We start from the raw sequence: 72,089 nt of genomic DNA, 5'->3' as shown, positions 1-72,089 counted from the left end.
GTGATATAAGACAGAAAAAGACAGATACCATGTGGAACCTGCTTCAGATTCTCTCTCTCCCTCTGCCCCTCTACTCCTCTGCTAGCTTGCTCTCATTCTTGCTCTAAAAAATAATAATGTAGATGTTTACATATACAGCATAGGGAAGATGGTAAATAACATTATAATGACTTTGTATGGTTATAGATGCTATCTAAATTTATTATAATCACTTCATAATGTATATAACTATTGAATCATACCTAAAACTAATATTATATATCAACTATACTTCAAAAGAAAAAAATCTCAAGTTAATAATTCAAACATTTTATTTTCCTCAGGAAAAATTAAAAACAGATTTTCAATAATATGCTTCATTTTAATGTCACTTGTAGTCTAACAAAGAGCCAGAGTATTCATGTATTTTGAAATGTTTTTGAAAGAATGGGTCTCTATAGAATTACTTTCAATCAAATGTAGATTATTTCAAATATTTTAAATTTATTTTATCTTTTAATAAACATACATTTACATTTAAGTTAATGTGTTTTTATGTGGCAGAACATAATGCGTTTAATGTGGCAAAAAACTACCCTGGCTCATCAGTAAAGAAGGCAAACTGGCATATTTAACTGAAAAAGTCCACATGTTGAAGAAGTAGCCTATTAGTGTTCAGTCAAGGCTTCAGCTTCTTTCTGCATATCTCTCAGCTCTGAGTTTGCAGTTTTAGTCTTAGTCTGAAGTAAAATGCACTTTTTCAAATATATGATGTTATACAGAGGAAAAAACGCTATCTCTTGTTTATTCAGCAACAATCTCTTATCAGAAAATAAATGAAGAATCTGAGATCTCTCTAGAATACTTCTCCCATCTACTTGGCCTGAATTGAGCACATAATTATCTGAAATAGTCCCTTGTTGAGTGCAATACCATGCTCCAATTCTCTTAATTCTGGATTCCTTAAATGAATCACAAGCAAAGCAAAGGGCTTATACTTAAGAATCAGTTCTGACTTTGGATAGGGGTAGAAACCTGCTTTTTAGAGAAACATGTTTTGTGTGGTCAGAGTACATAAGAAAATGAAAACAGAAACTACTAATGAAATGGAAAGTGGATACTTTTCAGGCAATGGAAGTGTGTTTTATAGTTTCAAAAATTAAAATCACTGATCAAAGTTTTCAGAATATTTTTTGAAAAACAAACTTTTTGAGTTATCCCTAGAAATTTCATGATGGGTTGCAATGCTTTAATGGGTATTACTATAATAACACCATATGCATAATTATGTAATGGATATAAACACAAAATATATAGATTATTATAAAACTGGGAAGGGGCACAGGTACTATTTTAAAGGAAGCACAGTGCCACATTAGGAAAAAGATTTGAATCTTGGAGCTAGTAAACCTGGATTCTTGTCCAAGATCAAAAATTAACCAGATTTTTCTTCTCCTCCTTCTCTTTTTTTTTTTTTTTTTTTTTTCACTGTAGAAAGGAAGAAACATTTTATTGTTATTGAACACTGGGATGAAATACATATGGCCCACTGTTAAGGGGAGAAAACTAGCTTGAACGGCAGCTTTGGTTTTCTTTTGCAACTCACATCAAACTGTTCTAATTTTTATTTCCGCCATCAAATATGCTTTAGAAAACTCAAGAGGGAAAGGGAATCCTACTGTATTTGTGGATAGTTTTGCTCACCATCTTCTTTCTTCCTGATACTGTTAGGATTTTTATCTTTTCCTATCTTTCTAGAAAATGTCCTTTACCCATTCTTTTTTTTTTTTTTTTTTTTTTTTTTTTTTTTTTTATAAACATATATTTTTTATATACATATATTTTTATCCCCAGGTCTGTGAATCACCAGGTTACACACTTCACAGCACTCACCAAATCACATACCCTCCCCAATGTCCATAATCCCACCCCCTTCTCCCCAACCCCCTCCCCCCGGCAACCCTCAGTTTGTTTTGTGAGATTAAGAGTCACTTATGGTTTGTCTCCCTCCCAATCCCATCTTGTTTCATTTATTCTTCTACCCACTTAAGCCTCCATGTTGCATCACCACTTCCTCATATCAGGGAGATCATATGATAGTTGTCTTTCTCTGCTTGACTTATTTCGCTAAGCATGATACGCTCTAGTTCCATCCATGTTGTTGCAAATGGCAAGATTTCATTTCTTTTGATGGCTGCATAGTATTCCATTGTGTATATATACCACATCTTCTTGATCCATTCATCTGTTGATGGACATCTAGGTTCTTTCCATAGTTTGGCTATTGTGGACATTGCTGCTATAAACATTCGGGTGCATGTGTCCCTTTGGATCACTACATTTGTATCTTTAGGGTAAATACCCAATAGTGCAATTGCTGGGTCATAGGGCAGTTCTATTTTCAACATTTTGAGGAACCTCCATGCTGTTTTCCAGAGTGGCTGCACCAGCTTGCATTCCCACCAACAGTGTAGGAGGGTTCCCCTTTCTCCGCATCCTCGCCAGCATCTGTCATTTCCTGACTTGTTGATTTTAGCCATTCTGACTGGTGTGAGGTGATATCTCATTGAGGCATCCTTCTCTTTAAATTAGTGTATTAAGGATGCCTGGGTGGCTCAGCTGGTTATCCTAAAAATATATATAAATCCCAATCTGTAAATAAGTGTGCTAGACTCCAACTTCAAACAAGTACACTAAAGAAGTCTCAGTCATTTGAATATTCTGAAACTGCAAATAAGGGAAATGAGAAAATAAAATCCCATATACCTAACAAAATGTAAAATGTAAACAACATACATAAAGGTTGCTATGATCACTGAAATTTGGCTAAGTTAAGGAAAGAGAGTGCTGATTATTATTGATTTAGGGTAAGTGAACAGAGACAGGAATTTTATAGACTAGATTGCGTACTCAGAGGGGAAAAAAAATATGTCCTGCTTGGTATAATGCAAACAGAATGTTTGGGCTGGCTACAGGGGTTTTCCTAAAGTTATCTGCCACTATAAAATGACAGCACATATGGCACTAAAAGGAGATATATGTACGTTCATATGGCAAAGTGGCATTGGATATAGTTCTCAATGAAGACATAGCACACTCATTTTCTTTGCGAGTAGCAGCTTATGTTATGACTGGAAAAGCTAAACATAAAAGACAATCAGCTTTACAGCAACTATACTTGATCAATGAAAGATGAGTAAAAGCATATTAACACACACTCCCAGGAAGATTTTCTGCCAATAAGAAAGAGATCTATACTTAAAGTCAGAATAGTGATTAAAGATTTTTCCACAGACAAAATTAGCTCTATTTTTGAAGCACACAAAATCATTTCAAGAAGATCACAGTTGATAATTAATTGCTGGGAAACAACCACAAGTGAAAAAGTTGAATTCTGAAATAAAGTATAAGTGGAATAAAACAAGAAAGGATCTTATTTTAGTCAATGTAGAATACTCTATAACATATTATATATCAAATAACAGTTTTAAAATATATAAACTAAAAATTGTTTTAAGTAGTAATTTATAGCAGCAGCAAAATAAGAAAACATATTCATAGCAGTTTATATATACAACAAGTAGATATGGTATATACACATATATATGCTTATGTGTGTATTTATGTATATGTCTGTATATGATGAGCAACTGAGGCTACATGTGATGAATAAGTAAATCTCACAAAGAGAAGTTTTTAAGTATTTTAAGCCATGTTTTACTTATTTATTTTTTAAAAGATTTTATATATTTGACAGAGAGAAAGCACAAGCCAGTAGAGGGGAAGGCAGAGGGAGAGGGAGAAGCAGGCTTCCCACTGAGCAGGGAGCTGGAGGCAGGGCTAGATCCCAGGACCCTGAGATCATGCCCTGAGCTAAAGGGAGATGCTTAATGGACTAAGCCACCCAGGTGCCCCAAAGCCATTTTTGAATAAAACTGAAAATTAATAAAACATAAACTAAAAATCTTAAATATTTAAAAATGGTTAAGTGATCATGAACAACTTACATGAAATCAAAACATCAATGCTATAATGCTTTAAGATATATATATATGATATATATATATCATATATATATGTCCAGTATATAAAATGAAAAAAATGAAATATCCACCTAACTCACAAGAAAATTATTTGGAAAACAGAAGAATCTTATACATAGTAGTAAACAAAACTGAATTATAAAAGGAACACAACTGAAAATTTTCTCAAGTAGTTTAAACATAGTATAGTTTATAGAGTATACTAAATGAAAAAGGATATATAGCTACAAATCTGAGAAGACAAAACAAACCATGGAAAATACAAAAATTTACGAGTCAAATACTTGAAAATCTAAAAGGATTGACTAATTTTCTAAGAAAACACAGGTGTTAACATATATCAACACCAAAAATGTAAAGTTTTTACTAATAAATACCTACCGAAGTATTTCCCAAATTATCCTGATCATATGAATCTTCAGGGATACTTGTGATAAGTCTTCGCCTGGAGATTCTGACCTAGTAAGGACAATGGGACTTTGGAATCAGTATTTTCAACAAGCACTGGTGAATATTCGATCAGGAATGTTTATATATTTTGCCTCAATAAAGTTGCCAGGTCTAGAGTTTATTACAGATGAATTATAAATTTTTCATGACTGTATATTTTACAAGCTACATAAATATCTTCACAGGCTGCAAAAAAAGAGAAAATTTTTATTCTGTGAAACTTTAATTCTTATCAAAATATGTCAGCGATGCAGAGAAAATATAAAGCAAACTCGAAAACACAAAGGTTTACTGACCTTCATTAATACCTGATGACTGAGCAAAAGTTCTTCCGACACTATTGTTCAGAAATATTAAAATCTACTGCTTAATATAGGACTGACCCCAAAAGTGAACACCAAAGAAAGAAGAGAGAAGGATTAATAAAACCAGGAAATAACATCTAGAGACTGTTCTTTAAACAAGACGGTCTCATTCTGCAGGGGCTGTTTACATTTCCTAAGAAAATCAGGGAAAAGCATTACCCAACACAGCCGCATTCCTATCGGCTTCCAGGAGATCCCTTGATATCAATAAAGGAAGATATTAAAGACAGATTTAGACACTTCTCATATTACTTTTGAAATATGTATAAAGGATTAAAGTTTTTGTCTGGAACATAGATGCATCAGGCTACCTACATGTTTCTTTAGTAAATAAATGTATTTTCATTTTCACACTACAAAGAAACAGATGCAAAGGATTAATTTAAAAGTTGATTTAATACCTATTGTGGAGGAGATATAAACCCCTTATGACTTTAAATAAATTACTTTTGGTGTTTAAAAATTAGATCAATATTAATAACTAGAGCATTACTAGGCATCTATGGACCCTCAAGAGAAACCCTTTTTCCTCATGTTGGTTACATAAAACACACAAATGCAACCTTCAGAGGGCCTGACGTGCCTGTTTGTTGTGACCATTTTCTCCAGTTTTTTAAAAATTTGATTTCTGGGGCGCCTCCTCAGTCCTTTAAGAGGCTGCCTCTGGCTGAGAATATGAGCCCTGCTCTGGCCTCCCTGCTCAGCAGAGAGCCTGCTTCTCCCTCTCCCTGCTGCTCTGCCTTGCACTATCTCTCTGTCAAATAAATAAATGAAATCTTCAAAAAAAATTTATTTCTTTCTGGCATCACGACACATTTTTAACTCATCGTCCATCCTTGGGGACATTTTAGCCTGAGTATACATTTGTGTGCTTCTTTCCATCAACTCATGATCATTCTGTCAGATTCAGATATTGCTACATATAGAGGATTCATGTGATATTTATTATTTATGTGCATATATAACATGAGCAGATATAACATGTTAGTGCTCTTAGATAAATAAGCCCTAACTTGATTAAAAGAAATATGGATTCAGAATTTAGTGAAGAGGGTTCTTAGTGACGGTGTTTTTATATATCATACTGTGCAATAAGGATGTAATTTTATGTAATGTGCTCTCAAACCTATGTTATATAAAATAGTTTTATGTAACACATGTATATGTACACATTTAGAGATCTTTAAAGAAATGAAATGGAATATTAGAATGATTTAGAACTGTATATTTTTTCTAGACTAGGAAGTATATTATTTGTATTTATATTTTCATAAACTTGTTTGCTAATTCCAGGGTTTTGCAGCCATCAGAAAAAAAATATATTGGGAAAGGGGCAAAGTTTATGGCATCACATCTATTATCTAGCCATAGGTCAGATATTTATTCATAAATTTATACTATTCTATAATAAACACATCTTTATCATTTCTTACTTTTGCTTTTTATTTCTATTGCCATATTGGGAATTTCTGTGTTGGCTAGAGAACATTATATCAAAGAGAATATCATTTATAAACATTCAGTTAAAACATTTCTAAAAATAGAATCACTTTAATCATTTTATAACCATATTCAAAGGTGTTAAAACATTTTATCATAATAGTTTGACTAATTTGAATATCCTTTTATTGCATATGAGCCTAAATAGAATAGTCTTATGAAGAAGAAATACATAAACATTATTTTATGCCAAATAGCATATGTAATTATATTATTGTGTTTTGTATCGTTATTATAATTCATTTTGTGACCACCCTTAAAATCTGTCCCTACCTAAGAAAATAAACAGTGAAAAAGTTTTTGGCATTTGTGCTTGTATATAACAATCATTTTAACAACTATTTTAAAACTTCTTGTATTAGAAATCTTTTTTGGTGTATATTCTTTGTCTGATTTGAATATCTCAGTTAATGAAAATGCTCTTATTAACCTTCAAAAGACATTATGTCAACACATAACAACAACAACAAAAAACAGCATTCTCTCAGTGTTTTTATAAGAATAGCATGTCATAGTTCTTTTATACATTGTAAAATAATGTTAAACAGAGCTTATTAATTTATTCACAATTGTTTAGTTTGACAAGCTTGTCACAATTGATCTGTCACCTGCTCACCTGCTATTCATGACAAGTCTCTGACATTAATTCATAATTACTTGGGGAAAATTAGTGTTTGGCCTTTAGCAGTCTAACCTAACTAGGCTTATAAAAGCTGTACACTTTCTTGCTTTGGATAAAAAGACCTAATTAAAAATTAGATTATATATGGAATGCATAAATGTATACCTACAAAGCCAAAAGTACATACGCCAAAAGTGTACAAGCCAAGACATAAGGGGAACATATTAAGTTTACTTCCAGATTATATAATTACTAGAACATGTTGATTTATACATTGGTCACAACAAATAATTAGACATGGTTAGCTTTATTATATGCCATTTGCAAATCGCACACCTGACTGCCACTTCAAAACTCCATTTTCCATTGTGAACATGTTTTTATACATGATATACATATATATTGCTGATTTCTATTTTCTGCTTTTGTCATTCTAAGTTAAATATTTACTTATATTAAACGTGGGACTCACATTCTCAAACTCCTGCCTCTGTATAGACAAACATACTAATATAACATCTTAATTCAAATCAAAATGAATATTTAATATTCAGTGAATTGAAAATTAAATAATATAGCATGAGACAAAATTTAAGACAGAGGTAAAGGCCTAAGATTTTGTGGGATCAAAAAAAATACTAGATTAAGATTTTCTACCTAAAAAAAAAAAAAAATGGAAATCAGAAAACAATTTTAAGATTCCTAATTCAAATGAAAATCAGGAAAAACAAATTGGATTTGCATAGCTCTCACTCTCTAGGTACTTTCAATTTATTTCTCTATCAAAGATACTAATGTTGGGGCGCCTGGGTGGCTCAGTGGGTTAAGCCGCTGCCTTCGGCTCAGGTCGTGATCTCAGGGTCCTGGGATCGAGTCCTGCTTCGGGCTCTCTGCTCGGCAGGGAGCCTGCTTTCTTCCCTTCCTCTCTCTCTGCCTGCCTCTCTGCCTACTTGTGATCTCTCGCTGTCAAATAAATAAATAAAATCTTTAAAAAAAAAAAGATACTAATGCAATTCATTTAAAATTTTAGTTTCCATACATTTGCTTTGAAATCACATTTGTACAGAGAAGTTAAGTTAGTTACATTTGATCTTAAGTATAATTTTAAAATAATGTCAAAATTGTTTTTTCTTTGCAATGTTAACATCTTTTATTAATTAATTAGTTAATTAATTTTCTTTTTTTTTTATACTGGGTATTATCTCCAGGCCAGTGGGGTGATCAGTAGTGGGCACCTTTGTCTTTCTGATAAAGAAAGGATTGTCTCTTTTGACAAAGAAAATTTTGTATTCTGTCTTTATCTTTCATTTATTATATTAAATCATATAGATTTATTTTATATTAATGAAACAAATACTATTTCTTTATATTTAATATTTTATTTATTTATAAATAAATAACAGAGAAAATTGACAGAGAGAGAGATCACAAGTAGGCAGAGAAGCAGGCAGAGGGGGGGGGGGAAGCAGGCTTTCTGCTGAGCAGAGAACCCCATGCGGGGCTCAATCCCAGGACCCCGAGATCGTGACCTGAGCCGAAGGCAGAGGGTTAACCCACTGAGCCACCTAGGCACCCCCTAATACTATTTCTTAAATAAACTCAATTTGTTCACATTGTATTATACTTTTATTCTTTTTTTTAAATTTTTTCTCCTAGAGTCAGGTCAGTTAAGTGGTATTTTCTGTAAGATGATACTAATTTTAATTTCATTTTCAAATGCATTAGCATAATGTTATCTGTAAGATTTTTAATTACCTGCTTAAACTCACCAGCACTGGCAGCTAGGTTTTGTAATTCTTAATATTTCCTTTCTTAATACTTTATTAATATATATTTCTAGATGTTGCTATTAGATAAAAAGACAAAAATTTGAGTTACATTTGCTTTCTCATTATTTTTGTATTTTCCTTCTTTCTTCTTTCCATTAAATTACTTTACCTCTTAAATTGGATGTTTAAATGATTATATATTAGCCACTCATTAAATATGTTTCCATTCACTTTAGCTTCAATCTATAATTTTTTTAATTTCTTTTCAGTGTTCCAGAATTCATTGTTTATGCACCATACCCAGTGCTCCATGCAATACATGCCCTCCATAATACCCACCACCAGGCTCACCCAAACCCCCACACCCTCTCCCCTCCAAAACCGTCAGTTTGTTTCTCAGAGTTCACAGTCTTTCATAGTTTTTCTTCTCCTCTTATTTCGCCCAATTTGCTGGGTGCATCACATTGCCTGATTCTAAGCCTTATTACAAAGCTGTGGTCACTGAGACAGTATGGTACCAGCACAGAAACAGACACATAGTCCAGTGGAACAGAGTAGAGAGCCCAGATATGGACCCGCAATTCTGTGGTCAAATCATCTTTGACAAAGCAGGAAAAAATATACAGTGGAAAAAACACAGTCTCTTCAATAAATGGTGCTGAGAAAGTTGGACAGCTATGTGTAGAAGAATGAAACTCGACCATTCTATTTTTTTTTTTTAAGTAAGCTCTATGCCTAAGGTGGGGCTTGAATTCATGACCCCCAGATCAAGAGTCTCATGCTCTACTGATTGAATCAGGCACCCTTCACCCTATAATTTTTGAAAATAAGTATTCTCATCAAGTATTACCAATTATGCATTCTTTCTTTTTTTAGTTGGGTTTATTTTATTTTGATACAATATCTATCTAACATTTATTAATCTTATTAATTATATTATTATATAATATATTATATTATTATACTAACTTATATTATTATTAATTATTATTAATATTCTGTATAATATTTGTTCTCAGTGAAGGTGTCATGTATACCAATACTTTTCACTTTGATTGGATCTTGTTGCTTGACTTTGAAGATGGCCAAAATTCATAAATGCCACATTATGTGTCAGAATGGCTAGACTAAAAAAGACAACAAATAGCCAGTGTTGGTGAGGATGTAGATAAAAGGGAGTCCTCCTCATATGATATTTATTGGTGGAAATATAAGTTGGTTTACCCATAATAGAAAATAGTATAAAGGTTCCTCATAAGATTAAAAATAGAATTGTAATACCACCATCAATTCCATTTCTGGTTATTTATTTGAAGGAATAGAAAATGCTAATTTTAAAAGATTTATGCACCTCTATGTTAATTGTGGAATTACTTACAACAGGCAAGATATAGAAGCAACCTAAGTGTCCATCACAGTGTCCTGTGAAATATGTCACAGGAAAACAAAAAAGCATATGATTTCATCCATATGTGTAATCTAAAAAGCAAAACAAATCAGAAGTAGACTTACATATACAGAGAACGAAACTCTTCTTATGAAAATTATTATTAGATGATCAAGAGCTAGAGTGTGTGAAAGGTGAGTAGCTAGATACTATAGGTGTAGGGAATTAAGAGGTACAAAATTTCAGTTATAAAATAAGTCACAGGGATGTAAAATATAGCATAGGGAATTTAGTCAATAATATTATGATTATTATGAAGACAAAGGGTAACTAGACTTGTTGTGGTCATTTTGTAATGTGTATAAATGTCAAATCCCTTTGCTGTATACCTAAAACTAATATAAGATTGTATGTCACCATACTTCAATAAAAAAAGCAAAAGGAATGCATACCTTTTTGTCATGACAGAAATGTACCTTTCTCTTTATTTATTCTGGGAAGAACAGCTGATTGACAGCCGCTGACTGACAGCCTGCCTGTGTCTGCTGCCTTCCTTGATCTACTTTTGCATTCATGCCAAGGCCACACTTCCCCCAGGATGCTTCCCAACAATGACTGAGCATAGTAGCATGCAAGTGCAGATGCATTTCTGTATTATATGGACCTCCTCAATTGCACAACTCTGGCTTGAGAACTATGTTGTGTAGGCTATAATAAGGGCCAGAAATGTGGCTTTAAACAACTGAAATTCTTTCTCAGTCAGTTGTAGATGCTAGAATTCTGAAATCAGTAGCATTGGACTATAATCAAGGAGTCTGAAAAGAAGTGTTTTCTCTGGATGCTCTAGGGAGGAGTCCATTCTTTGCTTCTTCCAGCTTCTGGTAACTGTTGGCATCTTGACACTAGTGGCTGCATCACTCCAATCTGTCTTTGTGGTCATATTGCCTTCTCCTCTTCTGTGTCTTCTTTTTTTCTGTGAAATATCCCTCTGCTACTCTTATGGGAACACATCTGATTGCATTTTCAAGATTATGTCCACAGCTCAAGATCCTGAATTTTACCTTATGTTTTACCACATAATGTAACATCCATAGATTCCAGGAACTAGTGCCTGATACTTGGGGAGGAGTGTGCATTTTCAGCATACCACAATGTGTCTCCCTTTTATCCTGGCCAAAATGTTTTTAAAGGTATACTTCTGTATAAGATATATCCTATTCAGTTGTCCTTTACTACCTCATTAATTTCACAGTTGGAAGATCTGCATTGCTATCTAAAGATTCATTCTGTACACTCCTGTTTTCTATTTTTTAACCCATCACTAGTAATATTTTTCCTGTCTAAATCTTCTTAGTCTTTACTATGACTCAACAACAGAACTAGCACATGTGCATATTAACAGAGTAGTCAAAGTAGCAGAAATAAAGGTCCTATATGGTCCCCAGAGCATAAATTGCTACTTATCAGGTTCAATCTAGCCACAGATATTTCTGAATATCCAACCAGTCTGCAACAAAGATCAATGCTGAGAAAGTGATAGGACACTTCTACTTGGATAGGCAAAATTCCACTTGGCAACAAATTGAATATTAGGGCATTTTCCATCAGGAAAGATTAAGTATTTTATTCCCAGAAGGACAGGTATCTATTCTGAATCTAGATTTACATTTTTAATCCACAATGACTCAACCACAATCTGCCTCTGGGCTTATTAAATAGCCAGTCCATAAGCATGAGATTCCATGCAACAGAGCATAAGACCAGTGATCCACTTGACTGTGAAAAAGATATAGAATGGTCCATTGCACAGTACCTGGAATAATAGACATTCAATAAATATTAACTAAATTAATAAATTGAGGTAAAAGTTTTGTTTTCATATAATTTAATGGTGTGAAGAATGTTTTTTGGCATAAATAATAGCTAACACTTATTGAGTCCAAGCTTTACAATCATTATGTTGCTTAATTCTCACACAATCAAAAATGGTTCCCCAATTTTAAATGATGAAAATCAGACATTGTATCAATTCCTTAATTCAAAAATACATTGTAATTCCAATGTAAAATGTAAAAATACAATAAACTTCTAAAATACATTGTATCAATTCCTTAATTCACACAGTTACTAGGTAGAACAGGTTTATAACAAATGATTTGACTCGAGAGCATTTGCCTTTCCATCACTTTTTAGAGAAAACGTAGTAAGCTTTCACTAGGTAGAAATGCAGATCATAAAGTAACATATTCATTTTGTGGTGAATAATCTCAGCTTATGGATATTCTTTGAAAATTCAGGCTGCATCATGATATTAGGAAAAACTATAAATAATATAATAGTAGTGATGCTCCTAACATCAGCAAAGATGGAATCTTTAAATGACAATGAAAATTTTAAAAAATATATGATTACAAAGGGAGTAATTTAAAGTTTTAGGAATTTAGCCCAATTACCTTAGTCTTAGACAGACACTCTGCACAGGTAGACTTTACTGAAGAAGTTTTCACTTCAGCATAATTTTCAAAGTAAAATGGAGCAGAGAAAAAAGAATTATGCAAAGTTTCCAATTTGGCAACTGCACTTTTGACAAAGACTAAGGAAGTCCTAAAATTTTTCAAATAATTATTTTATCTAATATTCTGTCAGGTAGCATATACTTACTATACAATTAGATGTTTTATAAACACAGCAGCAAATATTATCTTTCATAAATAGTCATGAACATAATTAGTGAAAAGTTTGACTAATACACTTTTTTTCTTTTCCTACAGTCATTTCAGAACATTTAAAATATGTGAGTGTATGTAAACAAATACATACACATACATACGAAAAATTACATACATACATTATATATATATATTTATTTATTTATTTATATACACTTTAAGAAACATTGCTATAGAAAGAACATTGCTATTCCTTGTAGTGTATTTGTGGATACCAAAAATTAGGAGTTTTATATATTTGAGTCTGTACCGGCTTTTCAGAAATTAAAATTATAAAAGGTCAAAATGCATTATAGTGTAATTAAAACATTAAGTTAAGCAAAATCCTTTCATATCATAAAGGGGAAAAAAATCTCTAAGTATATTCTACATAAATCCTGGGTGTTTCCCAGCCCTTTTCTATAGTCAGTGCTTTGTTGTATGAAGATAGTTTATTTCCTCATTCAGCCTAGAATTTTTCTGCCAGTGTTTTAATTTTCAGCATAGTCATCTACGCTCCTCCTCTCAGGTTTTCTCAGACCATCCATCCTTTCTCAGTTAAGATACACTTGATGGCAACCAAGCTCTCAGTTTCCCAGCCAGGTCGCTGGCACCCCTGCTGGCAGAGATCTTGTCAACAGCACTCAGGTGATCCAGGGCTCCTGCCAGCACTGCTGTCATCCTCAGCCCCTAGTTCTCCAATGGGCTCAGAATCTCAGGCTTGGTGGTGAGGTTTCTTTGAGTTTGATTTTTTTTTCTTTTTTTTTCTTTTTTTTTTTTACTCTCCATCAGCCCTAGAGGTAGTGTTGTTCCCCTACATTTATTATCTTTTTATTCCTTAGAGTTTCCTTTACCTCGTTGCATAGACAATTTCCTTCTACTAGTTAATTCTCAAATTAATTTTGTTGTTTTTCCTGTTGTGTTTTCTGACACCTACCTGGACACTAATACAAAATGGAATATCATTACTCAAAAGTTAAGATTTCTTCACTACTTTCATTTCTAGCCAAGTGTTTAAATGATAATTTTATCAGTGAAGTTTCATCAGTGAGATCCACTTGTTGGCTCAAAGAGAAAAAATTATTAACAGGCCTTACAAGAAGGGCCTGTATACAACATCTATAAAACATACCTTCTGTCATTGCCACAACCTGCTCAGCAGTGCCTTCTGTCATGTCATTTATAAAGTATTGTTTAGCACTGTCCTGGATACTAATATTTCAGATGTACAGCAGTCTGTTTCAAACATGTTTTAGTGTCAGCAGAAAACACAATTGAATTCAAGATGGATGGAAGGTAAGCCTTTCTCTTAAGTGATGAGATCAGGGATTGGGTAAAAGTACATGCGAGAAGGACAGCATCAAAGTTTCTGTACCACCTTGTCACTTGGGCACAGACCGGTTTGGGAACAATGCTCACAGGAGCTTTTGCTATGACAGAATATATGCATTCCATGTAAACATGCATTCTACAAAATCTTAAAATACTCACGGCTTATTAGAGTAATAAGGTTGAACCAGTGCACATAAAACTAGTATACTTCTGTAAAATACAACAAGAACAACAAATAAAAACTTCGGGACATTGAAAAGTAACCTCATTACCAAAGGCAGGTAGTTCATTATAGCTCTAGACTTCCTGTAGGGATAACTAATTTACACCCCCCAAAGTGAAAATACTGGCTTGCTGACCCTGAGATAATGTGGATGTAACTGTACCTCAAAGCATTAGGGGAAGTACAACATGTCAGAAGCCTAGAACTGGATAAGGTGCAGGATTTATATCTTTATGAAAGTACAGTTTGCAAGAATTTCCTTTATCAATAAAGCAACAATAAAAAAATAAATCCTGTAGCATTCCTTCCTGAGCAATAGTCATGCTTATTCCTTTCTTGTTAAATATTATATTTCTATTTATGGTATTCTGGCTGTCTTTACTGCAGATAATAGTTCATATTGAGACACCTGGGTGGCTCAGTTGTTAAGCAACTGCTTTTGTCTTAGGTCATGATCCCAGGGTCCTGGGATGGAGTTCCAAATCAGGCTCGTTGTTCAGTAGGGAACCTGCTTCTGCCTCTGCCTGCTGTTCCCTCTGCTTGTGTCTCTCTAACAAATAAATGAAGTCTTAAAAAAATAAATAAATAAATAAACTGGTTTATACTCAATGTATGTCCATTTTATTGTAATTTTCCCATTTTTCAATCACTGTTGTTTTGGGAACATGCATTATAACAGAATGCAATGTATATGAAAATTGAATACCTGAAAGTTGATTTCCTCAAATTTCTTTGCTCAGTTACCTTTATGTATTTCTATTACTCCTAGACATCTGCTTATCTCAGTTGGAAGTCTGATGGCTTATATCATTAGTCATTATATCTCTTTTTGTACTATGATGGAAGACTCATGGTAAAAATATAATTGCAAAGTCCAATCTATAAAACAATGTGCTCTTATGGGTAGTACAAATTATGTCACCAATCATGTTTATCTAATTGTCAAGAAGATCAGAGACAAAATGGAATTTCAATTTTTGTAAATGTTTTATTCCATGTATTTTGTTCAATCTGTCATGATGAATAAAAGATCCCATAGATTATAATTTTTCTTACATTGTTTTGAATTAGAATTCCCAACTTCTAAAGCAGAATATTTATAAACTAGAAAAATATAGATACGAATTATTTTCACATATTAAGGAATAAATTGGTATATACATTATTTCTCTTTTTTTAAGATTTTATTTGTGAGAGGGAGAGAAAGAAAACATGAGCGGGGGAGGGACAGAGGGAAAAGCAAACTCCCTTCTGAGTGGGGAACCAGATGCAGGGGCTCGATCCCAGGACCCGGGATCATGACCTGAGCTGAAGGCAGAGACCTAATTGATTTTATTTATTTATTTTAGAGAAAGAGAGAGTGCAAACCAGGGTGGGGGGAGCAGTATAGGAGTGGGGAGAAAATTTTCAAGCAAGCCTGACCTGGGGTTTAATCCCATGACACTGAGATCATGATCTGAACAGAAACCCGGAGTCAGACATTCAACTGACCGAGCCACCCAGGTGCCTTAAGCATATACATTATTTCTAAGAGAAAATGTTTGATATACTACTTATTTTAAACATAATTTAGTTACTTCTAAAATATTAGCCAAGGTGATACCTGAAGTATTGCCCTTAGATCTATGATTTTATTATCTTCAACAATCTGTAGAATATACCAGAGTGACCTAATTATCTGGGATTAAAGAATCCTACATTAATTATAAAAATTCAATCTATATATTAAAATAATAACACTAATAAGCTCATTAAAGCCGGCATTTACAAATAAAATTCCATTAGACAATTGTGATCCCAGGATTATAAAATACATGGATAATTAGTTCTTTATAAAACTTTTTAATCATTAGAGAATTTTTTTTTAATTTAGCATAATGTCAAATCTTCTTATTGTTGAATGCTACACCACTCTTGATATCATCTATGATGTCGTCATGGTGGCGGCCATCAACATTGCAGTCCTCAGACCAGGCAGTCCCTCCATCTCTTTAATGGTTCCAGAGAGCCCTCTGGCTAAAGACAAGTGCTGCATCTATTGGGCAATGTGACAATTTCATCAAAAGTAATATTTCCATTGTGCTTAATGTTTCTCTGCTTCTCTTTTTCTCTTGGCAATTCCTTGAGAGCGTTAATAATCGGGCCAGAAGCAGAAGGTACCACTTAAATCTGGGCCTGTCTGTTCTGAATGGTCAGTTTCACTGCAATCCTCAGCCCCTTCCCATTACCGGTTCCCTGGGTGATGTCATCACAAACTTTTTTTGAAGACAGTCTCAGGGGGCTGATCCTCAGGGCCAAGGCAGATGTGCATTGACTTCCCAACCCCATGCACCTCAGGTATAGCACTCTGGTCCTTTTAGGGTGGAATTTAAGCAACATGGTGGAGTTAAATGGAATTGGATGAACCTGAATTCTGGAGGACAAAACAGAGCTGTACCTGGACCTTCTCTAAGTCAGAGACAAAAGACTTAGTATCAGATAATTTCTGAATGCAAGTTAATACTGGTGAGTAGTTGCTATCCACAAATATATTACTTTTTATCCCTAATACAAAAATAGCTATATAAAAATGATATTTGCAAGACATATATTATCTACAAAATGTTTAATAAGACCTCTTACCAAACTAACTCTTACAGGCAACTAGAAGATGACATGTCAGAGGTTACTCCCTGGCTAAAAGTAAGACAGTAATTATAACTCAGGAAACACATGGACTGAATTCAAATTTCAGCTCCCCTCATTCCTAGGGCAAGTTATATATAGGATTCAATTTTCTTATTCACAATTGAGGATAATAATAATACCTTCCTCCTGTGGGTGTTGTAAAGTTTAAATGAATGCATACAGTGCTTGACAGTACAAACCGCAATAAATGTTATTACTATTGTTACTATTTTCAGTGGAATCAAACTTTTAAAAATTACAATGGAGGCATTATATGAGGTAATAACTCTTAACTTTTGTAATTATATTGAATGTCAGACCTGAATCTTAGTTTAGTGATGCATAGTAATTCTATTATTTCCACTGAGGACTCCAATTTTAAGTATACAACATTGGTTGTATCCTTCCATTATTAAACACAAATGTTTGCATTTAAATAATATAAAAAAGAAACAAAGAATGAAATATTTTATCTATATATCAAATTTATTAGAGTTCCTGGAGGAGTGTTTCTCAGGTTCCCAGGCTAAGACTAGATTGGTCAATTCAAACCGATAATAAAGTGCCTTGCTCACTTTTTAATTGGATTTTTAATGAGTTATAATTCTTTATATGTTTTTGATAGTAGTCCTTTATCAGGTGTATGGTTTGCAAATATTTCCTTCTATTCTATGAGCTACCCTTTATTCTATTGGTTGTGTCCTTTGATTCACAAAGATTTTTAATTTTATTATGGTACAATTTAATTTTTGTTTTGTTGCCCATACTTCAGCTGACATTTCCAAGAAATCATTGCCAAACCAAATGCTAGTTCTTACATTTATCTTCAATGAATTTCAGATAATTTTTTAAAAATATGTTTCAAGAGTCTAAGTTCATTTCTTTGCCTGTGGACATCCAGTTTTCTTACAATCATTTGTTTAGAACATCTTTCATGAATATATGGACTTGAAACCCTTGTAAAAAATCATTCTCCCATACATGTGAGGGTTTATTTCTCAGCTCTCTATTCTATTCTAATGGTGTATAGGTCTGTGTTTCATGTCAGTAATACTAAAAAAATATGGAAATCAAAATGGTCCAAGTTTTGGAGCCAGGAAGTGTTAAGATTTCCAACTTCCTTAAGATTCCATATGAATTTGAAAAGGGCCTTCTATTTCTTTTTTTTTTTTTTTTTATAACATGTTATTTATTTGAAAGAGACATAGCAATAGAGGGAACACAAGCAGGAAGAATGGGAGAGGGAGAAAGCAGGTTTCCTGCCCAGCAGGAGCCTGATGTGGAACTCAATCCCAGGACCCTGGGGTCATGACCTGAGCTGAAGGCCAACACTTAATGACTGAGTCACCCAGGCACCCTGGATTTCTATTTCTACAAAGAAACATCATTAGGATTTGTAAGGATTTTGTTAAATTAACATATGTTAAGTAGAGCCCTGGTAGGGTGTCAGATGATGAGTAAAGCTCAACAAAGACCACAGAAGAAAGTGAAATAGAGAAGTTTATTACTCACAGGTCCTGGAAGAGGTACAAAGCAAGTCCTGAGGGGTCACATGAGAAATTAAAGGTTGAGTGCCGGGACAGGACCTGGGGAATATGATTTTATTAGCATTCACAGGGAGAGTGTTTCTAGGGTTTCCTAGACTAAAACCGCATTGGTCAATTCAAACCAAAAATAATGGCAAGTTGGTAAACTCAGTTGTGTGGGGGGGGGGGGCGAAGAAGGTGGTCTTATTTTAAGGGGCACACAGGGAGAAGGAGCTGAGAGGCAGGAGACATCACCAGAAGTGTTGAGGGAGTCATATCAGGGACTTAAACTTTCTTGTTTAAGACTTGTTGGAGGCCACGGCATGGCTGGAGTCAAGGACCAAACCAGGCCCTGATTTGTGTCTCCTTCAAAGTCCGGACACCTTGACAAGGTTAAGCACGGGAAAGTTGAGTGCACTGAGAAAGGGTCTGTGCTATGTGTCATGCGCTCGCCTATGTGACTTCCCACACACTCTCCCTGCAGTAGGGAACAATGTGGCCAAAGTTCTGAGTTCTTAGTTAATCCTTGTTGTTCTGTACCTCCCATGATCCACTCCCTGATTGATTGTCTTGCTAATGGCTTTAGCCTAAACTACCTGGGCTCAGAGGTTTGCTTGTAGTTAATGTAAACTTGTTATAGGAACTTGAGGTCATCTGACTAGGTACTGATGTAATGCTCCTCCTATTCTGGTTTGCCTTATAAATGCTTGTAAGACGTGGAATAAATTTGGCACTGTTGGACATCATCTTCAGTGTCCCTCCTGCCCCCATCTCTGTGTCTCTTAACTTTTTTTCATCATCCTCTTAGCCCCCACGGTTACCCTGGTCGATTCGTCGTGCTGGCCGCAACAAAGACTAACTCTCTAGGGGTGCCTGGGTGGCTCAGTGGGTTAAAGCCTCTGCATTCGGCTCAGGTCATGGTCCCAGGGTCCTGGGATGGAGCCCCACATCGGACTCTCTGCTAGGCAGGAGCCTGCTTCCCTTCCTCTCTCTCTGCCTACTTGTGATCTCTCTCTCTCTGTCAAATAAATAAATAAAATAGTAAAAAAAAAAAAGACTAACTCTCTGGGCTTTTATCTAGGGCATGGACTTGGGAGGTGGGCTAGTATCAGTTCAACTAGCCACTTAGCAAACAAAATGGATTCTGAGGAAGCAAAATTATGGAATAGTTTAAATTCCAAACATCATTTTGATAGGAATTTCATGGACTCTGAAGATTCCTTTGCATAATATTGACATCTTGACAATTGTCTTTATCCATTAAAACGGGGTATCTTTCCACTTATTTGTGTCATCTTTAACTTCTTTCAGCTTTATTTTATAGGATTTCAATGTACAAGTCTTTTCAGCTCCTTGGTTAAGCTTATTCCTAAGCATTTATTCTTTTTGATATTGTTGTAAATAAAATTGTTTAATTTCCTATTTGGACTGTTCACTAGTATATAAAATGAAGAATGGTATGTTTTGTATCCTTTAACTTTGCTGAATTTATCAGTTCTAGAATTTTTGTTTTTGTTTTTGTTTTTTGATTCTTTAAGATTCCCTACATACAAGATCATGTTATCTCCAAACAGATAAATTTATTTCTTCTTTTCCAATCCAGCTGACATTTCTTTTTCTTGCTTAATTGGTCTAGTAAAAACTTCCAATGTTATCTTCAATAGAAGTGGTGAAAGCAGGCATCATGTCTTGTATCTGATCTTAAAGGAAAATCTTTCAGTCTCACTAATGAGTTTAATACCAACTGTAGGTTTTTCTTCTATAGACTCATTCCTTCTATTCCTTCTATTCCTGGTTTGTTGAGGGCTTTTATCATGAACGTGTGTTAAACTAATATGATTTTAAAGGAGTTATTAATTGCAAAATTGATCCTAAGTTTATTTAAAAAGATATGTCATCTATTTCTCTAGAAGAATTCAAAGTAAAACTTGCTACATTTACTTATACTGCAAAAAATGATAAGAATTATGTTTTTTTTGTTTGTTTGTTTGTTTTTTTTTTAAAGATTTTATTTATTTATTTGACAGAGAGAGATCACAAGTAAGCAGAGAGGCAGGCAGAGAGAGAGAGAGAGAGAGAGGGAAGCAGGCTCCCTGCTGAGCAGAGAGCCCGATGCGGGACTCGATCCCAGGACCCTGAGATCATGACCTGAGCCGAAGGCAGCGGCTTAACCCACTGAGCCACCCAGGCGCCCCAAGAATTATGTTTTTAGACAATATTCAGGCAAGGAATATTTAAAAATTGAAAAGTCTAGAAAATTGAAAGTTGACAAGTAGGAATAGGAATGTCAACTTCCTAGGTACTGAATTCATAATACAGATTTATTATGTGCAGATAAGATATTTAATTCTATTAAATGTATACATTCATATCATAGATTCCATGTATTCTATATATCAAAATAACACAGCATCTATGAACATGAAATGGATTTTATATTTAATACTTTCCTTTAAGTGTCAATATTTACTAATAACATTTAAATATAAATTCAGGTGTTTGTCTTATTAAGTAACTATTTAACAACTTTGGGTATTTTATTTAATTCACTTCATATGACAGATTATCTTGTAAAAATATTTTATTTGACTGAAATGTATATGTATGAGTCTTGGAACACTGCATCAAACACTAATGATCTATTTTATGGTGACTAACATAACATAATAAAAAATAAAAATAAAAATAAATAAATAAAATCTATATTTATGGACTATAAATCATTATCAGAAAGGTACTGGATTTTTTTTTGTCTAATAGTAATTGATATTACTAGTCAGTATTTCAAATAAAAAAAACTGTTTTTTTTTTTTTCTAAAAAGTATTAAAATCGAACAGACTCACTTTCTCTAATTACTGTAGTGGCTGAAACAAAGACTGTCAGATATATTGCTTAATACAGAGCAAATGACAATATTCTTTAAACATAGCTTTTCTAGCTCTAGTAAGATTTCAAGAATTGGCAGTTTTATACTTAAATATCTTTATGTGATGAAATCAATGGTATTTAATAGGCAAAGAAATATGTGTGTATAGGTTAAGGAGGGGCTGTAGGAAGGAAAGACAAAGTCATGACAGAAATGATCCTAACACATTTGATACCTTGGATGATGGAAATTTACCCAGTAATAATTAAAAAAACAAAAGTTCAAAACCAAAATAAGTTTAGCGATTTTAAAGTAATATCATAAGCAATACATAATTTACCTTTAGGATTATTTGACTGATATATTTTTAACATTTTAAAATCTAAAAATAATTTCAATTTACGAAATATAAAATTACTGCTACTAGGCACTGGTCAAAATGTGTCAATCAGTTAAGATGTAGAACCTGGGTGAGCTTTCTATTAGCCTATAACCATGCCTTAATATCACTGATAGGAAATAATTAGTTTAGAGATTTTCCTTTCTAAAGAAAAGAAGGAAGATCTTCACTAAATGCTAAAAATCAACTAAAGTGATGGCAGTTATGATAGGCACTTAAAATAAGAGAAAGCAAATGCCATATGATTTATACTGATAATCACCAAATATGTGGCACCATTGAAAACTTTTTTAAAAATTTTATTAACATATGGATTATTAACCCCAGGGGTACAGGTCCGTGAATCATCACTTCATAGCACTCACCATAACACATACCCTCCCCAATGTCCATAACCCAACCACCCTCTCCATACCCCTCTATTCCAGCAACCCTAAGCTTGTTTTGTGAGATTAAGAGTCTCTTATGGTTTCTCATCCTCTCCATTCCATCTTGTTTCATTTTTTTCCTTCCCTACCCCCCAAACCCTTCATTCTGCCTCTCAAATTTCTCATATCAGGGAGATCATATGATAATTGTCTTTCTGTAATTGACTTATTTCGTTGAGCATAATATACTCTAGTTCCATCCACATCATTGCAAATGACTAGATTTCATTTCTTTTGATGGCTGCATAGTATTCCATAATTATGGAATTATACCACCTGTTCTTTACCTAATCATCTGTTGGTGGGCATCTAGGTTCTTTCCATAGCTTGGCTATTGTGGACATTGCTGCTATCAACATTTGGGTGCACATGCCCCTTCAGATCACTACAATTGTATCTTTAGGGTAAATATCCAGTAGAGCCAAATGCTGGGTCATAGGATGGCTCTATTTTCAACTTTCTGAGGAACCTCCATGCTGTTTTCCAGAGTAGCTGCTCCTGCTTTCATTCCCACCAATAGCATAAGAGGGTTCCCCTTTCTCTGCATCCTTGCTAGCATCTGTCATTTCCTCACTTGATAATTTTAACCATTCTGACTGGTGTGAGGTAGTATCTCATTGTGGATTTGATTTGTATTTCCCTGATGCTGAGTGATGTGGAATACTTTTTCCTGTGTTTGTTGGCCATCTGTATGTCTTCTTCGCAGAAATGTCTGTTTATGTCCTCTGCCCATTTTTTGATTGGGTTATTGTTCTTTGGATGTTGAGCTTGATAGGTTCTTTATAGATTTTGGATACTAACCCTGTCATTTGCAAACATCTTCTCCCAATCTGTCAGTTGTCTTTTAGTTTGGTTGACTGTTTCTTTGCTGTACAAAAGTGTTTGATCTTGATGAAATCCCAATAATTCATTTTTGCTCTTGCTTCCCTAGCCTTTGGTAATGTTCCTAGAAAGAAGTTGCTTCAGCTGAGGTCCAAGAGGTTGCTGCCTGTGTTCTCCTAAAGGAATTTGATGGATTCCTTTCTCACATCAAGGTTTTTCATCCATTTGGAGTCTATTTTTTGTGCGTGGTATAAGGAAATGGTCCATTTTCATTTTTGTGCATGTGGCTGACCAATTTTCCCAACATCATTTGTGAAGAGAATTTTTTTTTTTTTTTCCATTGGACATTCTTTCTTGCTTTGTCGAGGATTAGTTGACCACAGAGTTGAGGATCTATTTCTGGGCTCCTTATTTTTTTTCCATTGATCTATATGTCTGTTTTTGTGCCAATATCATACTGTCTTGATGATGACAGCTTTGCAATAGAGCTTAAAGTCTGGACTTGTGATACCACCAAATTTGGCTTTCTTTTTCAACATTCCTCTGGCTATTTGAGCTTTCCTGTTTCCATATAGATTTTAGGATGGTTTATTCCATTTCTTTGAAAAAAAAAATGATTTTTTTTAAGATTTTATTTATTTGACAGAGATCACAAGTAGGCAGAGAGGCAGGAGGGGGAAGGGGTAAGTAGGCTCCCCGCTGAGCAGAGAGCCTGATGCGGGCCTCGATCCCATGCTGGGATCATGACCTGAGTCGAAGGCAGAGGCTTTAACACACCAAGCCACCCAGGTGCCCCAATTGATGGTATTTTGATAGGAATTGCATTAACTGTGTAGATTGCTTTAGGTAGCATAGGCATTTTCACAATATTTGTTCTTCCAATCCATGAGCATGGAACTTTTTTCCATTTCTTTGTGTCTTTCTCAATTCCTTTCATGAGTACTTTATAGTTTTCTGAGTATAGATTCTTTGCCTCTTTGGTTACATTTATTCCTAGGTATCTTATGGTTTTGGGTGTGATTGTAAATGGGATCGACTCCCTAATTTCTCCTTCTTCTGTCTTGCTGTTGGTGCATAGAAATGCAACTGTTTTCTGTGCATTGATTTTATATCCTGACACTTTACTGTATTCCTGTATGAGTTCTAACAGTTTTGGAGTGGAGTCTTTAGGGTTTTCCACATAAAGTATCATATCATCTGCTAAGAGTGAAGTTTGACTTCTTTGCCAATTTGGATGGATTTAATTTCTTCTTGTTGCCTGATTGCTGGGGTTAAGACTTCTGGTACTGTGTTGAATAGCAGTGGTGATAATGGACATCCCTGCCATGTACCTGACCTTAGTGGAAAAGCTCTCAGTTTTTCTCCATTGAGAATGATATTTGTTGTGGGTATTTCACAGACAGCTTTAATGATATTGAGGTATGTACCCTCTATCCCTACACTTTGAAGAGTTTTGATCAAGAAAAGATATTGTACTTTGTCAAGTGCTTTTTCAGCATCTATTGAGAGTATCATATGATTCTTGTTCTTTCTTTTATTAATATACTGTATCAAATTGATTGATTTGCAGATGTTGAAACATCCTTGCAGCACAATAGTAAATCCCACTTAATCATGGTGAATAATCCTTTTAATGTACTGCTGGATCCTATTGGCTAGTATTTTGGTGAGAATTTTTGCACTCATGTTCATCAAGGATATTGGTCTATAATTCTCCTTTTTGATGGGGTCTTTGTCTTGTTTTGGAATCAAGGTAATGCTGGCCTCATAAAATGAGTTTGGAAGTTTTCCTTCCATTTCTACTTTTTGGAACAGTTTCAGGAGACTAGGAATTAATTCTTCTTTAAATGTTTGGTAGAATTCCCGTTGGAAGGCATCTGGCCCTGGGTTCTTGTTTGTTGGGAGATTTTTAATGACTGCTTCAGTCTTGTTACTGCTTATGTGTCTGTTCAGGTTTTCTATTTCTTCCTGGTTCAGTTGTGGCAGTTTATACATCTCTAGGAATACATCCATTTTTTCCAGATTGTCAAATTTCCTCGCTTATAGTTGCTCATAATATGTTCTTATAATTATTTGTATTTCTATGGGGTTGACTGTGATCTCTCCTTTTTCATTCATGGTTTTATTTATTTGGGTCCTTTCTCTTTTCTTTTTAATATGTCTGGCCAGGGGTTTATCAATCTTATTAATTCTTTCAAAGAACCAGCTCCTAGTTTTGTTGATTCATTCTACCGTTTTTTGTTGTTGTTGTTGTTTGTTTGTTTTCTTTTTGTTCCTTTGTTTCTATTTTATTGATTTCTACTCTGATCTTTAGCATTTCTCTTCTCCTGCTAGATTTAGGGTTTCTTTGCTGTTCTTTCTCCAGCCCCTTTAGGTGTTGGGTTAGGTTGTGTAATATCTTTCTTGTTTCTTGAGAAAGGCTTGTCTGCTGTATCTTTTCCTCTCAGGGCTGCCTTTGCTGTGTCCCACAGATTTTGAACAGTTGTGTTTTCATTATCATTTGCTTCCATAAGAATTTTCAATTCTTCTTTAATTTCCTGGTTGACACATTCATTCTTTAGTAGGATGCTCTTTAGCCTCCATGTATTTGGGTTCTTTCCAAATTTCCTCTTGTGATTGAGTTCTAGCTTCAGAGAACTGTGGTCTGAAAATATGCAATGAGTGATTCCAATCTTTTGGTACCGGTTGAGTCCTGATTTAGGACCGAGGATGTGATCTATTCTGGAGAATGTTCCATGTGCACTAGAGAAGAATGTGTATTCTGTTGCTTTGGGATGAAATGTTCTGAATATATCTGTGATGTCCATCTGGTCCAGTGTGTCATTGAAGGCCTTTATTTCCTTGTTTATCTTTTGCTTGGATGATCCATTTCAGTGAGGGGGCTGTTGAAGTCACCTACTATTATTGTATTATTGTTGATGTGTTTCTTTGATTTTGTTCTTAATTGGTTTATATAGTTGGCTGTTCCCATGTTAGGGGCATAGATACTTAAAATTGTTAGATCTTCTTTTTGGACAGACCCTTTGAGTATGATATAGTGTCCTACCTCATCTCTTATTATAGTTTTTGGCTTAAAATCTAATTGATCTAAGGATTGCCAACCCAGCTTTCTTCTGATGTCCTTTAGCATGGTAAATTGTTTTCCAGCCCCTCACTTTAAATCTGGAGGTGTCTTTGGGTCTAAAATAAATTTCTTGTGCCAGCATATTGATTTTTTTTAATCCATTCTGATACCCTGTGTCTTTTGATTTGGTCATTTAGCCCCTTTACGTTCAGGATAACTATTGAGAGATATGAATTTAGTGCCACTGTATTGCCTGTAAGGTGACTGTAACTGTATACTGTCTCTGCCTTCCTTTCTTCTCTACTACTTTTAGGCTCTCTCTTTTCTTAGAGGACCTTTCAATATTTCCTGTAGGGCTAGTTTGGCGTTTACAAACTCTTTAAGTTTTTGTTTGTCTTGGGAGCTTTTTATCTCTCCTATTTTCAGTGATAGCCTGGCTGGATATAGTATTCTTGGCTGCATGTTTTTCTCATTTAGTGCTCTAAATATATCATGCCAGTTCTTTCTGGCCTGCCAGCTCACTGTGGAAAAGTCTGCTGCCAATATAATATTTTTACCATTGTATGTTATAGACTTCTTATCCTGGGCTGCTTTCAGGATTTCCTCTTCGTCGCTAAGACTTGTAAATTTTACTATTAGATGACAGGGTGTGGACCCATTCTTATTGATTTTGATGGGGTTTCTTTGCACCTCCTGGATTTTGATGCGTGTTCCTTTTGCTATATTAGGGTAATTCTCTCCAATAATTCTCCCCAATATACCTTCTGCTCCCCTCTCTCTTTCTTCTTCTTCTGGAATCCAAATTATTCTAATGTTGTTTTGTCTTGTGGTATCACTTATCTCTCAAATTCTCCCCTCATAATCCAGTAGTTGTTTGTGTCTCTCAGCTTCTTTATTCTCTGTCCTTTGGTCTTCTAATTCTTTCTACTGCCTCATTTATCCTAGCAGTAAGAGCTTCCATTTTTTATTGTACCTCATTAATAGATTTTTTTATTTCAACCTGGTTAGATTTTAGTTCTTTTATTTCTCCAGAAAGGGCTTTTATTTCTCCAGACAGTATTTCTCTAATATCTTCCATGCCTTTTTCAAGCCCACCTAGTACCTTGAGAATCATCATTCTGAACTCTAGATCTGATGCGGGACTCGATCCCAGGACCCTGGGATCATGACCTGAGACGAAGGCAGCAGCTTAACCCACTGAGCCACCCAGGCGCCCATCCCTGATTGCTTTCCATAGAGTTCTGGAGGATTGGAATGAAAATGGCGGCCTCCCAATCTCCTGCCCAGAGGAGTGGAAAGCTCAGGGCCCCACTCCTCAGTGCACCCTCAGAGAAAAGCGCTCAATCACTCCCATCTCCCTGGCCTCTGGCTGCACTCTGAGCCCACATAGCCTGTTACCTAGCATCTCTGTCTCTGGCACACAGCTCTGCCTGGAGTGGCTGAACCCCACAGATCCCAGAGCTCTTCTGGGAGGGGTTCTCCCTGGATTGTATGGGGTCCCCACTCATAGAGCAGTGACCTGTGCCATGGGTTATGGCTCAAGGTAACCTCAAGTTGAGAGCTCACTCCTCAGCTCCGTCTTTCTAGCTGGCTTCCCTTCTCTAATACCTGTGAGCTCTGTGACACTCAGACACCCCCAATCCTTTTATGACCTCATGGGACCTAAGGCCATGCTGTCCCCATGTGGGCTTCACCCCGGTTTAGCTTATGGAGTGATGTCCCTCAGTGGAGCAGACTTTTAAAAGTTCTGATTTTGTGTTCCATTGCTTTACCACTAACCAGGAGATCCCCCCCTCCACCCCAAAGTAGTCTACTTTCCTCTCACTTTGGATTCACTTCTCTGCTGGTCCGACCTTCAGAAAGTGGTCGATTTTCTGTTTCTAGAATTGTTGCTCTTCTCTTTGATCTCCCGTTGGATTGGTAGGTGTTTGAAATAGTTTGATAAGCTATCTAGCTGATCTCCTGCTACCTGAAGTCTTCTCAGCCTGCTACTTCTCTGCCATCTTGACTCCTCCTTCTCTTACTTTTCTTTCTTTTTTTTTTTTAAGATTTTTATTTATTTATTTGACAGACATAGATCACAAGTAGGCAGAGAGGCAGGCAGAGGGAGAGGAAGGGAAACAGGCTCCCCTCTGAGCAGAGAGCCTGATGTGGGTCTCATTCCCAGGACCCTGGGATCATGACCTGAGCTGAAGGCAGAGGCTTTAATCCACTGAGCCACCCAAGTGTCCCTTCTGTTACTTTTCTACATCACTTATTTTCCTCTTTTCTGAATCATTCCCATTAGCATATAAAGACATGTTGGTTCTACCATTTTAATAAAACTTACCTGATTCCATTTATTGTCTAGATGCCATTCCTTTTCTCCCTGCCCCTCTCAATTAAAAATTCTTGAAAGAACTGGCTCTACATGATGTCTGCAATGCTTCTTTTTACATACTCTTGTCTAATCCAGCTTTATCTACATGGTTTCACCAAAACTGTTCTTGACAAGTTCTTCTAAGAACTTATATGCCAAATAAGTCAACCCACTCATTCTATACATTTTCTGCATTTTACTTCTAGCACACCACACTGTTCTGTTTCAGTTCCTCCCCAACCTGTTGTAATTGGAAAATCCCATGGTTCAGTACTCATTCTTTCTTCTCTTTTTTTACCCTTTCCTCTGGGGATTTCATCCTGCCTTAAATATCATCTATATGTTGATTTCCCCAAAGTTATATCTTCAAGCCCTGGCCTATCACCTGACTTCTAAAGCTTTATACCACAAAACATGTTCAGCATAGAAAGTTTGAGGTACAATTAACATCTCAAAATTAATGTGTCTAAAGCTGAATTTCTTATGTTACACTATTCTAACCTCTAACTCACTCAATCTGTAGATTTCCCCTTCATAGCCAGTGATAACTTTACCCTCCCAGTTGCTCAGTTGCAAAACTTGAAACCATTCTTATACTGCTCTTCCTTCCAACACATATATGAACTGTTTTCAAGGTACACAAATCACCTCAACTGTGATATCTTAGTCTGTATTATATGGATTTATGTCAATAGTTCTGTAACTGGTGTTTCACATTCCACCCTATTCTCCACACTCATAACAAAACTATTCTCATAAAATTCAAATCATTCCAGATATCTGTTCCAAATTCTCCAGTGGTTTCCTGTTTCCCTCAGAACAAAGACCAAATCCACTTGACTGAATACTATCTACCTTTAAGCCCTCTCTAACCTTACCTCCTTCTTCTCTTCCAGAGTCCCTCTACTATAAAAACACTGATTCTGCTTATTCTAGAACACCCCAGACATTATCCCACCCTATAATCTTTGTTCTGTTTCCTCCACCTGGAATGCTCTTCTTCTGTATAACTAACCTTTCCTCCAGCTTAACCTCCTTGACCTTTTTACTCAAATACCACTTTCTTAATGATCTCAATACAATTAACTTGGATTTTACTTTCTCAACTCACTTGATGTTATTTACCCCAATTTTTCCATAACATTTATAACCTTATAGTTTTTTATGTAACAATTTTATATTTATTATGTACTGTATTATTTATTACAACACTATTTTTACTCTCTGCCTTTCCAGAATGTTGAATACAGAGATCATTTGAAGTTTTTTTTCACTAAGATTCAAAGTGTACAGAAAAGTGCTTGCACATTCATAAATAATTACCAAACATATGAATAAGTAAATAACTGAATTTATATAATATGGAAAGGTATTTATGTGCTACATTATAAAGCATATACAAACATGCATATAATAAGGAGATAAAAAATAAGTACCTGTATTTTAACTTTATAACACAGTAGGCCGTTGTGAATGCCTATGGGGTTTTTGTTGGTGGTGGTGGTCATGAGGTAATATTTATAAAGAAAGGTAAATAGAATAATTTTTTTAAAGATTTTATTTATTTATTTGACAGAGAGACACAGCAAGAGAGGGAACACAAGCAGAAGGAGTGGGAGAGGGAGAAGCAGGTCTCCCGCTGAGCAGGGAGCCCAATGCGGGGCTCAATCCCAGAACCATGGAATTATGACCTGAGCCAAAGGCAGACTTTTAACTGACTGAGTCACCCAGGTGCCCCTAAAATTTTTAATTTTAAATATTTTAACATTGTGGTGTCAAGTTAAACTGAGCTTGGCATACTTCTATTTAATAATTTTTATATTTTGAATGATAAAATCAGTATATCATTAAGAAATACTAATAAGTATGAGATCAAGTAAAATGAACTATAGTAGTATATTAGATACTTAATGTAGTGCAAGAAATACACTGCCAATTATTACAAATTAATGTCTTATTATTTGAAGAATAAAATGCAATGTAAATATTCTCAACTTTGAGCTAGATGGTATGGATTCTAAATCTAATTCTACCACTAAGTACATTAGAAAACAGAGTGGGGAAAAATATTTCTTTTCTCCACTTGAGATTCTTCACATGTCATGTATAATTTGAGAGTTTGGTTACAGGGCCATTTAAGTTTCTTTCCAGCTTTGAGAATATATGACTTCCTCAAATAAAAAATAAGAATTTTAAGTATTTTACAATTGTTTGGGAGTTGATATAATGTCCAAGTTATATGGAGTTTTTTATAGTAGTTTCCCAGATTTTTCTGCTTGAACTTTTAGATTTAATAGTTACTGTTTAAAAAAAAAAATGTTTAATTTATAATTAAATTCACAACAGGGGAACCTGGGTGGCTCAGGTGGTTAAGTGTCTGTCTTCGGCTCAGGTAATGGCCCTAGGGTTCTGGGATCAAGTCCCACAACAGACTCCTTATTCAGTAGGGAGCCTGCTTCTCCATTTCCCCTTCCCCGCAACCCCGCACTCTCTATAGCTCTCTCACTCACAAAAAAATAAAATTTTAATTTAAAATAAAAGATAGAACTATAGAGAATAAATTGATGGCTACCAGGGGAGGTGGGCGGGGAGGTTGGGTGAAATAAGTAATGGAGATAAAAGAGAGTACTTGCTGTGATGAGCACCAGGTGATGGATGGAAGTGTTGAATCACTATATTGTCTACTTGAAACTAATATTATACTGTATGTTAACTGGAATTTAAATAAAAACTATTTTTAGTGTCAATAAGCAACATATAGCATGTTTAATATTTACTTTATATTATGTTTAATATAGAAGCAAAACATTTCCCAATAGAATTGTCCTACTTTCTATACTGTTATATTTTTGTAGTTACTGAAATAGTAAAGGAAAATGGTGATGTTAAACAAAACTATCAATAGCTCTACAAGTGTAAGAGAAAACATGATTTTAAGAATAAATTAGTTAAGATTATAGTATGCTTTTACATATGATCTCTAATCTGACTTAATTTTTATTGTATTCTAGAACAAGCTGCTTATGCTCACTCTAGATATAAAACAATGCTTAATATCACATCATAAGGCAGCTCACAGCATAAGCAAAGACATCTGTTAATAGTACCATGCATACTTAGGAACTGTGGTGCTCAAACGGTTTTGTTTTCAAAGCATCGCCACCTAATTTATTTTTATAGCAAATGGGAGCCTCATTTTTCATGGTTTGGTAGTTGCATTCAAATATACCAATAATATACCAATAATTTCAAATGCAATCACTTCTATACTGCAATATTTGAGAACATTAGATGGAATTGTTAGTTCTGTTGATGGGTGGACAGCTTCTCTAACAGCTTGTCTTTTCTTGCTATTTTTAAATTAATTTTAAAATAATATTTTAGTAAAATTTAGGAAGTTTGATTTTATGTAAGAATTAAATGTGACTTCCAAATGTACGAAAATGAAAAATTATAAACTTTCTTTCTTAGAGTTCTGGAAATGTGTCATTTATTTTCCTGTATTTTCAGTAGCTGAAAGCATTTTTACATAGGAAAATGAAAACATTAAAAAATTTATGATTAACATATGTTAAAAGAAATTATAAATAAGAGATCTATGAAAACAACAAATTCCTTTATAGAACAGGATAAAGATGCTGAGAAATTATAATACTCTGTATAAATTTAGCTTTTTCAAATAGAGTACTTCACATGCCACTTTTAAATCATGTATTCAAAAGTAGTGATGGCAATTTGACACGTAGTTGTTTCTATTTGTCTCTGAATCAGAAAATATGAAATAAAATAGCCTTAAATCTAAATGTCTAAGTCATGATTTCCCAATAAAATATTTGTGTTTGTCTAAGGAATTCTTTATTAAAGTTTGGTAAAATTTTATAGAACAAATCACTAAGTTATTTTGCCTATGAAATTGCAGCAATAACAATATTATTTAATGATCCATTTAAGCCTTTGTATAAGAGTTTAATGATTTTCAAAATGCTCCTAGATATAAATAAATGAAACTTGATGAAAATTAAGTGGAACTAGCAGCTCTGCAAGAATCTATAACAATAAGACAATGATAGAAATAATAAACACATTTTGTCATGTCAGAAACAGCATGGTATGCTACATAAATGATGTAGGATAAACTTGCAAGTCTAGCAGACAATGACATAATTACTAATAATGGTAATATTTTTATTTTAAATGTAATATTATAAACATAAATTACAATTTATAATTATAATTTACAATTATAATTCACACTTTATGCTCCATTTTTTCCACACTATTCTATATACAGTAACACTTTATTCTTACAACTCTATCAAGAAAATGTTGTTATTATCTACTGTTAATGCATGGAGTTTCAGAAGGGAAATAACGTAACACCACATAACTGATACATGATGGAATCAGGACTTGTGTGCACTTGACAGTCACCACTGACTATCATTTTAATCGTAAAACAAAGAATTATATGTAGTGATATTTTATAAATTTATTTTTACACAGATCATAAAGATGGATGGTAAATGAAAAACTGAGAAAACTCCCTCCTAACCTGCTGATCCCATGATCCCATGTCATTTCTTCAGAAGCACAGACATTGTAAGGCAGAGAATGTGTCTGAGACACATAGAGAATAAAGTCAAGGCAGACAGTGGCATGTATTGTTGCCATATTGAGCAAAAAGGGTGGTTTATCATATGAAATACATACTATTATTGGAAATTAGACCAGAGGGGAACATTAGTGCTCAGGTGTCGTCTAAAGTATCCATTCACCTGTGCTCCTCTAATGCCAGCACCCACAGAAAATCACAAACCAGTAGCTACATCCCCTTCTCCAACAGAGTCAGCAGAAACCCTGGCTGAAGATACTGCAAGAAACAAGAAACAACCTATCAGTTCAACATTGCACTCTTGTTCAACAAATGGGAATGGCAAGGGGACGGAGACTTCAAATGGCCTTCGGCAAAACAAACTCAAGTGCCTCTGGAACACAATCTTTGAATGTTCTGCATTAAGGGACTCTGTTGGAATCAGTATTTAGGCTGTGGTGCTGTTAATTTTTTTGGTTACTGTGATTATCAGAAAGTATTTATACATCAGAAACAAGCTGCAGCAACTAGATATGGTTTCATATTAGGTCCTTAAGTTGGTGTTTTGCAAAGTGCAGCTCAAGTGTGCATCTAAGCAGCAATACCTGCTTTATTGAGGAGAATCTTTATAACATGGATTAAGACCCAGTGGTCCTCTACTGTTTTATGCCCATGACTGCAGAAAATAGTGATCAAATGTCACCTTATGAGACCCTTTTAAGCTCCAGAGTCAATTTATCTGTGTCAGTTTTGCCTGGCATTCCAACATGTCAGTGACATTGCGTAGAATGACTGTAGCTCAAATCTATGTACTGTCAATAATATTAATGGTATAGTCCTTTTTTTTTTAATCCTAATGGACCCAATCTTTCTGGTCATTGCACAGTTCTATTCAAAACATCAACACTTTGCAGGTAACACATATATTTTTAGAACCCATGAATCTTATATCCTTCAAAAAGAATACTTTCTGTGAGACAGGAAATGAACTATCTTTGTCTCTCATCAAGGAGAGAGGAATAATAATTAAAATAAACAAATCTTATTTTTCATAATTGTAATTTTTTCTCTTATAATTCTAAATGTTACATTTCTTCAGTTTTCATTTATTAGAGATAATCCTTTTCATATTATCTGGCTATAGAGTGGTAATTCCAATAATATGGTACTTCTAAGCAGCCTTTGGAAAGCAAAACACTGTAGAAATGGAAGGATTAAAATAAATTTCCAATAGTTTGTACTAATAGCATATCTATCATTAGTGCTCAGTAAATATTTTCTATATTGTTGCCTTTCTAAGTTTCTTTTTTAATTTAAATAACTTTTTGATTATTATATATTAATTATTTTAAATTATTATTTATTATTATATTATTTAATTATTATTATTTTAACTTTTAATTTAAATAATTTTAAATAACTTTTTTAATTTAAATAAGTTTTTGACTATCACCTTGTATATAAAATTTTTCAACAGCTGAGAGATAGAATGGTTGAGAAGGAGATAATATGAAACTCTTTTTTCTGTAACGGTATCAGTCTTGAGAATGTACTGAAGTTTTTTTTTTTTTTATCTTCTTAGACATAGTTCAGTTTCCATTATCTACAGACTGTCTTGGGACATTAGGGCACTGATGAAATTGAGTATATATTTAGACATAAGAAACTTTGCATACCTTTAAGAAGTAGCAGTAACAATCTTTCATTTATGGTTATATAGGTGGTTGGAATAATTTTGTGAGTACAATAAAGTATGAGGTACTTTCAGTACTGTCTAATTGCATGGATGTGTACAAGTCTTTAATTTTTTTAAAAATTTGAAACAAAGTTGTTTTACTTTTTATACCCAGTGTTCTAAATATCTTTATCTTCAGCCTGTTTCTTTCAATGTCCTTAACCCATCAAAGAATTCTTTTGTCTAAATTATCTATGGGAAGAAACTGGCATTGAAAAAAGAACAGGGGGAGCCTGGGTGGCTCAGTTGGTTAAGCATCTCTTGATTTCAGCATGGGTCATGATCTCGGGGTTCTTAGACTAAACCCTGCTCCAGGCTCCACTCTGAGTGTGGAGCCTCCTTGGAATTTTCTCTCTCCACCTTCCTTCTGCCCCTTCCCCAAGCCCTCTCTCCCACTTTGGGGGGAAAAAAAAAAACAGATGTTAAACAACATGAAATATGATATTTATTCAGTGAGATGATTGGATTGCAGTTTGGCCATCAGTGAGGAAACTAGTAATAGTTTTCTCTGTAAGTCACACGACATAGAGATATTTTGAAACTGTTTTATGATTCTAAATTATTCATAGCAAGTGCTAAACTGATTTAAGTCTGACCACCTTTGATTGTTTTGGTCAGGTGAGAATGTTAATTGTGTCAAATGACTGATTTTACTTGATTGTACTTATTCTATACCTATGCACTGATACCTATGCATCTATACCTATCTATATATGTGAGTGTGTGCATATATAGTATATACACTCAGGCACTGAGACATATACCAACCCATTTATGTCTAGATATTTATAGAACTTTTTAAATGTTCTTGACAATTTAATTTGTAATGATCAAAACCTGGCAACAAAACAAATGCCCATCAACAGGTGAAGAGAAAAGCAATTATGGCATGTCCATACAATAGAATACTACTTAGCAATAAAAGAGACAAATTATTGACACACAACATGGGTGGAATTGAAAATATTAATGATGAGTGAAAGAAGTCAGACAAAGTGAAATACATGCTATATGATTCCATTTATATGTGTCTATAAAATGCAAATAAATTTATAATAACAAAAAGCAATCAGTGGTTGTCTGGAAATTTTGAAGAATGATAGATATATTCATTATTTTTATTTTGGTGGTGACTTCACAGATATATTTATGTCAATACTTAAACTTCCTACTCTAAATATGTAGTGCTTATTATAGGTTAATTATTCCTCAGTGAAAGTAAGAAAGTTAAGGTTATAAAAGCTAAGGTTATATAAGTTTGTATACGCACACACACACATAACACATGCAAGTATGTATGCATGTTGTATGTATATTTGAAGAAAAAAATAATTCTCAGAATTTTAATTAAATATATACTCTCTAGCCTAAGAGAAGATTATCAAATTTATATTAAAGGGTATATTTCATTAACACTTTCCCTAAAAGTAATATTTTAAACTAATTTCCTTTGCTACAAAGAAAAACTAATTAATTTCCTTTGCTGTAAAGAAAAACAATTAATATTTCCAGTTTGCCCTACCTGATATCAAAGTGCCTTTATTTTCCAAAAGACAAAAGTTGACAAAAACAGAAGTTTTAGTCTAAGATGTGTTCTACTGAAAAGTCTCCTAAATGCATCCTCAATGATTAACCTGTTACTGAAACCAATGCACATTTTGTGTTTTTGTATTCATCACTGGGGACTAAGTCTTGCTTTTCAATTACTCTTCTACTTAGAAAACATAGAACAATAGTCTGCTGATGATAGAAGATTCCTTCTCCAAAACAAAAATGTTCTGAAAATGAAAATCCTCAGAATTCACAGTGTTTCAATTTAAGCATACTAATGACACCAAATAATCATCTTTGACTTGTAACTGACATTCCTTTTTGCAGTTTTGCTGATAATTTCTAAAATCAAGGGAGAATTTGAAAATTATCATAATATCCTTATGAAACTTATTTTGGTGCTTCAGCTATGACATACTAAAAGTCTGAAATGCTCACTTTGCTAACTATGCATATATTTTTGATAATATTTTTTGAAAAGCCATCTTGAACCCTTGTAAAAATTTAAAAATACACACACTGTAGTGTTACTATATTAGGTAAAACAAAATTTAAAGTTATGTAATTAAAATCTATACCTTTTCAAACTTTTATTTGTAGTTAACACATAGTGTAATCTTGGTTTCAGGTGTAGAATTTAGTGATTCCTCCCTTACATATAACATCAGTACTCATCACAACAAGTGTCCTCCTTAATACTCATCACCCATTTAACCCATCTCCTATTCACCTCCCCTCCATCAACCCCCAGTTTGTTCTCTAGTTAAGAGTCTCTTATGGTTTTCTTCTCTTTTTTTCCCCCTTTGCTATGTTCATCTGTTTTGTTTTTTAAATTCCACATATGAGTGAAATCATATAGTATTTGTCCTTCTCTGACTTATTACACACACACACACACACACACACACACACACACACACACACACACACCATGTAATATAGCTTTGATTTTGCCCATCCTTGGAGGGACCTTGGGCACACATCCTGTTATCTTTATGAAACGTCAATGAAGAACCACCATCCATGGGATGAGGGTAATGTCATTACATGTCTTATAAAAACTAATGTTGTACTGTATGGTGACTGACACAATATAATGAAATAAAACAATAAAATAAAAGTATACAGACTCAGAAAAAAAAATAAAGGTATATAGACTCAAGAAAAAGAAAAAAGAAAAAAATACCAATCCTGCATACATCACTCCTTTTTCAAATGTGAGATAATTGAAAAATATCCACCACTAAGTCAGTCAGATAATCTGTGTCCCTGTTTAATACCCTTCCTGTCAGGATGTGGCCAATTCACCAACATACAGTAACAAATAAAACCACAGCAACCCTTCAGTATATTGACTTTTGAAGATTATATAGAAAAAGCTTGAATAATCTGTTATAGTTGAAAAGACATCTTTAGTTTAATATTTGATTAATACAATAATGCCACCAGTATACCAGTTCTCTTTACTTTTGTGTTCTACTATATTCCCAAAATTTGGATAGACTCTCCAAGATATAAAGAATTAATAGTATTGTGAATGTAATGAATCTTACTTCCTTTATACAAATTCATAGTAACACATTTAACCAGTCATAGCATTATATAGCATTATCCATACATATGAAAATAATTTTTAATGAATTGCAATTGACTTTAGATAACTTCACAGTGTACACTTAAACTACCTTATCTAGTAATAAATATTATCAAGGCTTCTCTTGTTATCTTAAAAACCTGTTAACCTGTTTAAAATTAAATGTTCCTTTTACTGACTTTGTTTTAAAATGTAATGGAATGTGTAATATAACTCTCTGAAAATGTTGTTTTTTTTTTTTTTTTTTTTTTGGCTCTTCAAATTGAAAGTGGTTTAGAACACTTGTGGGTTTTTTTGGGGGGGGTAGTTTCTTTTCTTTTCTTTTTTTTTAACTGAAATCTTAGAACTCATACCTGAACAGCCTTAAGGTTGCCTTCTGTTTTTATTTTCAAATGAAGAAATAGGTTAATTAGAAAGAAAGGGGGAAGGTATTCACATATTTCAAGACTGTGATTTAATCCTCTATCCTTATTACTTCTAAAACCTTGTTCTTTATTCCTGGCTCATCTTTTTAACTCCTCCATTTGGAAATAACAGTATCAGTATGAACTCTTGAAATATCAAATTCTTATACTGTTACAGTAGTTATAAATCTTAATTACATTAACATCTGCAAAAGGGTAGAAAGCTTGGTGGTTTTGGAACTTAAGCCAAGATCTATCTTGCATAAGTTTGTATGGTGATGAAACCTGAAAGCTGAAACATAATCAAACTTTCCAAAAACCCACTAAATGTAGTGTTTAGTATACCTATAAGTAATAAAATTCAGGTGATTTAAGAAAGCTATTATTTGAGAATCTTGATTTATTCACAGGATTTGATGCAGATCTTCCTAAGGAACATCTATCATTTTGCCATATTAAAAGAAGGAAGTCCTACCATTTGTGACAACATAGATGGACCTTAAGGGCATTATACTAAGTTAAATAAGCCAGAAAATGAAAGACAAATACTATATGATCTTACTTCTATATGATATCTTAACCATAGACTTATGAGTAACATTGATAAAGTCACTTATCTGATGGTGTATACTTTAATATGTCCTATTCCTGGACACTATTTAGGTTATTCAGGCCTGTTTTGTTCTTTAATTTTTTTTCTGTTTATTTCTGGTATATTTATTCTGTTCCACTGATCTATGTATCTGTTTATGTGCCAATATCATACAGCTTTTATTACTACAGATTTGTAGTGTATCCTAAAATTTTGTATTATGGTACCTCTAGCTTTGTTCTCATTCCTCAAGGTTACTTTGTTCTCATTCCTCAGGTTACCAAGGCTATTCTGATCTTCCATGGTTCCATATAAATTTCTGAATTATTTGTCCCAGTTTTGTGAAAAATGCTGTTGGTATTTTGATAAGGATTGCATTGAATATAAGTATTGCTTTGGGAAATAAAGACATTTTAATAATATTGATTCTTCCAATCTATAAACAATAAATATCTTTCTATTTTTTGTGTCCTCTTCAAGAAACAGAATAGAGAATCCAAATTTTAAACTCAAGAGAATATGATTAATTAATCTATGGCAACTGCAGCAAGAATATACAATAGGGAAAAGACAGCCATTCAATAAATGGTGCTGGAAAAATAGGACCAGCTACATGTAAAAGAATGAAACTAGACCACTTAACACCATACACAAAAATAAACTCAAAGTGGATGAAAGACCTAAGTGTGAGACCTGAAACTGTAAAAATCCTAGGAGTCAGCACAGGCAGTAACTTCTCTGATATCATCTGTAGTAACATTTTTCTAGGTATGTCTCCTGAAACAAGGGAACAACTATTGGGATTACATCAAAATAAAAAGCTTTTGCACAGCAAAACAAAATGGCAACCTGTGGAATGGGAGATTATTTCCAATGATACATCCAATAAGAGGTCCATATCCAAAATGTATAAATAACTTCTATAACTCAACACCAAAAAATATCCCCAAACAATCCAATTAAAAATTGGGCAGAGGACCTGAATGAACATTACTCCAAAGAAGACATATAGATGGCCAGCACACATGAGAAAATCCTCAACATCTCTCATCATCAGAAAAATGCAAATCAAAACCACAATGATATATGACCTTACACCAGTTAGAATGTCTAAAATCAAATTGATAAGAGATAACAAGTTTTGGTGCAGATGTGGAAGAAAAGGAATTCTGTGCACTGTTGGTGGGAATGTACTATGGTACCACTGTGGGAAACAGCATAGAGGTTATGCAAAATATTAAAAACAAAAATACCATATGCTACAGTAGTTCCACTATTGAGTATTTAATGGAAGAAAACAAAACACTAATTTGAAAAGATATATATATTCCTTTGTCTATTGTAGCATTACTTATAATAACCTAGATACAGAAACAATGTAAGTTGAATATGACAAATATTATATATATACATATAGATTCAAATACACATACATACATACATATATGTACACATACATACGATGGAATACTACACAGTAAAAAAAAAAAAAAAAAAAAGGATGATTTTACCATTTAAGACAACATAGATAGACCTAGAGGGTATTATGCTAGATAAAATAAATCAGAACAACAGATGCCATATAAGTCTATTCATAAGTGGAATCTTTAAAAAAAAAAAAAGAAAGAAAGAAAGAAACAAAACACAAAAACAGAATCGGATCTAAAAATACAGAGAACTGATGGTTTCCAGACAGGAGGGGAGTGGGGGCTGATCAAATGTGTGAAGGGGAGTAGGAGATAATACATTTCCAGTTATGGAATGAATAAATCATGGGAAAGGCACAGCATAAGGAATATAATCAAGGATACTGTAATAGTGATGTAACAGGACAGATGGGTAGCTACACTTGTGGTGAACATAGCTTAATGTCAGAACTTGTCAAATCACTAATTGTACACCTGAAACTAATGTAACATTGTGTATCAATTATACTCACCTTTGTTTCTCATCAAGACCTGAGTTATTGGAATGCCCCCCTGCCTTTTGAGAGCAGACACTATTTCAGCAAAGAAAAAGAAATAGGAAATTGTTAGCCTTCTTTAATTACTTTGGAAAAAAAATTTAATGAGAATGAATACTCGAATAATAGCCTATATATATTATATATGACACATGAAATTTTATCTTCTTAGCCTATTGTTTTGGTTAAAAAGTCAAAAAAGTCTTCAGAGTGGGAATACTTCAGAGCTAGATATACAGATTCTTAATTTTCTTTACTACTGGCCATTGTTCCATAAATTGATTGATTAAATTTTAAAGAGTAACACTTAGCTTAATTTTAAAAACATGATCTCAAAGAAGTAAAGATTCTTCTAATTTAGAAAGGCAAGTTATAATTGAAATTTATAATAGCATTAAATTTATGTTCTGCTTGACTTCTTTTAACAACCTCAGCTGTTAAAGCTTTGATAAACTCTGTATACCTTTAGAAGAGTCATTTTGCCTTCTCTGAGGTTGTAAATAATGGATTAGTAATGTATAATGTGTTCCTGAAAGCGAGTACTGCCTTGTTTAACACTATCTGTCAGTTATAATGATGCTGAAATAGAACTCAATGTGAAAGGAACACTGGAGAATGTACTGCTGCTCAGTGTGAATATGAATTAATTTGTATCAGTTGCAAAATTCCTTCATTTTTTAATGCAATTATGTGTTACCTGTATCTCAGAAAGATAGCCAAGTATATGGCATTTTGGTTTGATACTTTTTGATAGGCTGAAATATAGATAATATTATAAGCTTGACTTAAAGAACATTAGAAAAACTTTTTCTTAAATAAAGACTAAGATTTTTAGGGCATCATATGGTGCTGGAATCTGTATCTGAATTAAACATATTCTTAAATGTTTATAATAAAGTTTTTGAAAAATCTGATTGTGAGCAGTTTTAAAATTGTTCTCAACACAGAAATTCTGATAGCATGTAAGATTCAGCTTAAAGTAGCAAATGAATTAAAATATGTTTGCTATAACTTGCCAACATCCAAAAATCAGATTCAGACAATGTGCTTGAATTAATGTGAAATGTCAGCTCACCAATTGAGAAATCACAGCTCAATTGCCTTAAAAACCAGGTAGGCTCTAAGAAACACAATTCTTATCACAGATTATTTTTCATATTAGAGAAAAAGAAAAGAGGGTACCTTGTGAACTCTCATCAGTAGATTTGGTTGCAATAAAGTGAATCCGAAAAAGTTAATCTTGGGATGTCTGGTTGGCTCAGTCAGTTAAGTATCTGCCTTGTGTTCGGTCATGATCTCACGGCTCTGGGATTGAGTCCCACATAGATCTCCCTGCTTATCAGGGAGACTGTTTCTCCCTTTCCTTCCTCCTTCTTGAGCACGTGTGCTCTCTTGTTCTCTGGAAAATAAATAAAATCTTTAAAAAAATGAATCAATATGTTCTGGGAAATATTTGAGTTCTCAAATGAGATGACCTCAAATTCATTTACATGTGTCTGTGTTGACAAATGTTTCTAGACTTGAGTGTATTGATAAGGTAACTACCACACACACACAAAAAAATGCTGCAAATAGTCTTTTTTTTTTTTCATAAAATCAGGCTTTTTATGTGTGATTTAATTTTTTTTTTTAAAACATGACACTTCATGTTAAAGATGTCCCATTGCTACAATTTGAAATTTACTATACAAAATTGACTTATTTTTAGAAGTAAACATATTTTAGGATCACTTTTGTTAAATACCATATATAACTTAATGCCTAAATATATGCACTAAGTGTATATCTAAATATTTTAGATTTAATTTCACTCATGAGTTAAGGACATTCACAACAATGTGTATACCAGAATTGTTCAGAAATACCAACACAATTTTCTCACAAATACTCAGTTAATTACTACTGTATTTCCCACAAATTTTGAACAAAGGAGGAACAATGGAGGAACAAATCCATTAAGAGTTTATGTGATTCCACTGCACATTTCAGAAAAGTCAGTGGCAATAATAATAGCTATACTAATATTAATTCTACCATTTAACAGCTATTGGTATTTTCACTGTGTCAGGGTAATGTGCAAACTGTATTACAGGGGCCAACTCATGACTGAAACATAATTTTATGTATATAATATAGTTAATGCTCCCATTTTAAAAAATGAGAAATAGTGGCATATGGAAGTAGAACTTGCCAGGGTTTTTGGTAGAAAAGATTTAACTCAGGTTTGTTTACTCAAACCCTGCTCATTCCAAGGATGGCTTGGTCATCATTTTCTAAAGCATAAACTTTGAGCCCTTGGAACATTTTGCCTAATAGGAATTTTTTGTTATGTCTGAGACCATATTGTAATCATTTGGCAAGTTTATCCTAAAATGTGGCTTATGATGAATAAATGTTTTCTTTCTGTGAAGTTAGACTAGAATCTGAGTAGCTAAGGTCAGTCATATGGGCACTGCAAGCTCACATGACTGACTCACAATCAAAACCCTGGACACCAAAACACAACCAAGCTTTCTGGTTGAGAATGCTCATATGTGTTCTCATATCACTGTTGAGAGTAATAAGAATATCTCCATGGAAATCCATGGGGACATCTGGAAGCTTGTACCAAGTGGTTCCTAGACTTTACCTCATGTAACATTCCCCTTTGTTATTGTTACTATAATAAACCCAAGTCATATCTATTTAATATTGTATTCTATTTGCAGATCATATAATTTATATCTAGAAAATCCTGAAGACTCCATCAAAAAACTGTTAGATCTAATTAACAAATTTGTTATGTTGCCGGATACAAAATTAACATACAAAAATCAGTGGCATTTCGATTGTGTGCGGCTGCGCTGGCTTTCCATCCCTCACACCAGTGTCTCACTCCACATTTGACCATGCCTTTCACCCGAGACTCTTTGCAGCACCTTATGTTGGATAACAATCAGACTTATGTGGGAAAACTCCAGGCTTCCAAGAAACTGCCATGTGAGAACCCAGCTCACCTTGCTCAGCAACAGGAACCCTGTAGTTGGCTCAGCTCAACTCCCACAATCACCTCCATGAGGCGGGATGTTTATTTTTTTGATCCTAAGATATTAAAAGATGACCTTAATTTCCACTTAGCAGCCTTGTACAACCACCACACAGGGACATTCAAGAACAAAAGTGAGATAGTCTTACACCAGGAGACTACCCAGGATACCCATGGAATCATCAAGACCCAATTCCCTGGAGAACTTTTACCCCCTCCTCTACCACCTTCCATCACTTCCCAGTCTAACATTAGATACTGGATCAACCCTAAGAAGGAGTCTATTCACAGCATTCAGGGATCCATAGTATCCGCTCACACTGCAGCCACCAGTGGAGGCTACTCCCAAAAGAATGATGATGGCTTCTTCTCAACCCAATGTTGAGAAGCCCCTGGACTAATTAATCATAGTTGAACATCTGCTGCCTACCTCCATTAAATAGATTTTTGCTGAAAAAAAAAAAAAAAAAGATCAGTAGCATTTCATACTATTGCTACTGTTGTTACTAACAACAGATTAATTTGAAAGTCAAAGAAAACAATCCCATTTACAATAGCATCAAAAACAGTAAAATACTTAGGAATAGATTTAACCAGAAGGTGAAAATCTCCACACTAAAAACTATAATACACTGATGAAAAGAGTCAAAGACACAAATTAAATGGAAAGATAGCCAATATTTATTGGGATTGGAAGAATTAGTATGGTTTAAAATGTCCATACTACCCAAAGCCATCAATAGATTAAATACCTACCAAGATTTCAATGGCTTTTTTTTTTTTTTAACTTTTAACAGAAGTAGAGAAACTACTAGTAAAATTTATATGGAGTCACAAAAGACCCTGAACAGACAAAGGGATCCTAGGAAAGACCAAGGCAAGAGACAGCACATTCTTGATTTCAAGCTATTTTAGAAAGCAGTAATAATTGCAACAGTGTGATACTGGCATAAAACAGACACAAAGACCAATGGAACAGAACTGAAAGCCCCATATATATATGTATGTTAATTCTGAATATATATAGATATATATATCTATATATATATCTCAAATCAACTCAAATTCGAAAAGGGAGTCAAGAATGCTTAAATAAATAGTATTAGAAAAACTAGTAGAAATATTTTTAGGAAACTAGAAATTGGATATTCACATGTAAAAGAGTAAAATTAGACCCTTGTCTTACACTACTCACAAAAATGAACTTGAAATGGATTTAGGACCTAAGTATAGAAAACCATAAATCACAAAACTCCTAGAAACCATAAAACTCCTTAGGGCAGAAAAATAGGGAAAAGCTCCTTGACATGAGTCTTAGCAGTGATTTCTTAGGTTTGACTTCTAAAGCACAAGCAACAAGATAAAAAATAAACAAGTAGAACTATATCAAACTAAACAGCTCTGAATAGCAGAAGAATCAACAAAATGAAAGTCTACATACATGATGGAAGAAAACTACATATCTGATAAGGGCTTAAAATCCAAAATATATAAAGAACTCCTATAGCTCAATAGCAAAAATAATAATAATTCAATTAAAAGATGGGCAAAGGATCTAATTAAATAATTTTCCAAAGAAGATATAACAAATGGCCAACAGGAACCTGAAAAGGTGTTCAACATCACTAATCATTAATGGAGATGCAAATCATAACCACAATGAGAGGGGGCACTCTGTTATCTTCCCAGGGTCCTGGGATCGAGCCCCGCATCAAGCCCCACATCGGGCTCTCTGCTCAGTAGGGAGCCTGCTTCTCCCTCTCTCAGAGAGATTGTGCCACACCTATTAGAATGTCTTTTATCAAAAAGAGAAGAGACAAGTGTTGACAAAGACAGAGAAAATAAATCTTTGTGTACTGTTGCTGGGAATGTAAATTGGAATAGCTAATAGAGAAAAGAGTATGGAAGGTCAATAAAAAATGGATCTACCATATGATCCCGCAATTTCACTCTTGGGGATTTATCCAAAAAAAAAAAAAAAAATTGAAAATACTATCTAAAAGAGATCAGTTTCTGTATGTTCATAGCAGCATTATTTACAATAGTGAAGATATGGAAACAACCTGTGTTCATTGACAGATGAGGGGATAAAGAAGTTGTAGTATATACATATGAAGGCATTAGAATATCATTTGGTCAAAAAAGAAGGAAGTCCTGTCATTTGTGACAACATGAATGGACCTTCAGAACATTATCCTAAGTGAAATACGTCAGAGAGTGAAAGGGAAATACTGTATGATCTCACTCATATTTGGGATCTAAAGAAAAAAAAAAGTCCTCAGAAAGGATGTTATATGTTTGGTTACCAGGGGTAGGGACTGAGGTAATTAAATGTAAGTGCCCCAAATGTACAAGATGAATGAATACCAGGAATATAATGAACAACATGATGATGATCATAAGTAACACTGCCGTATATGTGCATATATGTATATATATGTATATATTTGCCATATATATGTATATATGTATGCATATGTATATGTGCCATATATGTGTATATGTACACACCACAGAGATAAAAGTAAAGAGTAAATCCTGATTTCTAATCACACAGAAACTTTCAGTATTTTTGTATTTTCTATTTTATGTATTTTTTTAATAAGATGATGAATGGTAACTTAACTTGTAATAATTTCACATTATATGTACATTAAATTATGCTGTATGCCTTAAACTTCTACAAGTGTTTTATGTCAACTATATCTCTAACACTGGAAAAATCTAAAATAAAGACTTTATTTTTACAACAGAACTGAATGGAAGATATATGTCACATAGTCCCTGGCAAATATGAATCAAGCCACTATAATATACATGTACAAGTTTTTGTGTAGACATAGATTTCCAACTGTTAAAAATTACTAAGGAGAGGGGCGCCTGGGTGGCTCAGTGGGTTAAAGCCTCTGCCTTCGGCTCAGGTCATGATTCCAGGGTCCTGGGATCGAGCCCCGCATCAAGCCCCACATCGGGCTCTCTGCTCAGTAGGGAGCCTGTTTCTCCCTCTCTCTCTGCTTGCCTCTCTGCCTGCTTGTGATCTCTGTCTGTCAAATAAATAAATAAAATCTTAAAAAAAAATACTAAGGAGAGTAGTTGCTGGATTAGATGGTAAAAATATATTTAGTTTGCTTTTATTTTTTTTAAGATTTTATTTATTTGACAGAGAGATAGCACAAGCAGGGAGAGCAGCAGAGGGAGAAGGAGAGGCAGGCTTCCTGCTGAGCAGAGAGCCCGAAGTGGGGCTTGACCCCAGGACTCTGATCATGACCTGAGCTGAAGGCAGGCATTTAGCCAACTGAGCCACCCGGGTGACCCTAAGTTTTTAATTTTAATGTAATCCTGCTTGTCAGTTCTTTTTTTCATAGATCATGACTTTGGTATGTATCTAAAAGTCATCAACTTACCCAACATGATTTAGGTTTTCTCCTCTGTTATCTTCTAAGAGTCTTACAGTTGTGCATTCTACTCATAGATCTGTGATGCATTTTAATTTTGGCAAAGGGTATAACAGCTGTGTCTAGATAATTTTTGCATGTGGATGTTCAATTGTCCAGTGTCATTTATTGGAAAGACTTTTGCTCCATTTTGGTATTTAGTCATAGATTTGTTGATCTGAAAACATTTATTTTTAAGCTTCTCTTAGTTCTTCAAATGAGAAATTTTTCTAGCTTCCATATATGCTCATAAGGTGTTCATGTATTATATTCATTACAGGTGGATTTAATTTATGGCAACACTAAAGTAAAACAAAAACAAATGTCTCCTAATCAAAGTATGAAATCATTACTGCACAAACTAAAGTAGAACAGCGAATACTATAAATACCTGCTTTATAAAAATCACTCTGTCTGGAATTAGAAACATCTACAACATACCATCTACCATGTTCAGTACATACGTTTTGAAAATTCAAGAAATGTGAAAAAAGTGATCCAAAATAATTTTTCAAAATGGGCTATGGGTATGAATAGGAATTTTACATCTAAGAGATAGTATTGAAATATATTCAAACTAATCACTAATGAGAAAAATTGAAATAAGGTAACCATTTCATTTTTAAAATGTAACATCATAATAAATTGAGCAGCCTTATATGTACCAGTGATTTAAGAAAAAGAAAGTCTCATAAAAGTGAGGAGCATATTAAACTCAACGTTCCTCAGAGGAGGTCTAAAGCAAAATAAACACACAAAAAGCCTTAGTTGTTCACTTTTGGATCCCAACAAATACACTGAATGTCAAGATAGAAAATGTAGAGAACTAACATCAGCATCATAGCAATGTGAGTCATTCCTTCTTTGTTTCCCCTTTGATTTACAATTAATTGAACATCCATAATTGAACAAAAGTACCTCCATGCATTACACCAGGACATTTAGATTTCTACCCACCTGTACATCCAAAAGTGGGTGGATAGGACTTTGGAGAGGGCTGTGGCTAGAAGTGACCTGGTGAGAATACTCACCCTTACTTATCACAATTGGGGGAAAAGGGAAATCCAGACAGTGCAAAGTTGGCTGGACACCCATGGGAGAAAGAAAATGTGTAGAGGTCCAGACTGACTGATAGGGGAGGCTGGAGTGGGATAAAGACAAGTTTGGAGGCAGAAGAGTGGGAAGAACTTTCTAACACCCCCCTTCCCCAAGAAAGACACTGCAATGGACTGGGTTTGTGGCCATGGCAGAGGAAGTACAAAGTGAAAGTGGTGAGTGACAGACTAACGGTATGGATTACAGCTAGAGGAACTTGTTTTTCTTCCTTACTATCCTCATTTCTGAGGAAGGACATTTGTGAGTGGTTGGAGAGAAGAAAGGGAAGGAGTCAGACAAGAATATCAAAGGACATTGAAAGAACATGTTTGCTATGGTCTGCATTGATATCTCAGCAGGAAGTGTACCCACAGACCTCTCTGGGAGTTCCCCCAATCAAGGATCCCCCTACATGATCTGTGGGCACACACAAAACTCCAATGCTAAACCTACACCTGTCCCACTCTGTTGCCAGGTTCTTGTGCCCACTCCCAAGTGCAGCTGCCAAGGCCAGGCCAGCTCCAGTAAATGAAACTAATAGCTGGAGCTATAGCACCACCTTCTGGAACATAAAAAGAAAGCTTTCTGGTGTCCCACTTGCTGAACTGAAAGAACTTCCGAAGCAATTAAGAAGAGGTTGGCTAGTTAAATGTGAAAGCAGAAACACCTATCATCAAACACTGTAATATCAAGGAAATCGGGTATCAGAAAGAGGAAATGGTAATTCCTCAACAAACTCAAAGACATGGGATATTGTCATCTGAAAAATAACTCAATGAGCTACAAGAAAACTCAGAAAGGCAATTGATGAATTAAGGAATGAAATTATCAGAAGTTCTTAAACAGATATTGAAATTACAAAAAGGAACCAAATTCTAGAGCCAAAGATTTCAATGGATGAGATGAATCAGAGAGCACTGGTACCAGTGCAGAAGAAATGGAAGAAATAATAAGTAACTTGGAGGATGGGGATTTAGGACTAATTCATTTGGAAAGAGAACTAAGATTTTTTTTTTTTTTTTTAATGAAGAGCTATCAGATTTTATCAGAAAGGGAAATATAAGAATAATTGGTATACAAGAGGGAGAAGAAGGCATAGTTTAAAGAAATAATAGCTGATGGACTTGGAGAAGGAATTGGACATATAAGTTCATGAAGCTAATAGAACACTCTTTTATTTTAATGCAAGAAGACCTACTCCAAGATACATATTGAAAATATCAAAAGCTAACAGTAAAAGAAATCTTAAAGGCAGTCAGAGGAAAAAAAAAAAAGAGTAAGCTACAAAGGACCACCTCCCCATCCTCCACAGTGGGATTTTTCCTAGCAGAAACTGTACAGATCAGGAAGATGGCGGAGAAGTAGCAGGCCGAGACTACTTCAGCTAGCCGGAGATCAGCTAGATAGCTTATCTAAAGATTGCAAACACCTGAAAATCCATCGGCAGATCGAAGAGAAGAAGAACAGCAATTCTGGAAACAGAAAAACAACCACTTTCTGAAAGGTAGGACCGGCGGAGAAGTGAATCCAAAGCGACGGGAAGATAGACCCCGGGGGGAGGGGCCGGCTCCCGGCAAGCAGCGGAGCAACCGTGCACAAAATCAGGACTTTTAAAAGTCTGTTCCGCTGAGGGACATCGCTCCAGAGGCTACCCGGGACAAAGCCCACACGGGGTCAGCGTGGCCTCAGGTCCCGCAGGGTCAGAGAAGGATCGGGGGTGTCTGAGTGTCGCAGAGCTTGCAGGTATTGGAACGGGAAAGCCGGCTACAGAGACAGAGCCGACAGTAAGCTCGCAGCTCGGGGTGACCTTGAACCGGTCACAGGCTCGGTGAGCTCGGAGCGCGGCCGGAGGTCAGGCAGACGGGAGTAACTGGGCGCGGTTCTCTGAGCGCGCACTGAGGAGTGCGGCCCTGGACTCTGGGCTCCTCCGGGCCGGAGACCAAGAGGCCGCCATTTGTATTCCCGTCCTCCCGAACTCTACAGAAAGCGCTCAGGGAACAAAAGCTCCTGAAAGCAAACCCAAGCGGATTACTCACCCCGGCCCCGGGTAAGGGCGGTGCAAACCCAAGCGGATTACTCACCCCGGCCCAGGGTAAGGGCGGTGCAATTCCGCCTGGGGCAAAGACACTTGAGAATCACTAAAACAGGCCCCTCCCCCAGAAGATCAACAAGAAATCCAGCCGAGACCAAGCTCACCTACCAAAGAGTGCGGTTTCAATACCAAGGAGAGCAGCAGAATTCCAGAGGAGGAGAAAGCAAAGCACGGAACTCATGGCTTTTTCCCTGTGATTTTTTTTAGTCTTGCGGTTAATTTAATTTTTTTCTTTTTCATTTTTTGTTTTTTTTTCTCGCCTTCGGGTAAAATTTTTTTTTAACTGTTACCTTTTTCTTTTTTAACGATTTTTTACTAGTTTATCTAATACATATGTTTTTTCTTTTTTATATTTTTCTTAGGTATTTTCTTTTTTTTTTAAATTCTTTTCTGTTTTCATTTTTTTTCTTCCTTTTTGAACCTCTTCTTATCCACTTTCTCTCCCCTCACGATTTGGGATCGCTACTAATTTGGATAAAGCATATTTTCCTGGGGTTGTTGCCACCCTTTTAGTATTTTACTTGCCCCTTCATATACTCTTCTCTGGACAAAATGACAAGACAGAAAAATTCAACACAAAAAAAAGAACAAGAAGCAGTACCGAAGGCTAGGGACCGAATCAATACAGACATTGGTAATATGTCAGATCTAGAGTTCAGAATGACAATTCTCAAGGTTCTAGCCGGGCTCGAAAAAGGCATGGAAGATATTAGAGAAACCCTCTCGAGAGATATAAAAGCCCTTTCTGGAGAAATAAAAGAACTAAAATCTAACCAAGTTGAAATCAAAAAAGCTATTAATGAGGTGCAATCAAAAATGGAGGCTCTCACTGCTAGGATAAATGAGGCAGAAGAAAGAATTAGTGATATAGAAGACCAAATGACAGAGAATAAAGAAGCTGAGCAAAAGAGGGACAAACAGCTACTGGACCATGAGGGGAGAATTCGAGAGATAAGTGACACCATAAGACGAAACAACATTAGAATAATTGGGATCCCAGAAGAAGAAGAAAGAGAGAGGGGAGCAGAAGGTATACTAGAGAGAATTATTGGGGAGAATTTCCCCAATATGGCAAAGGGAACGAGCATCAAAATTCAGGAAGTTCAGAGAACGCCCCTCAAAATCAATAAGAATAGGCCCACACCCCGTCACCTAATAGTAAAATTTACAAGTCTCAGTGACAAAGAGAAAATCCTGAAAGCAGCCCGGGAAAAGAAGTCTGTAACATACAATGGTAAAAATATTAGATTGGCAGCTGACTTATCCACAGAGACCTGGCAGGCCAGAAAGAGCTGGCATGATATTTTCAGAGCACTAAATGAGAAAAACATGCAGCCCAGAATACTATATCCAGCTAGGCTATCATTGAAAATAGAAGGAGAGATTAAAAGCTTTCAGGACAAACAACAACTGAAAGAATTTGCAAACACCAAACCAGCTCTACAGGAAATCTTGAAAGGGGTCCTCTAAGCAAAGAGAGAGCCTACAAGTGGTAGATCAGAAAGGAACAGAGACCATATACAGTAACAGTCACCTTACAGGCAATACAATGGCACTAAATTCATATCTCTCAATAGTTACCCTGAATGTGAATGGGCTAAATGCCCCTGTCAAAAGACACAGGGTATCAGAATGGATAAAAAAACAAAACCCATCTATATGTTGCCTCCAAGAAACTCATTTTAAGCCCGAAGACACCTCCAGATTTAAAGTGAGGGGGTGGAAAAGAATTTACCATGCTAATGGACATCAGAAGAAAGCAGGAGTGGCAATCCTTATATCAGATCAATTAGATTTTAAGCCAAAGACTATAATAAGAGATGAGGAAGGACACTATATCATACTCAAAGGTTCTGTCCAACAAGAAGATTTAACAATTTTAAATATCTATGCCCCCAACGTGGGAGCAGCCACCTATATAAACCAATTAATAACAAAATCAAAGAAACACATCAACAATAATACAATAATAGTAGGGGACTTTAACACTCCCCTCACTGAAATGGACAGATCATCCAAGCAAAAGATCAGCAAGGAAATAAAGGCCTTAAACGACACACTGGACCAGATAGACATCACAGATATATTCAGAACATTTCATCCCAAAGCAACAGAATACACATTCTTCTCTAGTGCACATGGAACATTCTCCAGAATAGATCACATCCTCGGTCCTAAATCAGGACTCAACCGGTATCAAAAGATTGGGATCATTCCCTGCATATTTTCAGACCACAGTGCTCTAAAGCTAGAACTCAACCACAAAAGGAAGTTTGAAAAGAACCAAAATACATGGAGACTAAACAGCATCCTTCTAAAGAATGAATGGGTCAACCGGGAAATTAAAGAAGAATTGAAAAAAATCATGGAAACAAATGATAATGAAAATACAACGGTTCAAAATCTGTGGGACACAACAAAGGCAGTCCTGAGAGGAAAATATATAGCGGTACAAGCCTTTCTCAAGAAACAAGAAAGGTCTCAGGTACACAATCTAACCCTACACCTAAAGGAGCCGGAGAAAGAACAAGAAAGAAACCCTAAGCCTAGCAGAAGAGAAATCATAAAGATCAGAGCAGAAATCAATGAAATAGAAACCAAAAAAACAATAGAACAAATCAACGAAACTAGGAGCTGGTTCTTTGAAAGAATTAATAAAATTGATAAACCCCTGGCCAGACTTATCAAAAAGAAAAGAGAAAGGACCCAAATAAATAAAATCATGAATGAAAGACGAGAGATCACAACTAACACCAAAGAAATACAAACTATTATAAGAACATAATATGAGCAACTCTACGGCAATAAATTTGACAATTTGGAAGAAATGGATGCATTCCTAGAAACATATAAACTACCACAACTGAGCCAGGAAGAAATAGAAAGCCTGAACAGACCCATAACCAGTAAGGTGATTGAAACAGTCATTAAAAATCTCCAAACAAACAAAAGCCCAGGGCCAGACGGCTTCCCGGGGGAATTCTACCAAACATTTAAAGAAGAACTAATTCCTATTCTCCTAAAACTGTTCCAAAAAATAGAAATGGAAGGAAAACTTCCAAACTCATTTTATGAGGCCAGCATCACCTTGATTCCAAAACCAGACAAGGATCCCACCAAAAAAGAGAGCTATAGACCAATATCCTTGATGAACACAGATGCGAAAATACTCAACAAAATACTAGCCAATAGGCTTCAACAGTACATTAAAAAGATCATTCACCACGACCAAGTGGGATTTATTCCAGGGCTGCAAGGTTGGTTCAACATCCGCAAATCAGTCAATGTGATACAACACATCAATAAAAGAAAGAACAAGAACCATATGATACTCTCAATAGATGCTGAAAAAGCATTTGACAAAGTACAGCATCCCTTCCTGATCAAAACTCTTCAAAGTGTAGGGATAGAGGGCACATACCTCAATATCATCAAAGCCATCTATGAAAAACCCACCGCAAATATCATTCTCAATGGAGAAAAACTGAAAGCTTTTCCGCTAAGGTCAGGAACACGGCAGGGATGTCCATTATCACCACTGTTATTCAAAATTGTACTAGAGGTCCTAGCCTCAGCAATCAGACAACAAAAGGAAATTAAAGGTATCCAAATTGGCAAAGAAGAAGTCAAATTATCACTCTTCGCAGATGATATGATACTCTATGTGGAAAACCCAAAAGACTCCACTCCAAAACTGCTAGAACTTATACAGGAATTCAGTAAAGTGTCAGGATATAAAATCAATGCACAGAAATCAGTTGCATTTCTCTACACCAACAGCAAGACAGAAGAAAGAGATATTAAGGAGTCAATCCCATTTACAATTGCATCCAAAACCATAAGATACCTAAGAATAAACCTAACCAAAGAGACACAGAATCTATACTCAGAAAACTATAAAGTACTCATGAAAGAAATTGAGGAAGACACAAAGAAATGGAAAAATGTTCCATGCTCCTGGATTGGAAGAATAAATATTGTGAAAATGTCTATGCTACCTAAAGCAATCTACACATTTAATGCAATTCCTATCAAAGTACCATCCATCTTTTTCAAAGAAATGGAACAAATAATTCTAAAATTTATATGGAACCAGAAAAGACCTCGAATAGCTAAAGGGATATTGAAAAAGAAAGCCAACGTTGGTGGCATCACAATTCTGGACTTCAAGCTCTATTACAAAGCTGTCATCATCAAGACAGCATGGTACTGGCACAAAAACAGACACATAGATCAATGGAACAGAATAGAGAGCCCAGAAATAGACTCTCAACTCTATGGTCAACTAATCTTCGACAAAGCAGGAAAGAATGTCCAATGGAAAAAAGACAGCCTCTTCAATAAATGGTGCTGGGAAATTTGGACAGCCACATGCAGAAAAATGAAATTGGACCATTTCCTTACACCACACACAAAAATAGACTCAAAATGGATGAAGGACCTCAATGTGCGAAAGGAATCCATCAAAATCCTTGAGGAGAACATGGGCAGCAACCTCTTCGACCTCTGCTGCAGCAACATCTTCCTAGGAACAACGCAAAAGGCAAGGGAAGCAAGGGAAAAAATGAACTATTCGGATTTCATCAAGATCAAAAGCTTTTGCACAGCAAAGGAAACAGTTAACAAAATCAAAAGACAACTGACAGAATGGGAGAAGATATTTGCAAACGACATATCAGATAAAGGACTAGTGTCCAGAATCTATAAAGAACTTAGCAAACTCAACACCCAAAGAACAAATAATCCAATCAAGAAATGGGCAGAGGACATGAACAGACATTTCTGCAAAGAAGACATCCAGATGGCCAACAGACACATGAAAAAGTGCTCCATATCACTCGGCATCAGGGAAATACAAATCAAAACCACAATGCGATATCACCTCACACCAGTCAGAATGGCTAAAATCAACAAGTCAGGAAATGACAGATGCTGGCGAGGATGCGGAGAAAGGGGAACCCTCCTATACTGTTGGTGGGAATGCAAGCTGGTGCAACCTCTCTGGAAAACAGCATGGAGATTCCTCAAAATGTCGAAAATAGAACTGCCCTATGACCCAGCATTTGCACTATTGCGTATTTACCCTAAAGATACAAACATAGTGATCCAAAGGGGCACATGTACTCGAATGTTTATAGCAGCAATGTCCACAATAGCCAAACTATGGAAAGAACCTAGATGTCCATCAACAGATGAATGGATCAAGAAGATGTGGTATATATACACAATGGAATACTATGCAGCCATCAAAAGAAATGAAATCTTGCCATTTGCGACAACATGGATGGAACTAGAGCGTATCATGCTTAGCGAAATAAGTCAACTGGAGAAAGACAACTATCATATGATCTCCCTGATATGAGGAAGTGGTGATGCAACATGGGGGCTTAAGTGGGTACGAGAAGAATAAATGAAAGAAGATGGGATTGGGAGGGAGACAAACCATAAGTGACTCTTAATCTCACAAAACAAACTGAGGGTTGCTGGGGGGAGGGGGTTTGGGAGAAAGGGGTGGTATTATGGACATTGGGGAGGGTATGTGTTTTGGTGAGTGCTGTGAAGTGTGTAAACCTGGTGATTCACAGACCTGTACCCCTGGGGATAAAAATATATGTTTATAAAAAATAAAAAATTATATTAAAAAAAAAAAAAGAAAAGAAACTGTACAGGTCAGGAGAGAATGAAATGCAATATCCAAAGCATTGAAAGGTAAAAACTGACCGAGAATATTTGATCTGGTGAAGTTATCCTTCAAGATAAAAAAGGGAAATAAGGGCTTTTCAAGCAAAGCTAAGGGAGTTCATTGCCACTATCCCTGCCTTGCAAGAAAGAGTAAAGATTTTCAAGTTGAAAAAATGCTAATTAGTGACATATAAATATGTAAAAGTACACATTTTGGTAAAGGTAAAAAAAATATATTTTTAAAGCTTTTATCTAAATTAATGAATTAACATTAAATTGTATTTACATTAACACTAAATTGTAATTTCAGATGTACAATATTAAACAAGTTAACATTAAATTGTAATTTCAGGTGTACAATATAGTGATTCAAAATTTCCATAGCACAACCTGAGCTCATCAAAATTGCTCTCCTTAATCCCCATCACCTATTTCATCCATCCTCCTCACTCTCCTCCCCTTTGGTAACCACTCAAGTTAGTTCTCCAAGGAGACTCTTAACTATAAAGAGTCTCCTTCTTGGTTTGCCTCCTTCTCCCTTTCTCTCTTTTCTTTTCCTCTTTGCTCCTTTGTTTCTTAAATATGATTGGAATTATATGTTATTTGTATTTCTCTGACTTATTTCTTTCAGAATTATACGCTCTAACTCCATCCATGTTGTTGCAAATGGAAATATTTCATTTTTATAGCTGAGTAATATTCCAATGTATATATATACCCAATCTCTTTACCCATTCATCAGCCAATGGAAACTTGGGCTGTTTCCATGATTTGGCTATTGTAGATGATGCTGCTATAAATACCAGGGTACATGTATCTCTTTGAGTTAATAGAAAAATGATACTTTTTTAAAAAGACCCGTTACTTATATTAAGATATATTATAATTTTATATTAGAATATATTAGAATATGTATCATATATATTTAGAATATATTCTATGTATTATATTATATTAGAATTGTTATAATATCAATGTTATTAATTAACCACCTAATTACAGTATAAAGCTTAAAGGAAAAGAGCATTAAAAGTAAATATAGTGGGCGCCTGGGTGGCTCAGTGGGTTAAGCCACTGCCTTCAGCTCAGGTCATGATCTCAGAGTCCTGGGATCGAGTCCTGCATCGGGCTCTCTGCTCAGCGGGGAGCCTGCTTCCTCCTCTCTCTCTTTTTGCCTGCCTCTCCATCTACTTGTGATTTCTCTCTGTCAAATAAATAAATAAAATCTTAAAAAAAAAAGTAAATATAGCTACTACAATTTAATGAATTAGCACAAAAAGAGGTAAATTTTGATATCAAAAATTTAAAAGGAGAGGAGGAAAAAGGATGGAAATTTTATAGGCAAAGAAATATGAGTCACTATCAGCATAAAATGGACAGTTTTATCTCTAAGGTGTTTTATGTATGCCTCATGGTAACTGCAAAACAAAAATTTAGAGCAGAGTCATGAAACATATAAAAGGGGAGACTGAGCATATCATCATGGAAAACCACCAATTTACAAAGGTATACAGAAACAAAGGGAAAGAATCTGTGGAGATACAAAATAACCAGAAGGCAAATGATAAGATTGTAGTAATAAGTCCTTGTATGTCAATTATCACTCTAATTGTAAATGACTTGAGTTCACCAATTAAAAGTCATGGAGTGACTGGATGGATTAAAGCAAAAAAAAATAAGCCAGAACAAGACCCAATTATATATTGCTACAGGAGACTCATTTTAGCTCTAATGACAATGCATAGGCTTAAGGTGAAGGGTTGAAGAAGACATTCCAGGCAAGTGAAAAACAAGAAAGTGGGTTTCTGCGTATATCAGACAAAGTAGACTTCAAGCCAAAAATGTTAAGAAAAGACAAAGAAGGCCATTATATAATAAAAAGATTGATAGATCAAGAAAATACAACAATTGAAATATATATGCACCCAACATCAGAACACTGAAATACACTAAACAGATACTAATAGGTCTAAAGAGAGAAATAGACAGTACAATAGTAGAATTCAATACCCCACAGTCAGCCATGGCTAGATCATCCAGACAGTATCAACAAGAAAATATTGTAATTGAAACATATTTTAAAACAAATACACTTAACAGACCTATATAGAACATTCCCCAGGATCATGACCAGAGCTGAAGGCAGACACTCAACTGACCTAGCCATCCAGGATTTCTAAATGTAATCATTTATCTTAGGAAGTACCTCAGTCTTCTGTAATACAGCAAAATTGATTATGTTTTATATATATTACGTTTTACATATATTTTACTATATTTCAGATACAATGTTAAGAGTTTCATATGAATTATTTTTATTCCTTGAAATAATTCTATAAGACAAGAACTACTGTTGTTTTCGTATTACATGCAAGAACACCATGTCTACATAAAATGCAGAAACTATCCAAGGTTATGCAGCTAGTCACAGAAGTCTTAAGACTTTCAGGATTGATTTCTTTTATAAAAATATTTCTCTTTTATTCTCTATTCATGTGTGATTTTATTTTGGATCTTTATCAAAAAAAACTTTGTTTCACAAAGAGTATTACTAAAGTGTGTAAATCACAAGCATAAATGTTAAGCCTGTTGAAAATATTTAATATATTCTTTTTTTTTAACCTCTTTTTTTTAACCCCCCCCCTCCATGACTTAGGATCTCTTCTGATTTGGTTAAAGCTTATTTTCCTGGGGTCTTTGCTACCCTTTTAGTATTTTATTTGCTCCTTCATGTACTCTTATCTGGATAAAATGACAAGGCAGAAAAATTCACCACAAAAAAAGGAACAAGAGGCAGTACCGAAGGCTAGGGACCTAATCAATACAGACATTGGTAATATGTCAGATACAGAGTTCAGAATGACGATTCTAAAGGTTCTAGCAGGGCTTGAAAAAGGCATGGAAGATATTAGAGAAACGCTCTTGGGAGATATAAAAGCCCTTTCTGAAGAAATAATATATTCTTTTGATGATTGGCTTAATTGAAAGGAACATGCAGAACCCTTAAGTATTTCAATGACGGTGAGTCTAGACTTGAGGGGTTTTATCCTTGATTTATTAAAAGGAATAATTTTGTTTTGATTATACTGAACTTTTGAAAACTGAACAATATGGGACCAAACATTTTTATGATAAACCAGCTTCTTTTTCTGTCATGTATTTGAATACTGCTATGTGAAATAATTTACTATGTCAGAAACAATGCTAAAGTTTAAATGGAGCTACATCTATGTTCCATATAATATTAACATGATAAAGTTATTTTATATGCAGCAAGTAAGAAGTGATACCTGTATATTAAATAACTTGGTGGACAGACAATTGGTTGATGAGTTCTATATACTGCCATGGTGAAAATGGTCCTGGATTTCCTTCATTACTATAAATCAGACTCAGTCACTCAGTGTTTGTTTCCTCATCCCTATGAGACACACACACACACACACAGACACACACACACACACTCCTTGAACACCGCAAATCTGTTGACCTGTTGTCAGGCGTAACTTCTGGACATAAAATTATCTGTCCTTTTCTTAAATCAGAGCATGTACTTCATTAGTGTATAATCTTGCATTTGATTACTTTGGGTGTTAGTTTGGATAACATGTTCTTAATAAGTAATAAGATCAGTCAGGACGAGTTAAATTTCTCACAGCTTTAAGTACCCTTGTCTTCTCTAGTTTGGTTAACTGCCTAACATTTTGCAACTACTAAACAAGCTATAATTAACTTGGATATTACAGTCAGAATCAGTTAGCTCTTTCTGAACCCAGGTTTAATTTGCTACAACATGAAGGTATAATTTAATGCTCTTGATCAGCAACAGGCTGCATTAGAGAACTGAAAGCCTTAGCAAAATTGATTAAGATCTTAAAACACATCTATAGGGTCACTTTTTAATTGAAATTTGTCAAATCAAATTAATCAATGCATTAATAGCTAGATGATCAAAAATTTAAAAATCTGATAAAAAAGCAATTTTGACCATGAATTTCTCTTTATGCTTGCTCATAGTATACTTTATTTGAAAAACAGTTCATTTAAATTTTGCTATATAGTTGTTTTTTTTTTTAATCTTTGCCTCTTAATGTCATTCTCTTCTTAATTATTGCTTCGTTTGTAATTCCAAGATATTTATCTTGTTTCTACTTTAATGTGTTTTACTGTATTTGTATCTATTTCCTGATTCTCTCTTCCACATTCTTTGCATGTATAATAGTTGTCACTTCAGGGAACATTCAGATTCCTTGAGGAAGGAAAACATTTCTGTTGCCTTTAATTCAGACTGAGTATAATGGAGATGAAGACTAAGGCTTATTTGTAATGATTGCCACTCCAATCACTGGGAAATAAGTATATTTATGTAAGTAAGAATGCCGTTACATATAGTCTAATAATAAACATGATGAGAAGTGCTGGACTTCTCCCCTGAGTTACAAAACAGACTCGTTCCTACCCACTCACCCAAAATAAAGATGCCAAGATAATTATTTATACATGAAAATGAAACTGAAATTGGATATGTATCAAAATTCAACAAAATAAAATCAATCGAGCATACTTGGAACTAATGGCAAAGAATGATCTCTAATCAATGTGACTATACTTTACTTACAGTTAAAAGGAGAAATAACAACCATATCATTATATCCAGAAGACATTGGATATTTCCACAATTAATAAAAAAGACAATTTCAGGATCACTGATTTCTATTTCCAGCAGTACAGTTGTTAGCTCCCAAAACTCTCGCATAATCTCCTTCCTTAGGATAACTAACACACAAAAAAAAGTAAGTTCAAAGATGATCAGGTGGTGATAATGTAGTCACCTCATGGTTATGGGAATTTTACATTTCTTTCTTTTAAAACTCTGGTTAAAAGATTATGCTAATTCTATATTTCTTTCCACATTATGCATGATTTTGTGAATCATCTTGAGGCCTCATATTACATGATTTTGCAGGAATTACATCTTGATTGCCCAAAACAATGCATGCTGGGGGGTGTGATTTTCTAGTTCAAGACTGTTTTTGCAAAGGTTGTATTTATATTACATGACAGCACACTGTATAGAGCTATGAATAGTATTAATTTATATTTCCATAGTTATTTTAAGTATCAAGTGAAGAGTAATGTGTAAATCAGTGAGTATTACTCTAAAGTTTTACTGTATACAGAGGAGGGGAGAAAAAGAACCCAGAAGTCATGATAGAAAGTAAAGCAACTCTTAAGTTTTATCATAGAAATTATAAATGGTTTAACTAAATTATAAAATAAAATAAGCATTAGATTTTTTTTTAAGTAAACTCTGCCCCTCACATGGGGCTCAAACTCACAATTTTGAGATCAAGAGTCATATGTTCTACCAACTGAGCAAGACAGGCACCGCTAGAGTTTTGTGGTTTTTAAAAAATTTTTATTTATTTATTTATTTTTTATAAACATATATTTTTATCCCCAGGGGCACAGGTCTGTGAATCGCCAGGTTTACACACTTCACAGCACTCACTAAAGCACATACCCTCCCCAATGTCCATAACCCCAACCCCCTTCAGAGTTTTTTAATGCAAAGAAATTTTCTGTTGAATTAGCAGAAAAAGTTTTCAAATGATTTTAAATTACAGTAATTAGTGTCTATAATCATAAATCATGTATAAGAATAAAATATATCATATATGCATTAATATAGACACATTAGAATATTTTAATATAATCTAAATTACAAAATAGTTTCAATAACTATTCTTAATATTGGTATTCGAAAATTATATGTAAAAGAAAAAAAAACATAATTTCTTATGTTATTGCAAACCATTATTTTCAACATTTATAGTGAAAATTTCAACATAAAAAAGAACAAAAACTTATATTTCTTATTTTAGAAATACCAGTTGGAATTTATGTTACAAAGTTCCACTAAAAGCTTTATCCATCACTTAAATGAACTTAAAGGAACTGAACAATGATGCAGTAACAATGGGCATGTTCACCAATACCTAGATTATGGGCTAAATTAAAAATTTTAACAGTAAAATATATTTTGAATTCTTGGAGAAATTGTTAAATACAGGACAGGGGCAAGAAAACACAAGAAGGACCTGGAACATCTTGTTATCAAATAAAATAAATTTACGTTTTAAGTTTTCTGGAAGAAGGGCAATTAGAAGTTTAATAAGAATGTCTAGGAATCAATAAATGGCTATAAGTTTTAATATCTTATTTTCTCTGTGTTTTATGTTTTAAAAAAAGCTTGGTGGAAGATATATTCCAGTTATTGAAGCTTATAATCCATAAAACATCAAAAGAATCACTATGGATAGGGGTTTAACAAAAAAAGATTATATTTAAAACATAAACTGACCCTAGTGGTTTAGTTTGTTCATTTTCCATCACTTACAAGTTGCATTTATCCTAAATAGTTTCATTATTCTTGTTCAGAGAATAAAATATTTATCTGAATGCATGATATGAGGATACATTTTCATACTGTGCAAGAGTAGCACCATTAACAATAAACATTCATCAGGTACAACACCCTCATCATTTACATTTAAAAATCTAACTTTCTCATTCTTCAAAAACAGGAAAAAAATGGTCCTTCCGAAATGTACTATAGTTCACACAAAGAACCAATCACAATATGAAAATGTTAGTTTTCTATATTTTATGAAATAGCTCAGATTATTAGAAATAATGTTATCTTATACTTTGTATTGTAGTCTCTGCTACTTGACTATGATGTTACCCTGATTTATTGATAATTTTGATTGTTTAAACATCATAGAAAACACCAGTAGCTTCAATTTATTTAGGGGGGAGGTGGATGACATGCCAATGTAAAGATAACCTTTATTTTCTATTTCTATGAGAATAATAAAACTATTTGATTATCAAAAAATTATATTTTTTCTAAGTTTTAAGGATTAAAGCTTTTGAGATGGGGCTTTGCATGTTTTAGACATTGTTATATAATAGGGACTGCTGTTACTGTTAAGATAATTTTAAAAGCAGAATTTGTTCTTCTAGTATATATTTAAGAGTTTGGGTCCCACAGATATTATTGCCTTAATAAAGGTTTTTTTATCCTCAGTAAACAAACACCAGAGCTTACTCTTAGAAACATGTCATTTATCTTAAGGTTTTCAGATGTCCATAACGCTAATTTTCTTCAAATAAACATTCTATGAAACAATCTTAAAAACATTTCTTTCTTTTTTCTTTTATTTTCTGTTCTTTTCTTTCATTTCTTTCTTAAAATATAATCTTGCGACAGAATTTTAATGTATACTTTTATTCAGTTTTTTTAAAATTCTACTTATTTACATAGCATAATAATATTAACATAGCATAATATTTAATTCTACTTATTAACATAGCATAGACTGATGAATAATCTACTTATTAACACAGCATAACATAGCATAACATAGCAATATATTTTAATGTATACTTTTATTCAGTTTTTTTTTTAATTCTACTTATATAACATAGCATAATATTGGTTTCAGGAATTCAGCAAAACTATTTAGTGATTTATCATTTAGTGATTCATTACTTACATAGAACACTCAGTGCTCAACAAATGTTTTCTTTTTGTTTTTTAAACAGCATGGGTTGATTTGTAAAGAAGAGCACAGGAAGTCTCAGATGTGACAGAGACTGACAGACCACATAGGAAAATCTCAGTTCCCAGTTTCCTGCAGTGCAGCAGGAGCTAGGTGACTAAGTCTGCATACACCTTAAAACCCCTGCACAGACTGTCATTTGGAGTGACCTCAAGGCAGTGGACTCTGTGAAAAACTGCGACAAAGCTCAGATGGATAGACAGTCACAAGCTGGAAAGAGCTTGGATGCTCAAATCACCATGTAGAAAAGCCCCCAAAAGCAATATACATCAGACTGTGATATGGACAAAAACAACAACTATCAAAAACCTACATACTGTGTTCAGCCACCGAGGTAGAGGACTGTTAATTATAATAGCTCGGAGCAAATATTCTAACATGCTGAATAAATCAACTTTTACAGAAATCAATTATAATGTATATGTGTGATTATACCATCTCTTAAAAGGATATTGTTCAAATATAATCATAATACTTATTGGGGGGAGCAAAGAATTTAAAAGACATAAGTGCAACCAGAAATCATTAATGTTTATAATAAGCATGTTCTCTTTGAAGTCACAACAATAGCATCAAAAACACGTGTGTACATCAAAAATCTTTCCTGATAGATGGATACACAGACTATCTAGACAGGAAATACAGCAGGTTTTATGAGAGCGGGTACCCAGACCATGCTATTTACTGTGGTATCCTTAACATTTAATACGGCTCCAGCACATCACAGGTGCTCTAAAACACTCGGATAAACCACTGAATAAAAGGAATTGTGGGGATCATTTGCATTACTGATCTTTTTTGCCTGCTGTATTAGACAACCAACATTCAGCTGGGTTTACTAAAGATAAGATAATTCATTGCAGTAGGTTGAAATCTACCCACATTGAGGATACAAAACAGGAATAACCAAGTAAAACAAAAATTTTCAAGGGTTAAAAACAAAACAATGAGCCAAAAAACCCAAACTAATATTTTTTTTATTCTCATAGTGTAAATGTTTTGTTTTCTAAATTAACAATCATATGTTATATATCTAAACCTTTTAAGCTATAGGATTTTTAGAGAAACTACTGCTCTATTACAGAATTTTCATGCTAAATAGACATTTTCATATTATGACTAATCAGCAACTCAACTTCTGTTTTCTGTTTTGCCTCTGATTAAAATCTAAGATTTCTTTGTGAGAGTTTTTTCATAGGTATTTTATGATTTATGCAAAGGGAAATCTTCAGATATTGCAATATTTGAACCTTGCTTTTTCAGGTTTTTTATACTTGTTTCAAGGGAATTGTTTTTGGATAATGTATAAAAATAAAATGATCTGCACAAAATTCTGTTCTTTAACATGAACTGTTTGTCTAGTCTGTATACATCTATGTGAAGGTCAGCTCTGCCTCAGTCACCAAACATTTATGTTCTTATTCCCACTTATAAATGATTTTTTTAAAAGATATTGACCTTTTTAAAAAATTTTTCTATATAATCTAACTTTTCACTACCTTATCACCTGTGATACATAGTTCAAATATTGTAAGGAAAAGGAGTTTAAGATACATAAAAGAAAATCTGAGGCAGCAGTTTTATTTTTTTCTGAAGTTTTAGGCATTTTTGTCTGTTTATACCGTTTGAGCTGAAGAACCAGTGGGTTCCTAAGTACTCAGAGCAGCATAAATGAAGGGAATTCAGGTGATAATTGAAAAAAGATTAGTGGTAAAATTAGTTAAACAGTGCGCCTCTGTACTTGCCAATTCCTCTGCACTCTTGACTGCCTGAATGACAAAGATAAGCCCACTCTGTGCTGAGTCTCAGGGAGTCATTGAGTGACCCAGAGCTCTCTTCAGGGAGCTGACAGTGAAGTAACCGTTAGTGAAGTAACAAAGTATGATGGCTTTGTGGGTTTTCTCCCCCATACAAAAAAAATCTGTGTATAAAAAACCCAGTACGTGTATCTTTGGTTTAGCACTGTCAGTAGTTTTTACACTGTTAGCAGGTTTTAAATTTTAAAAACAGCAATGCTACTTAACAGAGCATTCATTAAATCCAGTACCTAGAAATATTTTACATCATTCTACATAAATATCTCTAGACAAGAACTCCAACATATCTGCTCCCAAGAGCAAAACTATTGTTAAATGAGCTACAAATTCCTGAAAGGTATAAAGGAAAACAAACTATAAAACTAGGCTAAATTACATACAGAATATCGACAGAGCACAGCTTGCTGTCTTAGTGATCAATCAGTCAACTCGAAAGTGGATATTCTAATAATGCTCATTTTACAAAGGAGGAAACTGAGGCAGATAGTGATAAGTAATAAAGTCACAAAGTCTACTTGTCAGTTTCTCTCCACTAATTTCCTAGCATTTTCTCCTTTGCACCTATGTTATTGGCTCCTTTCCACTTTGTCTGGGTAGCCTCTGACAAATTTTCTTTACAATTATAAGAAAGGCTTTTAAAATAGTATTCATCCACTCACCCACCTATCTAGTCACCTATTCAATCATTCAGTTATACTAAACAGAACATGTGAGAGTGGCTGGATACGTGCATTACATTTAGTACACGTATACAACCGAGGTTAGTACAACAGCAAAGACACCCAACTAAGAGAAAGAGAATAGATCCTACAATTAGAAAACAATTATATCCCAACATTGGCAGATCCTAGGACAAGAGTATTCTCCATAGAATAGATGTGGGTCACATGGGAGAGAGAATCAATCTAAAGCCAATTTAAGCCAAGAGAATGTGGGTCCCGACAGGGAGAAAGGTCACATGGGGTGGATGTATAGAAAAGGCACCTGAGCATGTCACTGCCAGAAGGCCCACCAGGGATCTCCAGTAAACCCACCAAAAGGAGAAACCTGCTCACAATCCTAGATCCCCACCCAAGTCAGAATTTTTCATAACTATTCTTTTAGTTTTTATTTCCCTTACTTAGACCCTAGTCAGGTCAAAAGTCATTTCCCTAGTGAAATAGGAAGTAGGAACCCTCCACATCTTCTTCCTTAGGAGGTAGGCAGCAGCCATCTACAGTTAAGACACCAATTCCAGATGGGAAAGTTGTTAGAATGAAAACATACCATAAGAGACTCTTAATCTCAGGAAACAAACTGAGGGTTGCTGGAGGGGAGGGGTGGAGGAGGCTGGAGTAGCTGGGTGATGGACATTGGGTAGGGTATGGGCTGTGGCGAGCACTGTGAATTGTGTAAGACTGATGAATCACAGACCTGTACCCCTGAAACAATAAAATTTTAAAAATATAGGAGTTACTCAATTTCTATGAAAAGCTGTGTTTCAAGAGTTAAATTGTGTATAGGAATGGTAGAATACCAGTGGCATAGAAAAAGCATTCCCCAGTGAATAAATTTTTAATGGGGCAGTGAGACAAAATACTTTTATATCTCTCATATTGTGGTTTATCAATAGTCAAGTTGCATGTTTATTTACCTTATTTGAGTATAGTATTTATAACTGATGTCTAAATTATTTTTAATACATACAGATTTTATAGGGTTTACATGTCATATTTAGTATTTTAGTTATACTTTCAAGAATATAACTTTTCTACTTCTCACAACTATTTTATTTTCTCTTGAGTTCCCCTCTCCCAACAATGTACTCAAGTTAAAGATCTGTGAACTTGTCTAGAGAGCTGACCAGCAAATCTACTTCAATAGATTTGGGGAAAAAAAGACTTGCTCTGGTTTAGGCCTGTGATATAAAATATTTTATAGAATTATTATTACCTGTATTTTCACCTTGAGTTTTGTTTAATGGAGGGGAAGAAGAGGTGTATGGTACTCTTTCATCTGGAAGAAGCAGTTTTTGTAGTTAGCAAGTTGACATATGCGGATGCTAGAAGAAAATTTCTTTAAATTACATGGTTCAGATCTTTATCCTCCGCATTTTTTTAACTTTTATATCAACTATTAAGAAGTATATTAAAGTCTTTCATTGTGACTATAATTTTTTACTTGTTTTTTTTTAAGTTTTTCACATTTTAGAACTGTTTCAGTGCACACAGATTTAGTTTCGAAAAATCTTGTAAGATATATCTGTTGTCATTGTAAAATGGCCCCTCTGTAGGTCTAGAAAGTTTTCTTACCTTACAGAACTCTTTGACTGGTATTAGCATAGTTACAGTAGCTCTTGATTAGTGTTTGGTGGGATAACTTTACTATCCTTTTGCTTTTACGATCTTTGTGTTCCTTTTATTTAAGGTCTCCTTAATGCAGTATGTAGGTAAAACAATTACATTGAATGTATCTGATATAGAAGAGTTTATGCATTTTAACTATTGAAGACATGCTACTTTTTAAAGATTTTGAGTCTATGCGTGCACACACACGTGTGCATGCGTGTGCACGTGCACACACACATATACACATAGGAGGGGTAGCAGAGACACAGAGTAAAGGGAGTCCAATGCAGGCTTAATCCCAGGACTCTGAGATTATGACTTGAGCTAAAGGTAGACACTTAATGATGGAGCCACACAGGGGCCTCTCATGAATCCCACTGTTGTTTTATGTAGTCAAAATTCGATTAGTATTCATTAAAAACTACGCAAATACATGCCCACTTTTTTACCCTTATTCTGCACTGGAATTCTATGTTTTCTCCCGAAGATTATCTTTATTACCTTTATTATTTAAGTACACTTATGTTAGTGATAAATTGCATCAGTTTTAAGTAAGTTTCTGAACAAGTTTTCATTTCTCTTTAGTTCTGAAGGATATATTGACAGGATACAGCATTCTAGGATAAAAATTGTTCTTTGTGAATTCCAAATAGGTCACTATTTTCTTCTGGCTCCCAGCTTCAATTTATGAAAAAGATAACAGTCAGCTCATTGTATTTTATATATCCTCCAGTCCTAATTTGTAGATTTTTCCTAATTATAACATTATAGTTCTCATTCTGAGAGATTTGGTCCACAGAGAACTTTTGCCAAGGTCTAGAGACAGTTTGGTTGTCACAGTGGGATGTTGCTACTGGCATCTAATGGACAAAGACCAGGAATGCTGCTAAACATGCTACCACAAAGCATTAGAAAGACCTGCACAAGGTTTTCCAGCCCCAAATCTCAAAGAGGAGAAGTTGAGAAACCATATTATAGTAGCTACCATAGATTTTATTTACTCATATTATCTAGGTTATCTGAATCCCTGAAAATTATAACGTATATATGATGATGTAATTTCAGTATCTGCAGGGACAATACTTTTTAAATATAGAAAATAATTTTGGAATTTAGTTTGGGCCATAGATGTATGGACTGTTGGATTTGCCATTGAAAATTACTACTCTTCTTTCATAAGAATTAAACTTTTTATCATAGATACATCAGTATCTGGGAGGGCAGAAAAAAATATATATCAATTGTATGTATTTCTAGAACAAATTTTATAAATTTTAAAAATATATGCCTGGATTGATCTTTTTTATATATTTAAAGCCACAGTGGTCTTTTTTTTCTTCAAAAGATATTTATGTCTGATAATGTTATCTGATTTCCAGTGAACTATTTGGCTTATATCATTAATTTTACTTAAGCCATCGTGTCGTCTCAGTACCAGGATCATTTTAAAGGGGTGTTTTCAATTAAACAAAATGTTACTACATTATTTTTATTAATAGAAAAAGTCATTATTTTCATTAAAAGAAATACTATAAAATGTGTTCAAGTATATATTTTAAGTTGTCAAAAAGTTATGGAAGACTTTTTTCTTGTTATATAAGTATATGCATAATTTTCTCCTCTGGGCCTAACAAACTCTAATATACATACTATCTGTCTCCTTACAGAAACTGTTTGCCAGCCCCTAAAATAAAAATATGCAGTTCTAAAAGTCACAGAAAGTTTTCTGGGGAATTTACATTTTGAAAAGTAACTTCCGTCCTCCCAACAGAAATAACTTGCCTATGGGAAATGTATACACATTCATCCCTAGTAGAATAGCAGTTTAGGTTGGAATTTTTAAAAAGAAAAACAATTCTAGAATAAAGCTGGCAGACAAGATATCCCAGGAAGTATCTTCACTATGCTAATATGCCAGCTATTGAAGGAAAGAAGTTTAAGTTAGAAGGGTAAATTATGTTATAGGATACCATTTCTCTACTTATTTTCTAAAATGGAGACTTTAAAATATAGTCACATTGGGAAGTAGCCATAAAAATCTTTTAAAAATAAAAAAAAGTCCACAGATCATTATTTTGAAATTTTTAGATGACTTGTGAATATGCTGATTTTTCTTAGGTCAAAAAATCGCTGTCACTTATAAGCTTCCTGCCCTGAAGACAGCTTAAAAACTAAACAACACAGACAAAAACACTCAATTCCCTCTAACGATATGTGAGGAAGTCCTTGCTTTCCAAAACAGAATCAGGCTAAAGATTTCCAAATGAAAATTTGGAAATTATGAATTAATGTGTGAATTTTTTGTATAATGCATATACATACAGTTTTAGAGAAAATATTAAAATTTAAAAAATCTTTTATATTAGCTGATATTCAGAAAGATGGATATTTACTAGTTGAATTTCAACAAATGCAGTGACATAATTGTAACTATTTCATAGGGGCTGCAAACAATCACTACTTCTTGGATACACCTAATTCAGTGTCAACCATTGAAATCATGTATCAACAGAGATAAATTTAGCACCATATATTCAAAACCACCACATAAAAGTTTCAATAATGATGAACATATTCAATCTTGTTTCTCTTATCTTAGTAATAAAACAGAGTTTTCTATGCATAAATAAAACATTTAGACATAGTTTATTTTTATAAGTTCAGAATTTTATTAATGTTTGAAAATTTGCATGTATCAGTTCAGTATCTCTATACTGCACTGGTTATATGTGTATGTGAATAAATCACAAGGTTTACTTACAAATTTGTGCTTCTAGATCATCAAACTTAAACATTATATTCTTGTCAAACTGAGAAGTAAACATCACAGACTGGATACATTTTTTTTTTTTTGATAGAAAAACTCAATCACTGGTATCCCTAAAAATCTAAAATAGGCAAGTTATTTTAAGCACAACTCAATATTAAACCATATCTATTTTATACGGCTTTGTATGAAAAAGTTAATTCAATGTAAACTAAGATATTCAAAGTATTAAACATTGCTTTCATTTAGGAGAAGATGAAACAGTTTACGTCATTATGCCAAGCTAATATTATTATTGAGTTTTCTTCTAAGACTTGAGATGAAAGCTCAGATAGTTAGAATACAATTGTTATTCATAAATGTGAGTTAATGTGCATTTGAATACTTTTGGAAAATCATGAATCTTATTTTCCCCAGTGTATTAGTTTCAATAATACAAGTGATTTTCTTATTTAATTGTATTTGCTGTTTTTAACATACTGAGAAACTGATTTTTAAGAATTTTTTTTAATTATTTCTACTCCCACTGAAAAAGTATATGCATTATTTCCAGTTCCTTGAAATCAGATATAAGGAAAAAGATACTTTTTTTTTTTTTTAAGATTTTATTTATTTATTTGACAGAGAGAAATCACAAGTAGGCAGAGAGGCAGGCAGAGAGAGAGAGAGAGGAGGAAGCAGGCTCCCTGCTGAGCAGTGAGCCCGATGCGGGACTCGATCCCAGGACCCTGAGATCATGACCTGAGCCGAAGGCAGCGGCTTAACCACTGAGCCACCCAGGCGCCCGGGAAAAAGATACTTTTTATATGAATTGCTGATTAAGCAAAAAAAAAAAATCATAAGAGTTTTACATTTTTTTATGACATTGTGGAACATCTGAAACCTAAACTGGGTGAGTAATCCAATTAAGATTGAGATTCCACTTCCTGTATATGACCCATTTAGTCAGAATAGAAAATATAGCCAACTGTCCAAATCTTATTCCCAAATTTGTGTGCTTAATACTATTATAGTGTACAGCAAATTACAGTGAACAACTTTTTTTTTTTTTTTTTTTAGTCAAGTTGGCGGAGAAGTAGCAGGCCGAGACTACTTCAGCTAGCCGGAGATCAGCTAGATAGCTTATCTAAAGATTGCAAACACCTGAAAATCCATCGGCAGATCGAAGAGAAGAAGAACAGCAATTCTGGAAACAGAAAAACAACCACTTTCTGAAAGGTAGGACCGGCGGAGAAGTGAATCCAAAGCGACTGGAAGATAGACCCCGGGGGGAGGGACCGG

At 34.4% G+C, this 72,089-nt stretch overlaps 1 protein-coding gene and 1 pseudogene across 1 annotated transcript; one reads left to right on the top strand and one right to left on the bottom strand.

Annotated features, from left to right (window-relative positions):
- Positions 1-16,258: 16,258 nt before the first annotated feature.
- Positions 16,259-43,764, bottom strand: LOC131823441 (large ribosomal subunit protein uL11-like; annotated as a pseudogene).
- A 65-nt stretch (positions 43,765-43,829) lies between these two features.
- Positions 43,830-44,351, top strand: LOC131823384 (cilia- and flagella-associated protein 276-like). The gene has a single exon (XM_059159727.1). It carries the CDS (start codon positions 43,830-43,832, stop codon positions 44,349-44,351), a length of 522 nt encoding a protein of 173 aa, XP_059015710.1.
- Positions 44,352-72,089: the final 27,738 nt, after the last annotated feature.

This window comes from Mustela lutreola, chromosome 1, assembly GCF_030435805.1.
Source record: "Mustela lutreola isolate mMusLut2 chromosome 1, mMusLut2.pri, whole genome shotgun sequence".
NCBI classification, from domain to species: domain Eukaryota; kingdom Metazoa; phylum Chordata; class Mammalia; order Carnivora; family Mustelidae; genus Mustela; species Mustela lutreola.
This window is presented reverse-complemented; position numbering and strand designations above follow the sequence as displayed.

Excerpts from the sequence above, each read along its gene's own strand:
- LOC131823384 (XM_059159727.1), top strand. The coding sequence starts at position 43,830 with ATGCCTTTCACCCGAGACTCTTTGCAGCACCTTATGTTGGATAACAAT.